Source organism: Chelon labrosus (genome assembly GCF_963514085.1).
Source record: "Chelon labrosus genome assembly, chromosome: 11".
Classification (NCBI taxonomy): domain Eukaryota; kingdom Metazoa; phylum Chordata; class Actinopteri; order Mugiliformes; family Mugilidae; genus Chelon; species Chelon labrosus.
Window position 1 is genome coordinate 13,908,389 of NC_140344.1, and position 71,777 is coordinate 13,980,165.

The 71,777-nt window shown below is 41.8% G+C and overlaps 5 protein-coding genes across 5 annotated transcripts in view; 1 reads left to right on the plus strand and 4 right to left on the minus strand.

The window, feature by feature from the left end:
* Positions 1-1,962: 1,962 nt before the first annotated feature.
* On the minus strand, positions 1,963-4,410 carry cUnh15orf61 (chromosome Un C15orf61 homolog). The gene is made up of 2 exons (XM_084555052.1): positions 3,689-4,410; positions 1,963-3,590 (listed from the first exon to the last, which is right to left on the minus strand). Exons 1-2 carry the CDS (start codon positions 4,029-4,031, stop codon positions 3,463-3,465), a joined length of 471 nt encoding a protein of 156 aa, XP_084411178.1. The 5' UTR covers positions 4,032-4,410; the 3' UTR covers positions 1,963-3,462.
* A 978-nt stretch (positions 4,411-5,388) lies between these two features.
* On the minus strand, positions 5,389-26,075 carry iqch (IQ motif containing H; the record flags this gene model as incomplete). Its single annotated transcript, XM_084555966.1, has 21 exons — positions 5,389-5,975; positions 6,135-6,243; positions 6,976-7,037; positions 7,427-7,549; positions 8,811-8,969; positions 12,005-12,291; positions 12,534-12,654; positions 16,876-17,064; positions 17,214-17,486; positions 18,218-18,399; positions 18,484-18,567; positions 19,467-19,533; positions 21,239-21,784; positions 21,911-22,071; positions 22,372-22,458; positions 22,766-22,850; positions 24,834-24,935; positions 25,261-25,336; positions 25,435-25,529; positions 25,627-25,749; positions 26,028-26,075. The coding sequence occupies 21 exons, from the start codon at positions 26,073-26,075 to the stop codon at positions 5,895-5,897; spliced, it is 3,060 nt and encodes a 1,019-aa protein (XP_084412092.1). The 3' UTR covers positions 5,389-5,894.
* Positions 26,076-26,567: 492 nt separating this feature from the next.
* Positions 26,568-29,414, plus strand: aagab (alpha and gamma adaptin binding protein). Its single transcript, XM_084554535.1, has 10 exons — positions 26,568-26,775; positions 27,050-27,240; positions 27,326-27,422; positions 27,518-27,607; positions 27,707-27,790; positions 27,888-27,967; positions 28,125-28,224; positions 28,306-28,410; positions 28,561-28,610; positions 28,734-29,414. The coding sequence occupies exons 1-10, from the start codon at positions 26,682-26,684 to the stop codon at positions 28,809-28,811; spliced, it is 969 nt and encodes a 322-aa protein (XP_084410661.1). The 5' UTR covers positions 26,568-26,681; the 3' UTR covers positions 28,812-29,414.
* Positions 29,415-29,456: 42 nt separating this feature from the next.
* smad3b (SMAD family member 3b) lies at positions 29,457-38,490 on the minus strand. The gene is made up of 9 exons (XM_084554534.1): positions 38,089-38,490; positions 34,887-35,080; positions 34,650-34,784; positions 34,404-34,478; positions 34,256-34,306; positions 32,764-32,976; positions 32,524-32,661; positions 32,274-32,418; positions 29,457-31,356 (listed from the first exon to the last, which is right to left on the minus strand). The coding sequence occupies exons 1-9, from the start codon at positions 38,289-38,291 to the stop codon at positions 31,233-31,235; spliced, it is 1,278 nt and encodes a 425-aa protein (XP_084410660.1). The 5' UTR covers positions 38,292-38,490; the 3' UTR covers positions 29,457-31,232.
* Positions 38,491-63,438: 24,948 nt separating this feature from the next.
* smad6b (SMAD family member 6b) overlaps positions 63,439-71,777 on the minus strand; it is a 19,387-nt gene continuing 11,048 nt past the window's right edge. The window contains exon 4 of the mRNA XM_084554989.1: positions 63,439-64,331. Coding sequence (XP_084411115.1) covers positions 63,790-64,331 — 542 coding nt within the window. The 3' untranslated portion in view covers positions 63,439-63,789. The remainder of the gene's footprint in view (positions 64,332-71,777) is intronic.

Below are 71,777 nucleotides of genomic sequence, written 5' to 3' on the forward strand. Positions count from 1 at the left end.
CGAGATAAAGCGCGTAAACAAATAAATAAATATTTCTGAGTATTTCAATTTTGTCTCAGGAAAAACAGATCAAGCAGAGCCCGTGGCTAGAGGAGCCTGACTGCATGCTGGTGGGGGGTAAAAGACAGCCTGGGGGGTGCGGAGGGCGTCTGTTTTTTAATGAGCTGAAACTTTAAATACTGCATAATATATAATAAAAATGGATAGTTCATTTCACTCTCCCGATAAGTCGTGTAAAAAACTATTAAAATCCATTTCTCTCTTAATGTCAACAGAGTAAGCATTAAGTATGAATGAACGTGATACCACATCGTCGACAAAAAACAGAAACAAAATAATAATCAACTTGGAGAAGAAAGGATGTTGTGCATAAAGATAAGTGCACAAGCTTTAGGGCATCAACTAAACACAGTATATGCAAAGACAATGATATATTACACTGTAACTAGAGATGTAGATGCACTTTATGAATACACAATTAGCACTTTATCATGTTTTAAAGTACAAGTGATCTTGAAATTGCCTTTTTCATTTATGAGTCGCAGCTCTTCTTAATGTCAGCTAGAAGTGATCTTGAGCCAGAAAAGCCAGAATAGATGACTGACAAGATATTTCAGCCACCCACTGACAGTAGCTTTGGCAACACTGGCACAGCAGGGATACTCTTTCAATACTCACCCTTCCCCCCTACACACACACACACAAATACACACACACAGAAGAAGAAGAAGAGAGGACATAAAGTGCCCCTCGTCATCCCTTGGGTGAAGAAATTCACCACAATAGATTTTTAATGGCTATCCAGTCGCCAAAAGTAAAAGGTGGCGTTTCAGATGTCACTAAAAACAGGTAAACAATGATTTAACATTCTTTAATATTTCTTTCATCACTGGTTGAATTCTGCACATCTACAACTGGAGGTGCTTTAAAAGTAATGAGTTTTATGTTTCAGTCGTCACATCACAATTCAAAAAGCGCCACCTGACAGTAAATATTGTGACAACGCTGGCTGACACTTGTGCATCGAGATGTAATTCCAGCGTGATCCCTAAACTGATCTGAGTGATGGCTCAGGTACCCCCGCTGCTCGCGGAGCAAGCACGGAGACAGTGCTGGTGGCCGATCCGGAGGCTTCATCATGATAACCTCGCCGGGATTAGCTGCAGGGGTTGTTCACGCGATAATTGTTTCTGCCAAGCCATATATCTATATGACAGAGAGAAAACTGGTGTGACTTTCCTGCTAAATAATTGATTTACGGAGCGGCTGCTACAACCATTTCAAGGAGCTGAACACGGTTTATTCTGTTGTTTGTTTGTTTTTTTGTCTTACATGGAACAAACTGAGAACTTATTAGCTAATTAGGAGATAATTACAAGTCTCTGCAAGTTGATTAGCAATTTCACTGTTGAACATTAACAATTTACAGCAACACCACACTCAATTTCAGCACTTGTTTTGCTTTAGTTACCTAAATTCTAAGCAGTACAAGTATTTAAAGATTTCACCTTGACAAAACTTATTACCAGCTCCAGCATGCAATTAAACTTGCCAAACAGGCATTAATTCTTTCTTCATTACCACATTAGATGTGTGTTGGGTAATTTAGACACTTCAATACGGGACTAGACTACAACGGCTATTAAAAAGCATCAATCTTGCAACAAATGCAGACACGTTTTGTTAATTTACAGAAGTCCATTTGCAGTCCGGATACTCTAGACTTGCAGTGTTGGTGACTAAAGTTCGATATGTAATGCTAAGCCTCCGCCCAAGCTCGAGAGGGGTGCCCTCCCCTGCAGTTTAGAGTGACTCAAAGGTGAAGCCCTGAAAACGAATACAATGTACTCACATGCTCCACAGTTTAGATTTCACTGACTCACATCGTCCTGTAATAGCCGCACACAAAGCTGCAGTCAGCTGCAACCCCATGCAATTGTGTCTGGCCTTACGACAGTATCAATGCAGCTCATGGGTCAAAGGGTCAATGAGTAATTAAGACATGGTTGCCTGAGCATTCCCCATGCACACTTTCAGTCCTGATGAAAGGAGGGCGATTTAAGTGTAGCCTGATACCAAGGTTCAGATTTCCATAAGTGTGTCTAAATGTTCCTTGTTCAAGGCAATTAGTATGATTAAAGGGACAGTGCGGTGTCATCACGCAGTTTAAGAGGATTTTGCACATGAATTCTTCATGAGGTTTAAACATTTCGCACACAACAAAAGTTACACTGCTCACGATAACAACGTTTAATGTAGACTTACTGAAGTGTGGTTGGGGTGCTGTGTAAAGCGCTGTACATTCAGGTGCTTTTCCAAAGGGAAGGTGATGGTGGTGCTGTAGTGGGGCATGTAAATGTCTTTGTGTTAAATATTCTTGCATAAGATGAGAAAGTTTTACAAAAACAGGCCACACAGGTAGATGCTGCTCATTTCATTTTGAAACAGCAGCCTTCAAGTGCAAAGAAGGTCAAAAGGTGAATTGATTTCCATGTACGACAAGAAATTATTCGCTCAATTTCATTGTTGCTAAAAATGAAGGGGCCAAGGCCTGAAAATTGAGGTCGCTGATAAATGCTATTAGTAGGAGATGCTGAGGGGTGAAATCAATATGGCAGTTTGTCAACCCGACTCTCAGAGGGAGAAGAACTCTGCAGCAGAGGTAAGCGTGCCCTGTCAGCAAAGCACATTACCAGAAATCAAAGGCCAGAGAGGGCCTGAAGGAAGGGATGCAGATGTCTCTCCACAAAGGCCACACTTTGGTAATTAAAACCTATTTTATCAGACCTGTCTTGTCACTGGTTTTTCTCTAACACTATTGACTATCTGTTGTGTGGAGGCTGACCACTAATTTAACTTTAAATAAATGAGCCGGGCCTGTTTAGCTTACTGTATTTGTCCTACACAATGGCGCAAAATACATGGCTGTCCCAAAATAAATTAAACCACTTGATTTAATTTATATTGAGCATATAAAGAAACTGTATCTGTCCTATTCAAATAATGTTTTTCCAAGACCTGATCTTGAGAAAGCTTAAAACTGAAGTTCAAGCAGAAAAATCCTCTCCTTTCCGTCATTCTGTTTACTTTAATATTTGTTGTGAACATACCCTTTAGCAACATAGTGAGTGTACAAACTCGTTTAAAGTCACTGAAACAATCAGTCCATTCTTAGAGAAATCCTAAACTTTCCATTAAACATTAATAGAACGTCAGCTTTCCGAATAAACGCTAAGTATTGTATGTCAGTGTAATAACATGCATAGCTGACTCCTCCAGTGCAACTTTAAATCTTTAATAATTAAGCACAAATAAACCTCTTGAGAAAAGAGCACCAGTGACATGGGAGGGCATCTTTCAACAGTTCCTGCAGATCTTAAACAACGGAGGTGTTGCAGATACAGCAGCGTGGTAAACAATGATCTCTCGAAAACACGTTTGAAGTAGCTCTTTTTTTTTATTTCAGTACTGTGCACCTTCATCTTCTTTGTAGGCAAAATAGACGGTGACAGGTCCAGTACTTGTCTGTACTGTTTCTGCAGCTCCTACCACCATCCAGCACCCGATGCCATAGGCCAAACAAGGGATACCTGAAATAAAAAGACAATGATCATGTGTTTGCAGGGTTTAAAAATAAAATATGAAATAATTTATGTAGTAGAAATGTGGTGGAGCATTTAATACTGACCCAGATTGATAACTTTCAACATGGTGAAAAACTTGTCTTCAAAGTCCAGGTTCTGTGGGGGTGCTTTGGTGCAGTGATATTTTATAAAGGGGAAGCAGCCTGTCCTCAGTATTTGGTAGTTGGATCCCTGAACTCTCCAGTTAAAGTTGGACAGTCCAAACTGGTCATTGTGGACGGAGCTGTAACGGACACAGTATGAAGTCCACGGCGGGAGTTTGCGCTGCAGCAGGTGGCAGGTTAACACCTCTGATGCAGCAGGCCGTGGACCCGTCCTGCCAAACCAACTCGGGATCAGGACGACCTTTAGAAAGATGCTATGCACCTTCCTCAAAAACTCCTTCATGACTTGTGGAAACAGCAGAATGACTGACCCTCGCTACGGTCCGTTTTTTAGCATCAGTGTTGCACGCATGTTTCTAGGACAGAGTTCTGCTTATCCTTTGGTATAATGTACCAAACTCCTGTTTTTACATTTTAAATCAGTTGCACATCAAGTTTAGCAAAACAGGAGCAGCTCAGCTGAGGTTAGCAAACGAGCTCCGGCTTGCGAGGTTTAAACGCTTAAATACCGTGTTATAGTTACACAAAACTACAGATACGCATGTTTAGTTCACACACAATATATCTTTACCAGGGGAAACACGTGAAGAGAGCAGCTTTCACCTTTCTGTTGGATATTATATCAGGCTGTAATGCTTCTTACTCTGACCTGGTTCTGCGGTTAAAGTCATCCGGTCGGAAACGCAGCGCCGCGAAATCGTTCCTCTTCAACAGACTCTCAACGAGCTGCATTTTATTCAGGGGATATTTTGTCACCTGTCTGTGGGACACAGATGCTGTGTCTCGTGAAGAACTGAAGTAAACTCCTGTAAAAAAATAAAAATAAATAAATAAAAAATAAAAATAAAATTGTATTTGTTTTTACTTGTACAAGTTTAGACAGCAACTAATATAAAATGTAACACACAAACTTGTTTAAGAGCAAGGTTACTTTAAACTCACATTACAATTATAAATAAATTCCTTCACAGAGTTTATTACCACTGACCCCAGTACTAATAAGTGTTTTTGTTGGATCCATGAAAACACCACACACTCCTTTAAGTACAAACTAAATCTCCTTAAAGTCATTATTGCCTCTACTGAAATATTTCCAAGTCTCTGTAGTCTGCTGTGAATCAGCATGGTGCTGAACTGGACAGCAGTCTACAAACAAAAGAATCCTCAGCTAGACTGCAAATAGAAAGTTATCCTAATATATGATTTTTTATTTTTTTATTTTTTTTAGCTTTACATATTTAATCATAATAATTGTTCCAGACTACTGCAATTCGTAATTTCCCCTCTGAAAAGATAAACATATACATAACGTAATTACCTTGAAAATCTTTAACCTTCCAAACCGACTGACCCATTTCACTTCATCAAGACCCTGGATGAAAATACAAAGGCATGCTTTCTGCAAACTGTATGTGGATATATGTTAGAGAATATTTATTTGCCTTCTTGACATTAATGCAATTTGCACTTTGACTGATAAAGCATGGAAACCAAAAACAACCTACATTTATAATGAATAACATTAGTAAACAGACTGGCAAATTAAAATATGGTATGAGTTTCCAACAACTAAATACTCATTTTATAAATGCATAACAGTCAGCTTATTGTAATTGTCAACTTACAGAAAGTGTCATTTGAGGATAAAATGCAGTCAGTACCAATCACTTCCTAATCAGCCAACCATAGTAATATGTGTGGCCCCATGTGAACAGCAGAAATGTATTAGAATCTGCACACGGGCCACACAATGCAAACAAAACGGATCTCTACATGTCTGGTAACGTAAATAATAACTATATATGCCTATATTTAGTCATTATTGTAGTTAAAAATGATCAGTTTAAAGCTAATATTGCCTTTTGCTGTATAATGTAAATGCATGAAGCCTTATTGTAAGGCCTTAAAAGCCTTATTGCTATTAGTACTTAGGGGACAATTTCTGCTTTTCAATATTAAAATACATTCAAATCGCAGAGCCGTTCATTATACAGATTCATGACAAATTCAGATTTTCAGAAATTTATTTGGCAAGCTGGGTTTGATCAGCCTCTATCCATCCCCAGGTTTCACATGTTTACAGTGGGATTTGACATGACCACTTAACTTGGCGAGAGTAGGGCAAGTTCATAGGCGGAACAACCGTCTAAACAAAAGCCTTATCCTCCGCTTGCACCTTGTTCTGAAAAGTCACCTGCAGTACATCTTCTAAGTTCATCATCAGCTCCTGCAAACCAAACAAAACACAAGTCAACTCAGATTGAGCACACATGAGCACAGTTTCTTAATTGTTACACTTTCTTCAGCAAAAACATTCCAGCTGACAAGAGATTCACAGAATATGCAAGTTAGATGAGGAGAGATCGTTAAGTAATTAACATGGTACCTTGAAATTGGTTTCTCCTTGCATTTTAGAGGATGATATTTCCTGATGAATGACTGACAGATTCCGAGCAAAGGTCACAAGAGCTCCCTGGAGATCCTCTGAGACGGTTCTATTAACGACACCACAAACAAACGAGTTTACTAATGATCCCCGTGTCGCCAGCTAAGAAACAATCACCTTGTTCATCTGATGGTGCTGGTTAAATGAAACTTTCAGCAGACAACATCTTCAGTCTTTAGGGGGATGAGCACAGCTTGATTTAACTGTTACAGCACTGCGTAAGCTAAAGGATTTCTGTGATAAATATGTTAAATAACCCTCTGCTTAACAACTTCTAGAGTTTGTAACATTTACAAAGCCAGAGGTGGCATCTTAATCCTCTACAAGAATTGTTTTTACTCTCTGTCTTGTGAAGCCTTCCACCCACCTAATCGTCTACTGTTTTTTTTCATGTGCTTGTCTATTTGAACAAAGAAGAGCAACAATATAAGTGTTCAGAGTTCGTTCTAAGGAGATAAATCCCAAATCTAATAACATTTGTATGTACAGCGCCAAGGAAAAGAAAAAATGTGTCTTTGTGTTAGCTACAATCATGAACAAACACAACCTTCCTTGACTAGTAACACAGAAACCATTGTGTTTTCTTGCCCATATTTAATCATTTAAACACACAGTGTATTGTATGTGTGTTATCAGCTTAAACAAGCTGTGTTTGTCTTTACTTGAGACTTAGAGCCCTATCATGTTTTATGACCAGTTAATGGAGCGAAGCAGGTAATTCCAAAGGGCTTGCATACTTTTTAATTATATGTATACATTTAAAGCAAACAGAAATACTTACATCATTCCAATGCTGCTTCGCTCGCTCCGGTCATAAAGAGCAAAAACCGTACCTTGCTTGCTCTGAAATGTGAGTCAGAAACACACAAAGTAGAGATCCATCATCACGTAGTGTAAATTTAGGAAGGGTACTCCACCAGTTTACCATAGCTCTCTTTTGACGATCGCAAAAGTTTGACAGTAGTAAAAAACAAAACGCAACTGTTCTTCTTTGTCAAACATGGCATCTCAAAAACTTGACTGATGACAATTCAATAAACGATTCTGGGGTATTATTAGTAGCTAATGTGGCCTCAAGCTGGGGAGCAAGTTACACCTGCACTGTTATAACAGACTCTCAATGTGAAAAATCTGTGGAATTCATGTTTCAGTCAATCATATTGTATATAAAGCTGCAAGAAAGAGCAATAAAAGGTGGTGGAAAAGCAAACAGGTACATTTTAAATACATACCTTCCTGTTAAATGAAATGCCATGAACCTTGCACAGCTTTAAGAACACATTATGGTACAACATGGAAAGGTTGGAGTGAAACAAGTGGCTCCCAATAACTGCGTAACGATTACCAACAGAAGGCTACAGAGAAAAAAAAGGCAGAAAACAAGACAGATACAGACTGTAAATAATGACTATTTGCATTTTTTGTTTTTTAAGTTTTTCTGTTGTATCTGGGTTTTATGTACAGTATAAATGGTGGTGGTGGTGGTGGTGTGTAAAATGAATAGAGATGGTTGAACCCCACCATGTCCTCAGGGTCATTGTTGAGAGTTTGTGTGTGTGATTAGTGAACATGATGAGTATGGGGCACATGTGCTAAACTGTTGGGCCTTTCTTAATTAACTGCGGGGAGGAACAATTAATGCTTGCAAGACATGCCAAACACAAGATGAGCTTAATTGTACGACACCAATCAAAGAAATTGCAGTTTGGGGACTGCAGTCTTTTTGCTTTCAAATTGAGACCAAGGTATTAGTTGAATGCACAAACACTTGGCCCTAGAAGGATTCAGAGCTTGCAAGTGTCATAAGTAACACAAGAGAGGTTGATTACTTAAAAGTGGCAGGGCTCAAGAGGATAAAAATGTTCCTGGTTCTCAGGCACCTTTGGGAGACAAAAAGAGCAGGCCTAAGCCCCCGCGAGCTCAGGAGATAGCCCATAACTCGCTGTGACGGCTGTGTGTTTGCAGTTGTCACACACAGGGCCCTCACACAACAATAAAAGTGTCCAACAGGGATTTAATTGTGTTTGTAATATGCAGGTCCCTAATGATGGCCACTGCTGAAGCCATTAACCACTGCAGTGGCTCAACTGCTGCACTGAAGCACCAGGCCACCAACTAAATGAATGTTTGATAAAATAACACAAGTCGCAGATTAACAAGCGTAAACTCAGGCATACTGCTAATAAAAGAACTCTATTGTTTAAGGCCTGGCACCAGGTTGATGAGGTGTTCAAGCGTGCATACACATGCATAATGAAAATGGTATGAATTATTAATGTGTTGATTATTTAGGCTCATCTATCAAAATGATAATGAATTCAGCACCTAAACACCAATTGAGCTCAGTGCGTAATTACAGTATTTAGTTGTATTTAACAATAATGAAGAGCAAAACGTTGATCTATCTTCGTGATTACTGCAGCGGTACGAATATCCTCTAAAGTCTCAGACTGCTTTACAACAGGGTGGTTTCTTTCTTGTCGGAGACAAAAACCAACAACAAAACAACTGCAAACAAACAACTGCAATTCAAATCATGGCATTTTAAATTGACGTCTTGATCGTTTAAGAAAAAAATTATGAAAACTGTCATTGTAAGCAAATATAAAATGGTACTTTGGCTGCAATCTGGAGTTCACAGCATTTCTCTCTGATTGGTGTTGGCACTTGTAAACAGCCTGCGCGGCAATTCAGCGTTCCTCCAGTCATCATCAGAAGCATCTGGGTCATGGCAAGCTGGTCACTGTATGAGATGTCCAGATCAACAGCCCATACCTGCAAACAAGACATCCTGAACTCAGTGTCAAAGCAAAGAAAAACTGACACTAGACTTAATAATTCCAATTTAATCACAAAAAAAATGGAACATCAAAGTATTTCGCCCAGCAGTCCCTAAACAGAGAAGGGTCAGCGCTGCTTAATCTTATCCATGTGGAGAGGCAGGCGATAGAAAAACACGGTTAATGGTGTGTGTTTGACAGATTTAGGTAATTCACTTGTATAGTGACACACGCACAAAGTAGATCCTTCCCTGCACATTTGGATTCAGACTGCCTTGGGGGAGTTTTCTTGGCTCAGGTCTGATGAGAAGTAAAGTTCAGATATGTATGGTAAATGGCATCATTATAAGTATATTAAGGGGTCATGTATGGCCGTAGCCGTCTGCTTAAACAGGGCTAATTTTCCCAATAATATCCTAATAGCTATGCCCTTTCTTCAAAAGTGGCGAATAAATCACCAGTGAAGGAGTTGTTAATAACTAAGTGGCAGTCGGCTGCCTCCTTTAGCTGTTCCTATTTGTCAAAGTAAACGCTCCTGCCACTGAATGCAAATTGCTGCCTGTCTGAACCCCGCAGTCTCCCTAACCTGAGCACTTTATCTCCACCACACATGGACATCTGACCATAGACGGCAATTATCTGAAAGGCTTTATTTTGTTTTATATTAAATTGGAATTTATTGTGAAAACATAAGGCACAGTTTGGGGCTACAATTAACTGTTAGCTTCCATAATGGATTAATCTGACATCTGAAAAAAAAAGGGAAAAAACATTTGTGGACATCTTTGAATATCAGAAATATTCATCCTAAAATTTATTTTGAAAGATAATCTGTCACTGATTGTTTGTCAACTGAATGACCAATTAATGGCTCATAATTTTAGGTCATTAAAATAATAATGTATCAATTTTACAGGGCCACACCCAAGTATAATTCATAATTCTTCTAATACCACTTAAAGAGATATCAACAATGCATTAAAGGACGAATTGTCTTTATATCAATATATGTAATCTGATTTTTCAGATTACATATGTACAGTTTTTACAGTTTTCCACTAAGAAAACCCCATTGCTTACATTTTGAATACAAGCTACACAAGAATGGCTGAAACATTTTACCAAAAGGCGAAACAATTGCAAGCGATGTACGTTCACGTTGAAGACCAATTCAGTAATATCTGCTGCACTCAATCACCTTTACAGTAGCCACCAATAGGTAGATGTAAGTCTCTTATGTATCAGCTTGATACCTGGGCCTGAGTGATGGACACACTCCACCGAGCCATTCACTCAACTCACTAAAACTCATACTCCCATGTCCCATTGTCGCTCTTAACAAAGCCGTGGGAAATGTAAGCCTGGATTGTACCTGTTTTCTATTGCCTTGCATTTTCATTAAAAACCCTGATGCTGCAGCTGGGGCCCCATCGTTCCACAATGTGAGGAAAGACTGCAAGGGCAAACATATGTGACCCACTTCTTCCCATCAAATAAAGTAGGCAGCTTTTAGCAACAGGTTTGAATCTAAATTGATGTTTAAATCCAGACAGGTTTGCCCATGTGGCGGTCCTCTATCTAAGCTTTGTGTGTGTGAGGAAATGGTTAAGAGTCTGTCATTAATGTCCCTGCCTCTATTGAAGCACATGCTGTTTTATAGTCTATTCTTAATTATGCTGTCAGTGAATCCCTTTCAATTTCGGGTCAACATTAAAGACGAAAATTAATTTTCAGGCTGTCCTGATTCCACTTAAAACAGTTAAAGAAACACTTCTGTTCCTGATACATTTGAGAAATATCACATTTTCCTCTTATAATTTTGTTGCTACAGTGACAATTTAGTGTGAGGATATAAAAATAAAAAATATGAAACAATTATTAAGGGTATTTTTTTAGCCTGTAATGAATACAACATGATAAAATCTACAGTCTATATAAAGACTGCAGTCAAAAAATTGTAACTGGATTATAAATATTAAAAGAAACAACAAAAGCTAAAAGAAAATGCTGCTAAAAACAGAATGTTTAAAGTTTTAAGACACATATAGCAGAGCTTTGTTCACACTGTGCACTACATGTAATTCAGAACATACTACCCTCTAGTGGCTAGTGTGTCCTTACTATTGCAAGTGTCTACACCCAATCCATTTTAAAGTGCTTGGAGTTCATTGTGAATTAAAAAATGACTACAGTTTCTACAATAAAGAGGATAAAAGCCAAACAGAATATATTTATTTGGCACTGGCCTGAATAAAATCCTTCATAAGAAGACATGACATCAGATGGTTTTTCAATAAAATAAAAAATAAAAAAATCAGTGTCCTTGTTTTTTATGCTTTTGTAAATTTGTAAAGTAGCGGCATTGTGTTCTCCGCTGTCCTGCAGGTTCAGTATTTTATAGACCATATTATAAACAAAGCATTCCATTTTTACAGCTCTGGATCAATAGGCAGTCAATGTGGCCACGTGTTAGGAGCAGAGGTTAAACCATCATAAACCAGTCCATTTCAAATATCATAAATCAAGAAGCTTTCAACAAAACTTAATCCTGACAAATGAGATCAGGCTTCAGTGGTGCCTCGCTATATAATAACAAGATACATTTCAGCAGACCACTGCAGGTAACCGGGTAGGGGGTTAAACACTGACAGGGTATCACTGTAAAGCTGCCAAATCACTTTAGAATGACCTATTGTCTGAAAGATAGGTGCCTCGTACTTTCTCTCTATTGTAAGGTTAAAGGGCAAGCCTTAAATGGTGGAATCAGTGTATCGACACAATAAGACCTGACAGTTTATTAGATGGTCTTGTGACACATTTGGTCCCTGTGCCCACAGTTTGGCTTGTCTGTTGTCAAGATCCCCGGGGAGCAGTTTAGGAGGCACCTATCTTTTCACATGGACCCTGATCCAACCTAAAAATTGATCTTTTCCACCAGTATGGTGAAATTGAGAGCTTTCACAACATGTATTGAAACAGCCCACATCCTATATATTATGGTGGCCTTTTCTTGCCCTGTCTGTATCTCACCTTCTGCTCCATGGTGTTGCGGTCCAGAAAGGTAGCCAGGTCCACAGAGACATGACCTATGATAAGGCGCTGCAGACAGGCCTGGCCCACATGGATGCAGATAGAGTGCAAGGTCTCTGGGTGCACAGAGGTCTGAGGAACAGTGGAGCCAATAGCTTCCAGTTGACAGGAGCCATGAAGCTGGTCTCCACAAGACAGCACGGTCACCTCACCTCCAGGCTCCAGCAGCAGATCTACCGTCAAACAGGTGACACTGTCTGAAGGTGGGTAGGCCTCCACCACGCCACCTGGACAAAGAGCGAGAGCAGAGAAATGGCTGCACTACACTCAACAATACCCATACATATGATAAAGGACCTAAACTCTCCTAGCAGCTGTTTAACAACCACTGAAAGTGACATGAAAATTATTTAATTTGTCAGTTCACAAAGGCAACATCTGGGAACTAGGAAGGACATAGGAAATGCATATTTCATACAGCTGTATTTGCAGGTGAATAGCATACTGTAGCTGACAATAGGTATCTAACCTTGCCTGAGGAAGGTCTTCAGGAAGCAGGCCCAGTTGGGATAGCAGGAGGTTTTAGCGGGCTGCGCATAATGGGCCAGCCATTCTGGGATCTCATCTAAATATCTCAGCAGTACTGACTCCTACAGAGAAAAGAGTTGAAGAGCATATATTATGGATCGGCTGAAAACAAGATAGAAATAGATCTGAGTACATGATGTGTGCTTTTGCCTTTTTTGTATTAATTCCAAGATTACAAGTACCGGGGACTTCAATTTGTCACTTTATCAAAGCTTTGTAGGTGTCGACTACATTACTGGAAACACCCCACGTTATCCGGATGACTCCAGTGACTTCTTGTTATCCTTAAGACCTTTGGTGGCTGCTTCAATTTCTGTGCGAGTGTCTGATGGATACTGCGGGAGGGTCTGTCTGTGAGTGACAGCCTATTATCAGAAGGCCTCAGGAGTCTAATGGCTTTAACTCACAGCCTCGAAGCACCTGCCCTCAATAACAACTCTCTCCACTGGGCAGCTGATGAATACCTAAGCTGGCCCCATCTATCTGGGGATCAATCAGTGCTTGACTGGGATCGATATCACTCTTGTTCCTGTAACTAGGAAATGCCATAATGGTTTCACCACTTAATTATGCTGTTAATTTCTAACTTTTGTTTTAGCTGTCCCCAAAACAGCTGGCACCTCAAGGACACTCGTCCCTCTTGCAATGGTGTGACATAGTTAATCTAACAACAGTGATGCCAGTAAACCTTTTACTGTCATTGTATAATACATGTATTAGATTGTATACAAAAATACAACACTCTGTGTTATGTGGACTGTATGAAGAGGGGTTCCTTTAAACACAGTATGTCATAATGTATGTATCAACCGTTTAAGATGGCCATACAGAATAAAATGTGTGAAGAGCTGACTAAATTCTGAATGGAAGTAATGTCTTTGTTCTTTCCTCACACTATACAGAGCGTTACTTTGTTTTGAGTATATGCTGTCTGGCTTCACTGGAGACAGGACTAGAGATTATGCTGTTGATATTCCAGTCATGTAACAGCCATCATCATATTCAAGTACTGTAAGAGGCGAGGTCAAATGCTACACAGTGATTCCCCCTATACAAACCATAAAGCACACAATGGTGCGGCAAAAAGTGTAAGGGAACGGTTGTCATTCTCAACGGAAGAGCAACCTCACCCCAGGACTTTGCCTATGCAGTTCTCAGAAACAGCAGGACAGGAAGAAAAGAAAGAGAGGTATTTTGCAATAAATTATTTGGACTTAAACTGCGTACCGTACCCTGTGATAGGATTTAGCCTTTGCTTGGTGTCCACATAAAGCCGTGCAATCTGGTCATAAATAAAATAGATGTGGCTCTGCCTCTTTGATTGCCATTTCATTTCTCCACTACATAGCGAAACAACTGAAAAACTACAGGAAGTGTTAGGAGTAAAAGGATGTAATCTGACTAGTTATACAATTTGATTTGATATTTATTTTCTGTTACACTGTCACGCAATAAGCTTCACTCTCAGCCCATGACAAATGACATGTGAAATATTAAATGGGTGCATTAATTGCTTCTTTTCTTCTCACTTTCATAATTTCACATCCCTGGTTGACTTTTTCATGTAGAGATGGCGACATTTCTTCTGTATAAACTTAACAATGAAGAATTTATGACGTTGAGTGAAATGAAAGAAAACACACAACGTGTGTCTTATATTAAGATTAATTATATAAAGGCAGACCATTAGATATTTAAACTCCTCCAAGCAAGCACAGACTGAACAATATTTAGACAGAAAACATCTGTATGAAATGTCCTTCTACCTCTTCAGTGGTAGTGATTATCAAATGACCCATTTCGTTGACAAACCTAACCTAAATAAGGTGTTGCTTAAGATCTGTTTGTACACAGCATGACAAAAAGAAATACTCCATCTGTTGACGCTATTAGGTGTAATTTTTACCCTCTTGTGCCTAATGATCCATATGCAAGCTGTGTGAGCGCTTAAGTGTGTGTATGGCCCCCTTCAGGCGTTGCATGGTTGCAGATCTACATGTCTTTAACCTCTCTCTGTGTAAATGCTAAAAGAGGCCTGGGGGCTTTCTGCAGGGTGAAACATTGTGCTGAAAGCTGCCCGGCCTCGCAATATCTAGAAAAACAAACGTTGTCCAAGACCTCCGTGAAAGATCCTATAGTGAGGACACAGTCCCTCCTCTTCCACCTCCTTGTATCCTTTTAGGCTTTCTTTAGCATAGCCAGAAGGGATCTAATTGTTCATACTATTCTGAAAGACCACATGGTATTTTTGTGAGTCATACTGAGCCCTTCAACAAGCAATAATTAAAAAAAACAAAAAAACAATGCACACAGTCTGTGTAGTCTAAAGGCAATTATACTCTTTATTCTCTGCTTTAAATATACAGCGATTATTAAGAGTATGGGACATTTCACAAACTATTTGATAATATATACTTTAATTATCACTTATTTCTTATTTATTGGTAAATAATTATCTTGGTGAAGAACTGTTAAATTATGGATTCGCATTAAAATGCTTCATTGTATAATTTGTATTTGATCAATATTTAATTCAATTACCACTATTTTTGTAAAAAATAGCTTAAAGCATCTATTTATGGCTGCAAATATTCAGAAGGGCGAGCATTTATCCTATCCTATTCACTAGCCATTGCATTTTTTCTACATTAATGAGCGTTATATCTCAAAATATTCTGAAGTTTAAACATCCATCTACAGTTTCTGCTGTGAAAAGAACATAACGAGGAGATACACTAACATAAAATATTCATATGTCTGAGTCCAGTCAACAACATTGTTCTGTAATCTTTCAGCATAGAGAGAGCCAAATTGCTGTCTTTAATATAAACTACTACAACAGCAGAAGGACAATGTAATACATTCGAGTGGCAACTACATTTTAAGGGGAAACAATGTCCTAACAAAAAAATCATGCAATGAGGAGCCCAGGATGTGGGCTTTGCTTTGATTAAAAGAGCAAGGTGTAGAATAAAGGCCAGTTAAAGTGTTGTGTCCATATGGCCCAGAAGCCCTGAGGCTGTCGGCCTACACTGGGGGCCTCGGCACTCTTCCCTCTCCATGGGACCCCAGCTGGTGAAAGAAACCCCATTTACTTTCCTCTGCTGCCTCAGCCACCATTATGGACCTTGGCTGTGGCTCAGCCACTCTCTGCCATAATTAACAGCACCAAAGCCACAACAATTACAGCCCCGCACCGCACATACACTATGAATCAAAGAACAAGCTAATAGGAACAATACAGAGTGAGCGCTAAGAAGCTTGAGATGACTGCTGTTCTTTCAAACAGAATAAAAAGTAAAATCGTTGTGCTCCAAGCCCACAATCATTAGCCTGTAATTAGTTTACACAAAGCTCCCAGTTAAATGGCAAAATACGGTAATTAACACATGACAGAAAATCAAAGGCTACTTTGTAAGCATATGAGAAATAAGAGCCAGGGGCTCAGAAGCTGTGTACAGATTGCACCTGTAGTAAATGAATGGTTTACCAATGATTAAGTTTTACATTTGAAATGAATTGGTCAGAGATTAAATCTAACTGTTTATTTTGAGGAGAAATAAACAGTTGATATTATCATCATTATAACTCTGTATTTTCAATATGTTTATTGTTTATGTTTGTTTACAAATGGCAACACTGAAAGCTCAGCGTTGTAATGCTACAACAGCAGACCAAAGGTTAAACCTCAAATACTAAGGATTAGAATGATTACCATCATTTGTAGTTCAAATTAAACCAGGTTACAGAAATAACCTGGATAACAGACTTATATATGCATTAGAAATGTTGAGTTGACTACACTATCACTGCTAGGTGAGTTAGAGCATTGCTTTTGTTGTCCGAAATACACCGTCACTAGCTGATGTGTGAGCCCCAGGAATGGATAATGACTGTGTGTAAAAACAGACATATGCTCTTATATGCTCCGGGGACAATGTTTAAAACGCTGTACTACAGGGACAAGCATTGTGAATGATCTGATAAGTTACCATGTACTTTAAACAGCATTTTTCTGTGAGGGTAATAATGATAATAGCATTAAACTTTATTTGCATTGTCTTTTTCTAAAACCATTGCTTTGGACAAAGTCATAAAAAACAGACATGATAGTAAAAATCATCAATTTAGGGGGAAGTAATAACAAAAAATTAAAACACAAAAGCAAAATTCAAATTAATAAAACACTGTATAAAAGTAAAAATCTAAAATGTTTTTAAGGGCTTGGTCCAATATTTTATGTCAAAGAGGGAATGACGTACCCCTTTAAGTAATATCTTTACCTGAATCCATTTTGTGTTCCATAGCTCACGACCATAACGATGATATTCCCGCAGGGCCCAGTTATAGCAGCTAAGATGGCATATATCACAGTACGCTGTACCGCGGCCGCCATGCTCAGAGTCCATCTTGAAGAGCCAGCGCTGTACATCCATGTTTTCAGTCATGAGCTCTGCCAGTGTTTCATGAAGCTAAATTGAGGGAGAAAAATGTGAATTCCAAAGTAAATTATACAAGAAAAAGTTGGAGAGAAAAACAAAATTGTGTCATTGTGCTACTGGGCATCGATGAAGGACATGCTGTAATGTAGTATGGGCACGCAACAGTGTTTTTTTCTGACCTGGTTTAATGAGTAAATGCCTCCTTGACCAGGTGGTGCATCAACCTCTGCCCCAGCAAAGATCCTCCTCCCTCCAGACTTGCAGCCGTAGAGCTGTGCAATAGCTGGTTCTGGACCCAGGACTGGCACACCCAACTCATCAGCCACTGCCAGGTCATCTGCATGGGCCACTCCACCCACAATGTAGGCCTGCTTCCCCTGGATCAGGTTTTGGATGCGCTTCAGGGTGCGTGGACTGTACTTCAGCAGTGTAGAAAGGCACATGTTGTGGGTCTGGAAGAAAAGAGGGGAGAAAGATTACTGCTGGAGCGCTCTCAGTGTCTCTTCCAAGGGTTGTTTCTTGACCTGATTTATCACTGTGTACACACAACAGCTCTATTATTGAAATAGCCAGCAGGGTTTTGACCTCTCCTGTATGCTAGCAGGTTGAATTGATAAAAGCTGCCTGTGGGATGCCTCCCCTATCCTTCACATCTTTAATGTGTGCTACCAATGAGCTCCTTGGGAATACAACTAATTACTTCACATCTGTATTTATTTGATCCACATGGAATTATCCCTTCTGTCACTGGCAGAATGCGCTGCCAGCCACGGGTAGCAGTGATTCATCTCAGCAACACGTCTGGCACAGTTTAACAACAAAACAGCAGGAAAATCAATAAAAACAAATGAAGAAGACCACGTCAGGTTGCATAGTCAATCTGCCACAAAAGGATGTAAAAAAAGATGGATAAAATGGCTGGATGTAAAAAGACAATATACTGACACCTTGAGTTTACTGTAACTGTTTTAAAAATGCAGCAATTGAACAGTTAATTAAGAGTAACTTAATACACCTCTAGTGTGTTTACTTCAAAATAACAAAGAGGTTTAGTTTCAAAAGCTGTAAGGACTGAAACAGAGCATATCTCTCACAGGACAACTGTACAGTAACAACCTCGTCTAGTACCCTCTAGAGGAGAATTCAAAAACTACAAATGCTTGTAGAGATTTCTCTACCTTACCGGGAAATAGTCTACAGCCTCAGGTGTGAGAATGATAAAGCGTCTCACGCCGGATGAGGCCAGAGTGGCCGTGGTATCAGCCCCATCTGTGGCTCCATCACACTTCAGGAGGCTGGTGTAATAGTGCAAGATGTCGTCGCCCAGATGCTGGGGACATACGTAGATCACGTCCACATTTTCATCTAGAATTACACAAAGAGACCTTTACAAATTACATGTTTAAATTGGAGCATATAGAAAAACGTAATCTGTGTGTAAGATCCTACCTCTAATGTCGCACACTCTGCTTATTTGGACGTTCTGTAGGATGTCAAATCCCCTCATGTTCAGTCGCTGGCTCTGACAGTACCCTGTCAGAACAAGAAACAATAACGTCACATATTCAATAACAAAATAAAAATCTGTAACTCAGTTCAACCGCCTTCAAATGTGCGCATCACTCGGTGTGGGGGTAAGGGAGTTAAATCTAATCACACTGTAGTGCAATCCGATGATTAATTTAGCTTAATAACTAGCAGGTGCAGTGCCCGTCGTGTGCTGGGAGTCCTGTTGCACCATGTCCAGCCACCACTGAACTACATCCTGTGATACCGCCAGGATTTTAGACTATGTATGTCTGGATTTCTGCCTGAGAGAGAATCCTCAACTGAATCAAGGTAATTAAATGATTGGATTCATGCTAATTAACAACAATGGGGTTCAACTTTCTAATTATCCTTGCTCACACAGCACTCTCTGTAGCCACCCCAAGTGCAAATAAAGCATTCCATCTGCTAGTAATTAGGCTTAATAATTTTAGACAATCGCTCAATGATTTACAATGCACATGCCTGATTACAGTCTAAATGTGGTGAAATTAGAACAAGAACCGATCATAGCTTGCACTCTATGTTTAGTGCAAAAACAGCTTCTTGCTCTTTTGTGTGTGGGTTTTTTTGTTTTTTGTTGTTCCGCAATAGAATAAGACCTTTGTGCCTCTTGTAAATATTCAGCATAATGGCTTTTCATTTGCTTAATCTGCAAATTAAATGGCGATTGAGACTAAATTGTTCTGTTCCCTGGCATGGGGACTGTCATCATCCTGTGAGTGCTTTCCTGCAGAGAGTCATTTGAACGAGACAGCGCGCCTGCACCAGGGCCACAGTCTGGGGCAGCAGAGTGGTGAGACTGCTGCTAGATCAGATGTGTGTGTGTGTGTGTGTGTGTGTGTGTGTGTGTGTGTGTGTGTGCAGCAGGCAAAGAAAGCTACCTAATGAAGGGATGTGGATAATGGTCCTCTTGGAGGACTGGATATGTTTCCAGTTGGCTGCCAGATGCTGGGGACGGAGAAAAGGAGTGATCAGAGAGGGGACTGCCTGAGCGTTTACACACACACACACACGCACACACACACAGAGACAAATCATCACATCACTGCATAGCTAAAACACACCAAGCCAATCTCTCTCTTGGCTCACAGAAGCAAACCAAGCATAAAATACCATCGTAATTAAATTAAGCTTTTACTTTAGAAACATCTTCTCACAATTAATTCAATCAGCAAGGTACATGATGCTACTGCCAGGGGAAGATTAGCAAGCTTAATTAACAGGGTATGAATGTTAAAAGAGTGAGAACATACATTTAGTGCATGTATACACGCGCAACGGTGTTACAACTAAATGAACTTGTAGGCTCTAATTAATATTGTGTCAGCGCTCTAAAAGACGTTCAGCCCAGATGACAGCACAGACATGACATCTACACGCCGAATGGGAAAAGAATTACAGAAGATTATGCATCTAGGACAATTGTGCTATCATACTGCTACTGACGAGCAAAATAGAAATTGTTTTTCCTGTGTCTAACATTATATGATTATTGTATAATTTACATTCTGTTACAGCAGAAATAAGCTAAAATGTTTGAGATACAGAGCATATTTGTGAAACCTCGGAAAATAAACAATAATTGAATAAATTTGCCTTTAAATGCTGGCATTAAATTAAATCAGTTTTGGTGTGATTTTTTTTTTTTTTTTTACTTATTTTTATTTATTCAAACTGATAACTCCCACTGTGTATGCAGTCAGTGGTCTCTCCCTGTTAAGAATTTTACATTATGCCACTACATTTATAACCATTTCTATTGCAAAACAAGAAGAAGATGGTTTCCTGTTTTCATTTCCCCCTTCATGTCTGTGGACAAGTCTGCTCTGAATAATAATTGGTTCTTTCAGCTAAACACTAAAACCAACAGAGATGTGTAAAACTGATATCAATGACCATATTAAACTATCTAAAGTATTTATTGAAAGCATGCCATTACTTCTTTAGCAAGGATTACAAGGACTATGACAGACAGTCTGAATCGACGTATTAACCAATTTACAGATTCGTTTTGTTTGTGATCTCCACCCTTCACAATCGCTGTTTTTCCGTCTGACTGCATGGTTGCAGTTACTTTAATCACTTGCTTTTATCCATTTTATCTGTATGTTATCTCTAATATTTTTTGATTTATCTGGCCCAGTGTTTTTTTGTTGTGTATGTGTGTGTCTCAAACTGGAAGTAAAAAAAAATATGCATAAAATTAAAGCTGTACATGTAAATTGTAACACGCATGCATAATGATATGGCATTGCCTCACTTGTTCTTACTTTTTAAAATTGTCTTGGGGTATTAGAGACTCTTGGCACTTCTGAAATGAAGCTGATCAAAAAGATTTTTATTGGACCTCATAAAACACAGAAGTTTGTGGCTGAATGGAAAACAGAACTTTATAGTGAAAACTGTTATTTTTGCATTAACAGCAGCAGTACTGAACCATTTTCCCTGTAGTGTAAAACAGATATTTAATGTTTAAATCACACAAGCATAAAGTAACTTAATTTTAATTAAACTGAGCATCTCAAGGTTATATAAAATATCTGACTATAATTTAGAGAAACTGAGATAAAAAGGTAAGTCAAACTTTGACAAAGGGTCATATTAAGTAAGAGAGAGGGAGAAAGAAAGAGCAGTTGGATACAAACAAAATCACCTGCGCTCTGCTGCGATAATTCTCCAGTTGACTAAAACGCCGGGCTTGCAGGGCCTTCCTGACACGACGCATCTGAGCGTGCATCAACCATGAGATGGCGATGGTGCCTGCCGCCCACTTGCGCCGGCAGTGGCGCAGGTAGGCCGTCCGAGCTATGTAACGCCTGCAGCAGGACTGGATGCGGATGGCAGCCGCCTCAATGCCTCCCTCTCCCTTGTAGCGCTGACCTGGGCGTAAGACAAGACCCAATACCTCCTCCCAGTTTTCAAGCACTGGCAGGAGTGCGATCGCTGAAGGTGCATTTCTCCAACCATTGTCCCAACCCTGGCTAAACTCCACCAGTCGTTCTCCGCTCACTTTAGCTAGAGGCACAGCAAAATCCCTGAGAAGTTTCGTCAGGGCCTCCAGAGCATCGGCCACACTGCTCCAGCACAGGTTGGCACTCTGCTTGAAGTGGCGGAAATCAGTCGCCACAGGGTCAATTTGTCCGTTTATGATTGTAAAGGCATATTTAGTAATGTTTTCAGGAACGGACACAACTAGATTCTACAGAGGGAAACAAGAGAGGGACAACCATAATATAATACAGGTAAAATAAATGAGACATGAGACATTTCTGATCAGTTTCCCTTTCTTAATTTAATCTTCTTAAACTTCCTCAATCATTCATACCTGAGGACTTTTAGGGATAAGACTGTTTGTGCTTTTGGACGTTGTGGTAGGAGGCGGTGTCTTGGTTGTCCAGAGAGGTGTGAATTCTCTGTCTGAACTTGCATAGGTGGATTCAGATTCTGTTCCCCATTTTAGCTGCTTTTGGCACCTGGACTTTGAAACTAGCAGACCAAAATTCAAACAAAACAAAGAGAAAATACTGGACAGCCAAAGGTGGAGGTCTTTTGTCATCAGGAATCTTCACAAGACTCATCTTCTGTGTTCAGCATTGGTTAGTAAAGGTGCTTTTTACAAAAGCACTATTGACTACATAGGTCGGTCATGTTAGATATATATATATTTTTTTTCTCCCTCAGAGATATTTGCTAGATAAATCCAAAATTCATTGACTAAAATGTTGGGAAATAGAGGTATATTCAGGTAAAATACTCTGTCTTCTGCGGAGTCTGTGGTGCACTGACCTGTTTTAGAAGAATGTGAAACTTCTTTTGGGTGAAGAGAAGCAGCCTTTTGCTTCATTGACATACAAAGCAAACTTGGATGTGGCACTGGGGAAAAATCAAAACAAAAGAAATACTAAAACATTGTGTTCACGCTTAAGAGGATTTACGGATTTAAAAAAGGTCCACCATATAAAATACTGGGAAAAGAAAGTATTAATATTAAAAAAGTCAAAATAATTGAATATTACAATAATAATTACAGTTATAAGAATATAGATATAAGACTATACGGAAGTCATAATATGGAAGTTGAGGTCTGATAAAGTGAAACAAACATCAAGCAAATGCAAACTGTCAATTAGCATTTTTCTACATTACAACAAAAACTGAGGAGGTGAAAATGTCTGTTAACCTGTCCCCATTTCTTCTTGAGGTATTGCCGGGATGTGCCGACCCTTTGGTTCAGCCCTTTGGTGGTGGATTATACTGCGTTTTGCCTGAAAAGAGAAAATTTTTTAGATCAGATATAAATGAAACTAAAGCAATGCTACATGATATTTCCCTTTGTTGTCCACATAACAAGGTGTCCTGCCCTTTATTTCATCGAACTGATCACAAGTCAATGAACATGCTTCAAATGAATGTGTTTACACAGCAGCTACCTTGTAACAATGTAAAAAAAAAAAAAGACTTTCTATCATAATGAGTATAAATGCTTGGGATAGCATACATGTATATAAACAACAGATTTTCTGCATTCCTTAAGGATTCAGAAAGCCACAAAAGTGCTAGTGGAATAGTTTTAGACAGTATTCCCCCTTATATAATAATTAATCACAAAAACCCCAGGTTAAAGATAAACATAATAATAAAAATCTATATGTCAAAGCAATCTTGTTCTGTTAAACTTAAACGTTTTTAATTAACATTATTGTAACAAGAGGAAATTAATATCAGATTTAATGGCTTACTTCAAGACAAAAGAAGACGCCTTAGATTCAAATGTTTCACTACTCATGGAACACAAACTTTGTACTCCTCCAGACATGTCACCTAATGTCCTCTCTTTCATTCTCCTCAGACCACTGAGCTCTCTGACAGACCACAGGTAGTAGCCAGGTGCTTGGAGTTTCTCCCCTCAAAGGCACACATCTGTTTCAGATGAGGTTGGGAAAAGGTGGCACCTTTTATAAAAATGCTAAAATGCAAAAGCTTATTCCCTGGCACGGGTAAGGGGTAGAGAAGAGCTGGCCTGAGTTGCAGGAGGCGGCAGCAGGCAGAGAGCCAGTGGTTAGCAGTTGGGGAAGCTACGGCTGTCTTATTGGCATGCTGGACCAGGTACCCACTTCTGTCTTGAGACAGCTGTAAACCAGTAGCCCATAGCACAGCAATCAGGCGCCTGTTTCTTTAGAAGAATGCTGATGTGCTGCAATCTGCTGCTTTCCGCTTTCTGCAGCCAGCACTCCCATCTCTCCTATATCAGAGTGACAGTCTTGGCCTCTATCTCTCATGTCAGTTATAGATTCCCAACAACATATTGGAAAAAGAAAGTGTGTAAAATATATCTAAAACTAATACCGACCTTTGCAAAGATTAATTTGTTTGCTTTGACAAGTGCTGGATATCATCGCTAAGCCAAGTGACCTTTATGTCAGAGTCTGCCTGAGCATGAGACCTGAAACATCTATTAATGCAGACTTGTATCATCACTCTTCACTCCACCAAGAAGGGTCTATTCTGGGGTTTAAGGCAAAGCAACAATGATATCCAATTCATCTTAGTTATTGCATGGATCTGTAATGCTTCCTAATCAAATCTTTCCTCCGGCATGTGCTGTATGTTAATATTTCATATATATAATTCATATCAAAGACTCCTGACACGGGAATCAATTTATCACTGTATGATGCATATAACTGGAGGACATAGTGTTTTTCTGATTACAAATTGTATGCACTGATTGGTTTCTTTACCAGCAGTAAGACTATAGAAGATCTAGCCCATAACTAATCAAGTAAAAATGCAGTTTGGTTTCTGCAAACAAATTAAAAGTTCAAATTATTCTAGCTGTTCAGTTTTACAATTGTCATCCACTTCATCTTGACTATTCAATCTGCCAAACTGCAGTACGTAATTTGGGGAAAATAAATCAGCTTTCATCTTGACTTCATAAAGAGACTGAAAGAGTCCATGTTACACCTGAGTGACGTTCACAGTGTTTAAACGAAACCCGGCTGGTATAAACCGTGTATTACAATGAGAACAATAGATATATTAAAATCACAGAGTGATATCAAAGTCGCATACATGTAAATTCATGTTTTAGCATTATTTTTTATTGTTACTACAGTTAAACAGTACTTACATACTGTATTAAATATTAACTAGATCTCTCTGTAAAACATGCTTTCTATGGAAGATATGCATGGCGATCTACAGCTAAAATTAAAACTATTATGCATTTAGGGAAGCTGACTTACTCCATTTGTGCTCCTCTTGTGGACTTCAGGGAGTGATAGCCCAGATTTCTGCGGTAAAATGGCTCTGTTGTTTGGCTGAGAAGGGTGGTACAGTAAATGCATGTCTACGGCAAACGTGTGCTGAAAGAAGATTTTAATTATACGCATATATGAGCAGTAATAGTTTTGCTGAAATTATAAATAAATTCCATGGCAACAGCATCCATTTGCTAAGTAGAAAATTGTTAATGCGTTTTCCTTTTGTCTCATGTCCTGAAAATGGTCCACTTCTATTTATCTTGCCTGTCTTAACGTCTAATACAGTAGAAAAGCTGGATTTCAAATTTCTACTGTACATAGTGTAGCTTGTACTTCGTATCACTAACTACAAATATCTTGTCATTCATTATATTCTCTATTCATTTCTTAACAGGAATAATAAATGTACCTTTCCCCCAGGTGAAACTCCTGGTAGCTGCTCCCTGCGTGGATGCACATCTGGGATACTCTCCAGCGATGGTTTCCTGTGTGAAGTCTTTCTTTCAAACTCACAATCCCCATTACCAGAATTGTATAACAGTTTTAACATTCACTGTGGATAATTAAACTTCTCCTTACTTACCATTTAGGAATCTGCGCCTTTTTTTGTATATCTTCAATGCTCGGAAGAACCAGCTGCTGCTTATTCACTGTTTTCAGATAATCCTCTGCATGTTTCTATGTACAATTAAAGAACAGGTTAACTGTGATTTTATCTGACCTCTACTTTAATAGTATAATTATCTATGTTTGATTCTGCATGAAGCTTTCTCACCCTGATGCTCTTCTCTGTGTTACGAATGGCATTGTCCAGGGCTTGAATGTCCAGCGTTATGTCCCTCTCTCCGGCAGTGATTTTGTCGAGACTGGACTTGAGCTGTTTCAAATCATCTTGAACCTGCAATATACATGTTTACAGTGTACACACTTTAGATAACTGATCTTAAACACAACCAACACAGTTTTCACTAATGACCCAGTGTACTGTTGCATGAAGTAGTTTAGAAATATTTCTGTCAAATTTGAAGGTTTCATCTAACAAAAAAAAGTCAATGTATATTTATTTTCTTAAGTATCTGGTCACAACTTAGATAATTTTTAGCTTTAGCTTTAGCTTTAAAAACAGCGACGTTACCTAGCTAAAGCCAGTTAAGTTTTCTCTAGAGACAACATTACCTGAACTAAAACAGCTCCCAAATTGTCTTTTTTAAGTATGCCAGACATCCTTTTTTTTTTTTGTCCTGGGTTTAATAATATGCCTTACAAATCCGACACGATATCATAGTGACAACTTTGAATGGTTAACTACCCAGTTAGCCTCTAGTTAGCTAGTCCGAAACACCTAATGAAAACTCTTGAAACTCGTAGCCATGGCGACGAGACTCTTTGGGATAAACTTAGCCAGGAGTATGACTGTCAGACATTTATTTACCGCTACAACTTACACATAAAAAATATAAAAACATATCTATGTCCTTACTTTCTTTTACGCTACTTTATCCACTTGTGAATACATATTTTACATTTTTAAATACATTTTTAAATACATTTTTATATTATTTTTTCGCCATAAACATAAATTGCATTTTTAATATCTAAACGTACACTATTTGAAAAAAATAAAAATAAAAAAAATACACTACAACAGCTCAGATAAGTTAATAGCTTTGGTCATTAGTTTTTATGCCGGGTATGTCTGAGCACCTGTTTTTTTTTTCAACGTAACCAGACGTCGCACCGGAAGAGACCGAGCGGCTGTCAGAGTTGAAAGGTTAAAGTCACGCTAAGCTAAGCTAGCAACGAGAAAAGCGTCCCCTAAATATTGTAAAAATGTCAGCGACAGAGGAAAACACAGAGATGACTATTCCGTGTGTGGTTGTCACTAGCTGTGACAGTGGGTTTACTGAAGAAGACCTGATAAAACGTAAGTTCAGCTAAGTCTAATGTGTATATTTAGCTAGCAGGCTAACGTCAAACAAGGCTAGCATACTGCTGCATTAGGAAGCACCTGTAACTTAATAATATAGGTTAGTAACTAATTGTTAAGCGGTGTTGTTAAGCCGGTTCCATCCTTTACATTCACGGGTCTGATATAAAAACCCAGTGTGCAGTATGCACATGATATTTCTGTAGTTTAGCGTGTTCACAGTGAAAGTAAGTCAGCCTAATGTGATGTCTTTGTGTCTTTGCCTTTGCAGAGATCCTCAGTACGAAGACGTTGCCCGAGCCGACTAAGCGAGAGGAAACAGTAGTCTGGTATCCCTGGACCATCAACAATAAATATTATACAGCAGATGTCAGGCTATGTGTTGTCCCAAGCACCTTTCAGATGTCATCAGAGATTGCCCAGTCTATGCAGGCTTTCATCGCTTACTTTGACAGTACTATGGTATGTGACTTATAGATGTGGTCATATTTAGAAAATCTCTACTCTTACACTTGTGACGTTCGCTATGTGTGCATGATGTTTACAGAAGGATGGTCTGGAAAAGCTGCAGCCTTGGATATCAGTGGTGGAAGACCTTGCTCCAGAGGTGCTCATTCTGGTGTGCGACAGAGTCTGTGAAAATGGTTAGTCCTCCGGCTCTATTAGGTGTCTGTTATTCTGCAGAAAACACACGTTACACTACTGTGTAACGGTATACACGATTTGATTTGCATTCCAGGGGTCACCAGACATGAAGCGCAACAGTGGTGTTTGGCTCATGCATTTGAACTTGTGGAGCTTAATCCACAGGAGCTTCCCGACGAAGATGGTGAGTTGTAACACTCACTGTCAGGCAGCAGAAATTACACTACACTTACATTAGGGAAGATGTCGCACTCATGTTCATTGTCTTTGTTGCCTTTATCAGATGACTTTCCAGAATCCACGGGAGTAAAGAGAATTGTTCAGGCTCTCAATGCTAACGTGTGGTCCAGCGTGGAGATGAAGGATGGTGAGATGACGCATACCTGTATAGTTGCATATTCTCCTAAGGATTTAATGTGTCTCTATGTATGTGTGGTATTTGACCATTTATATCTGTCTTACAGGGCACAATCAGGGATTTGGTCTGATGAGCAGTTTGGTGGCCTCCAGACACAACAACCCACGCAGCTGCCAGGATCCACCAGTTAGTTGATTTTTTACCTTTTCCCTTTTGTACTGATTTTAGATTTTGTCTTTTAAATGTGTTCTTCCCTGCTTCCTTATGCGTAACTTTTTCATTTAAATGGGATTTTAAACCAGCCAGTTGTAGATGCATGCTAACCCTAGCTCGTTTTCTGTAGCAGTCTTCCAGCTTGCCAGTAGAGGGCACACTTGTTAATGAGGAAGCCAACAACACAGAAAGTACTACAAACACAGAAACACAGGAGGACGCGGTAGTTGGTAAGTAAGCATCCTCTATTATACAAATCCTGCGTATGCCACTTATGTATAGTTACATGTAAACTGTGTTGGTTCCTGCAGATGCAATGACTGATTTGGACATACAGGAGCTTGCCAATCTCACAGCTGGAGATGCAGATGTGGACAACTTTGAGCGCCTTTTTACCAAATTAAAGGAGATGAAAGGTAACTGAAACAAAAGGCATAACTATGTCTCTTTTTTGATTTAAAGGGATTTGGTATATGTTGTTTTCTCATTATGGGTGCGGACGTCAAATATTTGCTAACCTGGTGTCTTTTATGAATGAATGGTCTTCTCTGATTTTCATTGTGCAGACAAAGCTTCTTCATTACCTCATGAGCAGAGAAAAGTCCATGCGGAAAAGGTATGCGACTGAATTATTTTGTTGAAACCTAATTGTTGGAGCAATACCATGTTCAATGCTCAGTTGACTGAAGTGTTTATTTTAAATGTAGTACAAAGTGTTTATGCCAAGTCTGTTTTCCAGGTGGCAAAAGCGTTTTGGATGGCCATCGGTGGCGATGAAGATGAGATAGATGGGCTATCATCGGGTGAGGAGAGCTAAAAGTAGCTTGCCTGTGACTCAATCTCCTGTCTCCTGATCCTCCTGTCTTTCCTGGGGCTCCCACAAGATTCAGCGCCCTTTGACGTCCTGCTAGAGCTTGGAAAGTGGAGGCGCTTACAGATGGTTCTGTAGGCTTTTTCTTATTTAGAAACTTTTTATTCTTAGAATGAAATGATGTAAGGTGAGAAACAGATGGAAACCCTGATTAGAAGAGCAGAAGCCAATGAGCGGCCCTGATCCTCAGCCTACTCCCCTGGGTCCCTCGTTATGCTTTAGCCCTGAGTGAACCTCAACACGTGATAAGTGTTGCAGGTGGAAAAACATTAAATTGTGTGGGCTTTCATTTATGTGTTTGTCTTTATGTACAGTTGACACATATATTTTAAATAATGTGCCTTATCCTTGTAAGAGATTTAATGCACATTCGGATGAATCAACATAAAAACTTGTGATTTTATTTTATTTTTTCTGCCATTTTGTGAGTATGGCTAATTTACACTACGTGGGTTTGTACTGCTCAAGTTATTCAGGTCAGAAAAATAGAAATACGTGTATGCTATATTAAATAAATGAAAATGCAATAAATGAGTAGTATTAGAAGCATCTCTAATATTTTATCTACCATTTGTGAAAAAGCATTAAAACAACTTTTAATGTGTAATTTTGAAAAACAAGTACTAACTACATAAAGTAGAGCGAGAGGTTAACTCATCACCTCCAACATTTTCCCGGTGGCATTTGTTATAGGACACTGACATCACATTGCACTTATGTACAGGGGAGCTAGTTTTTCCTAGTAACTGTATATCAAACATTATTTTTTAACAAAGAAGTCATTTTACTCTGTTGCAATTTATTAAAATGTCACAGGTAAAACAATGGTCATTTGATAACAAATAATAGGCTACATGAAAAAACATGTATGTAAGACTTGGAACAGAGAACCACCAAGTAAGAATATCAAGGAACACGAGTACTGATACAGATCTACCATCTACCTAATGCACTGTCGCACACTGTATTTTAATTTAGCTACGTGTAACTGTTTTAAATAGATTACACGGTGACTCAGTCTTATGCGTTGTACTGTAAGTAGGTGCAGGATTAACATGGTGGTTTCAAGACAATGACCAAGGACAGTGAGCATATTACACATGCCTTATATTGTAGCAATGTACATGTAATATACAGTATTTATTGGACAAGCAAATTTCCACTACAACTAAAGCTTTACGCTGATCAACACAGTAAACTGGAGGTGCATCATTTACCCACAGGGAGCAGAGTGTACTATTGATTAACAGGTGATACTACGTAAGAAGACCTGCATTTTTGTTTTCATTCCACATGCCATCAATGAATGAACCACAGTCTTGGTCGTTGTGAACTTCACACTGAAGTCACATGGTGCCTAAACTCAATCAGTCCACTATGATGTCTCATACTGTGTGGTCGTATGTTATGAAATAACAGCGGTGCAGTGATCCTGTGTGTCACACTTAAGAACTAGTTGGTTTGAAAACTCGTGCTTGCCAAGTTCTGGGTCATTAAAGCAAAGTCTTACTGTGAATCCAACCCAGGTCAGCCAGGTCCAATGTTTCAAGCAATGCATGACTACGAGAAATCACAAGCTATAAATATTTATGTACAATTGTATTGAGGCAATAATAAAAATATATTCCCATGCAGGACAATATGCAAAAATAACTTATAAAATGTCTCTTTCACTGAGCAAAATAGTTTTCATACAAGGGTTCTTTTACAGACAACAATGGTGCTGTCTCTTTTTTTTTTTTTAAATAGATAAAATACCAATTAAATGATCAATTAGACAATTGATGCTTACATCAATGCATCTAAATCAATATGAGTACAGTACCTTGTAGTTAAATTATTAAATATATTCTATTAAATGACTACAGAGAAACATTTTTAATGTTAATTCATGGTTCAATTGATAAATAGGCCTCCCAGCTCAGTGATTACAAAGAGTGGTACTGGGACACGGAAACACCAATGATGGAAGTGTACTCATAATCTTAGTTAATTCATAGAATCAAAAATGTTTTGATGGCCAAGCTGAAACTGTGCCTTGACTTCAACTTGGGAAACAAATCTTTCAGTCCACAACACTAGGCTTAATGTTTGAATGAGAAATGAACACAATGCACATTTTTTTCCCCTGTGAAACCTACTGCAAACACCATGTGGCTGTCTGTTGAAAACATGTCAAAAATTGTAAAATAACTATTAAATGGAAACACTAAAGAAAGTGCTGTACACGTAATGAGAAATGTATGACACAGCGAGGGGAGATTGTGTTTTTATGATTTGATGAATGGTGTATCTTTTCTTATTATCACTGACAAGTGCTTGGGCTTTCCTATGTGTTTAAGTGTGGATGGGATGCGAGTGCTGCTCCTAGGACACACTGGAGCAGTGGATGCTGGGAGAGCCCATCTGTGTGAGGACCTTGTCCAACCACTGCAGGGGACCGTTAAGATGTAGCTCTATCCAGCAGGGGGTGCTGGTCACTGTCTGACGCCTGCAGGACACAGAGAAGGACAGGGACATCATAGTCTGTCAAGGCTTTTTTTTAATACATCACAGTACACATGTAAAGACCCTGTGAGACATGTCAGTGTCGACTCAGCATTTTTAGTTGAATAAGCACCTGCACCGAAGCCAACTCCGCAGGCTATTTCTGAAGTCATTCAAGTTTCTACCAGAGATGTTTTCCTCCAAGGTGTTTGGTGCCAGAAATACAACACGTACCATTCATAGTTCAGTGGGAATCTCCCTTGCAGAGGGAGTCTGAAATATGTCCACCGCCCACTCCATGTCCCCCTCACCACTGCATGCCTTCTGCATTCTTCATCCTCCTCTGTTGCGCACTCACAGCTGCACCCTCCCACATCACCTTCTTTTTTTTCCCCCTCACCAGTCTGCAACCCTTTATTCTTTTCTTTTTCACCTCCACACTGAATTCAAAGATCCCATCCAGGAACAACGAATGAAATGTGTTTACAAAAAAGGTGAATTCATTTGATTAGACATCTACTGTATGTCTCCACTGAAAAATACAGAATATGCACATATTTTCTAAATTCAAAATTGAACTACATGCAATATTTGCGTGAAATATTTCACAAATGGGATGAGGAAACTCAAAAAAGAGAAACAACAGCAGGCTGTGATCAGTAGTTGTCTTAGTTAAATGTAGGTCTTCAGATCTCTTAAGTCTAGTATCTGCCAGTCCAGTTTTATGCATTGACATGTAATCCCAGGAGTGGTACACAGGCATGGAGACTAACATGACCTTGTTGACCTTTCTAAGGCCTTATATACCCTTTTTATTTGCAAGCATTTATATGTTAGCTGTGTGGAATTAGAAACATATTCAGCCATTAAAACTGCCAAGCTGCTGAAGGTATTCATATAAAGATTTTAAAGAGTATTTACCTGTACTCAGCTCCCCAACCTTTCACAAAACTCATGCGAATGGTACACATCCTGGTGAGCTGGTAGACAGCCTCAAAGCCCTGGTTGACTGACTGGGCGAGCAGGGCCGCAAACTCCTGGTTGTTGAAGATCTTAAGATTGCAGCCTGACAAACGAAATATGTATTACTAGGCTTGCTACAAGAAAATATGTCATTTGGTCATTAGAACACAGTTATACTCGTGTTTGCGCGCATCAATCTCACACTGACCTGGAGGTATTTTGCACACAGTGGCGGGATGCCAGCCGTAGCGCTGGTTGCAGTTGGGACTTTGGACAAAGATGGCACTGTCACTGAGACACTCTGCAAACACCTCTCCCCCAATGTAGTACAACCTCACGCCCCGTCCTGGATAGAGAAAGAGAGAAAAAAGACTGTTGCTCAGCACAACAACCTGCGGATCATGTCAAACACAGATCAGAGGTTAAGCCGTCACTGTGAAATGAGTACCTATGTGTCTGCGTGTGAGCTCTACTGCAGAGTTGCGGTTGACGTTGGACAACAAGCCCAGACAGAATCGTTCCGAGTTGGAGGGATCTGTGAATCCGTCGACTGTAAGAGAGGGCTGGGACGCATGGAAGGTCTCTCCCACACGCTGGTTCAGCTCATAGTAGGAGATAGAGCACCAGAAGGCAGATTCACAGTACGTGACAGGTTGTAAGTCTGTGTTGGTGGGGAGATGAAGAGACAGTGACATATACAAGCTCAATTTAGGTTCAGGGACTAAGAATTAAGAGGTTCATGAGAACAAGTAATCAGTTTTGTGGTGATTTTACTGTGAAGATTCAAGTTCCCTTTGATTTCTCTTCAAAAGCTCTTTCCCACGACCCTCGCGGCCCCAGCCAGAAATGGACAAGACATGACGTACCTATTTATTTTTTCAACAATGACCTCCTGGTGGCTTTCCACATAGATAGAATAACCTGGCAACCGGATATTTATTGCATTATCTTGCGCTGTCTGTGGCTGGCCTCTCCACAGACGAGGACAGACCACAGACAAAGACTCCATTCATAGCAAGCTTACTCTGTTACTGCCCTGAGGCTAAGCCTCCCAGACGTAGTCCACTCACTGCCTGTAGATTGCTCATCCGTCTCACCGCTCCAAATATATTCTCATCTTACACTCTTTGGACTTTTTATAAACACGACTGTCACTCATAAAATAAACATTTTGATCCCCACACTGGTGAGCTGCAACGTTCTTGATTGTCAATCATGCTCCTACCAGAGAGAATGATTCCTTGATGCGGTAGGAGACATTTTATAGAGACAGAGATAATCGTTACAACAAGACTGATCATGTGGTGTATGTAGAGGACAGGTATTCAGGTGTTCAGTAATCAGGGTCACCAGGTACAGTCAGGTAGGAATGAGTCCATTGTTGCAGGATGATTCAAGTTTAAAAGTCTTCAGGACTGGTCTAGTTTGATCTTATTTTCATGTCTGTATCATACATTGTGTAAAGTTTGCTTTAGCCAGCTAAGCGACCCGGATGTCTTTCACATATGCTCTGATTTATACAATGGCCATGGAGTCTCTCGCTTCTGACAGAGCTGATTTATTTCCAGTATATCTGGAAATACAAATGTTCCTTTTTAAAGCAACAATCCACTATTTAACTGTATCGCTGTTATTGTCTTCCTTATCTGAAAAGAATCCATTAAGTTATCTTACATTTATCTAATTATAAACGCTATTTTACAGTTGGTAAGTGTACAGTAAGTACTTTAACACTGTCTAGCATTTAACATCTCGTCGTCCAGCAAAAGAAGCAGCAGAAACTGCAAAGCTAAAGAATAACTGAATCATTGTAAATGAATGCCTGGTACTTGTGATTTGATTACATGTGGTTGGCCTAATGCCACAGCCACCAACCAGATAGGAGCACATAATGAAAGATATGCTCAGTCAGTAAAGCTGACTCCTTTGATTTTGCTTACCAAGATTACTGTTTGCGGGTGACAAAGGATTGGGCGACAGGCTGGGTGAACCTGAAATAGAACAGTAATAGAGGGCTGGTTCAGGACCACGATAAGGTGTAATTAAAACAAGATGAATTTGGGTTGTGTGTGTCGTCGTGTGACTAACCTGTGTCCATGCTGTGATTGAGCTGATGATCATTTGTCTCGCCATCCTCACTCAAGTACCCCGGTGGGGGAGTTTCTGTAACAAACAAATACGGACAAAGATTAAGCACACAACTGCTCTTATACTGCTGCATATTTAATATCAGCAGTACATTCAGGAGCAGTGTTTTTCAGAGCCACAAACTAAATCATCCCTGAGAAAAAGGATTCACAGGCTCTTCAGAGTGAGTGACACAGTTTTCCTCACCAGGAATATAGTTACTCTGAGGCTCAATGCCAGCGGGGAAATTGGTGTTTTCAGGGATGGATGGGCTGTAGTCATCCAGCGGTGGGAACTCAGCAGGGATATCTGTATGTCGTGGCACTAAGACAGGAGGCAAAACTGGAGACACGCAAAGGACCGGTTCAGTTCTGTGTGCACTTTGGTAAAAGTATCATTTTAAATACAATCATTTTGGATCACATAGCAATTAACTACACTCACTTGGCGTCTCCACCCTCTGGTAGTGGTAGGGGTTGACACACACTTCATCCTTCTTGGTGTGAAAGGCAAATTCACAGTGGTCGACAGCCCTCAGTTCATGGTGGGACTGCAGGTCCGGCCAGCGCCACAAGCGACAGTAGATCACGTGAGGAAGACCTTTTCTGTGGGAGACCTGCAGGCGTCCATCTAAAGACCTGAAAGACATGTCATGGTACAACCACATGAAATGGAATCACTCTGTGGTGCTTCGCTCTGTGGTTGAAATTATGCTTGGAATAATGAGACGGAGCCTGCAATTAATTTTTAACTCTGTTGCCAGATTGCAATCAATGAGGATTTGTCAGATGTTAATGTTCAACATTAACTGAAGGCAAAACTCCAAAGCATTTGCCCAATGTCTCTAATACCTCAATACCTCACTGAAGTATTCATTTATGCTACTCAAAAGACAAATATACAGGTTATTTAAACTGCAGTTAGGGTAATTTTATGTAAAGAAATGATGAAACCTGATGTCTACAGTATTTATGTACCTGTAGTGTACAGAGTGGGACCATGTAAATCCATGAAAGTCAAATGGCAAAAAATAAATAAATAAGAGGAAGGTCTGTACCAGGTCCCTGACCTGGGGTAATGGCTTTTTTCCAGATGAACTCAACAACAGTTCAGCTCAAAGTTAAACTGTCAGACAAGAAACACATGGTTTCCATTCTTCAACAAGGCTTAGCCTCTGATTATGTACAAAACTGAGCAAAAGTTTCAACACTAAAGAAAAGCAAAGATGCCTACAAAGTGAATCAATTAACATGTAATTAACACATGTAAATTGCAGAGAACTGAAAAACTAAACCAAGCCAACATTTGCACCACGTCTCTTGTTCTTCAAGGTATGTGACAGGTCCAAGGCTTACTGGAGAATTTAAGACGACTGTCTTATCCTGCCATCCCAGACGACTGACTCCATGAGGAGAAGATAAGGGCTCTGTGAAGGGATATGTTCTGTAGCAGGACTTGTTTGTCACTAAAGATATTTCTTTACTACTCTAGCTGTGTGTTGGAGCTCATTGTTACGCTACAGAATCAATTTGAAACCAATCTGACGCCTCTCTGATAGTATTGCAGGATAGATAGGAATCATTTTAAGTGCCTTAAACATTTACACACCACTATATGAGTTCAAGGAAAACAAGTTAATCTATCTTGGTGCCAGTTACAAGGTGAACGACAAAACACACTGTGTCATCAAAACTCAAAACAAAATATTACAATTTCCGTTGAAGAGTTGGGGACTTCCACGAGGTTCAGTTGAGTACTGGAGTACACCTTAACTCAAAGTAAGCGTGGATGGTGGTAACTTTACCAGATAATGGCATGGTATTGGTAATCTGTGACCAAAAAATGTCTCAGCTTAGTCCCAGTTATAAAACACCAGGAAAATGAAATGCCCTCACTTTCAGTTTTTCCTGCTGGTTAAGTACACTCTAGGTGCAAACATCTCAAGCATGCACTTAACCACTGTAAATGCTAACAACCCCTTTCTCTCTGAGCCACATTAGAAGAGGTGATGAAAGTGCAGCAGGCCTATTGTAATACTGAATCACTCAATGAATCCTCAACCGATAGCAAGACAGCTGTTATTCTGTAAGCCTACAGACGCCAAATGCACCGTGATTAAACCGCAATCCAAACAGTGACCCGCGTTCTCCATACACCCCCGGAGTACATTCCCAAAAACTGAGAATACGTTTTTAATGTTGGTTACCACCCACGCTCCTACACAAACCATAAAGAGGGGCTCTCACTTTTGTTAACAATCAGGCCATCAGGCTGGGTGGTAAATCTATTAAAAACACTAAAAACTGACGAGCAATTGTACAAACACCAAAAATGGTTCATGCTGTAGAAATGGTATTTACACCGCACTCCACGTTCACTTGACAAATCATTAGGTACACTAGTAAAAACGACATAAAAACGTTATAATGATCAGTTTACGTTGAAACAGTATCAGAAACGTGGTGATCGAACTGTATGATCATTGTGGAGGCTGTGTTTAACAAATACTAAAGTGTTGCTGTTATTAAGCCAAGCCCACTGACTATAATGGGGTGGTCTAAATAATAGAAACATGTTGAATCAACTGAATACAATAACCTTTGTGAAGATTTAGTGCACGACTGTGCTCCTGACCGAGTTATCCTTCTAGCTTTGTGTAGCACTTTTAATTTAGTTTAACTTTTGTTCACTGACTGAAAATGATGTCCAACAAACTAATTTAACAGCACACACACACACACACACACTTGTGCTCAGTCATTTAGACTAGACCACTGAGAACAGGACTGTGTGCCCGCACAGCGCTGTATCACGCCCAGTGAGCCCACCTCATATGACTGATAGACTATACTTGTCACAGATGGGTATCCCATATGGGGAATCCCAAACTGAAGCCTTATAACAACTTTCCCAGAGTGCACACACACTGCAGTCTAAACATCCTCTGTGAGTCAGTGTTCGGCTCCGCCAAACCACTCCTTCTCCTGTTCATCACACGTGTGAGCTGTGGACATGTTTATGCAGCACCAGATGTACCACGGTCACCATGTCAGCATGAGAAACTTGCTTTGGCATCTCTGAAAACTGCTCTGACGTTTTAGAAGCACCAGCTAACCACTACTGTCCTTCTTCTCACTCATGGGTTACCTCGGGTCGACATGACGATGTCGGTGCGAACTAACGTGGTAAAATGACACAACAGAGCAGCATGCTTGAAACCAGGTTACTACTGTCACGTTAGCTCATCATATGTGCTTTCTGTGTATTCAGACTATGAAGTGGCAGTGAATGTTTACACAGCAAAATATTTTTTATTCAAAATATGTCTATCTTAGAGAGCTAATGCTAGCTCTATATATCATGCAAGGTTGTTTTGACTCTGGTAGCTAAAGCTAACAATCAGTGCAATCAAAACCCACTGTGCGAAATAAAACGTTTTATCTACTCTTTAATAAATAAGCCCATTCACATATCTGAGTCAACGTCAACAAGCTGTCAAAAAAAACAACCTTCATTAACAAAGCACTTGGTTGCTAATATTAGCTCAAGCTAACTGGCTAGCTACTTGGCTAACGTTAGCTGTCACCAGCACTAGCTTGCTAGCTCGGCTAACTTAGTGGAGGGCAGTGAGTTAACGCGTCCTTACCTGGGTATGGTTAAGCATTTGGTGTTGACATTCTGTGTGGTGATGGATTTTTCCAACTCCTCCAGCTGTCCCGTCTTTTTCAACTTCTTCACCAGACTTTTGACAGCCTTTTCGCACCATTTCTCCTCCTGCCCGTTCTGCTCTCCTTTCTTCCAGCCCAGGAGCCTCTTCACAATTGGAGGGGTGAACGGTAATATAGACATTTTTAAACTGCTACTCAAACAGCCAGCCAGGTACAGTTGCTCTGTGATGATTCAGTCCTCCAAGAACTGCGGACAGCGCGGCTTCTTGTTCCTGTTGTGACAGCTCAGTTAGCTGGTTAGCTTGCTAGCTAAACTCCCAGACAGGACGAATAGCAGGTCTCTGCCGGGGCTGAGCAGCAGCGGCTGGCGTCGCAGCTTCCCTCCGTTGGACTTGACTGTGTGTTGGAGAAGCACCTCCACCAGCCTGACTGGGTGCCTGCCCCTGCCCCTGCCCCTCCTCCTGCTCCCCAGTCAGCTGGTGTGTCCTCCACCTGTATGCAGCTGAACTTTTTTGCACATCACACTAGCACCTCTAATAACAGAAACACAATGATTATATATATATATATAAAAAAGCTATTTCATTACAATGCACTGATGAAAGCATTTCTTTTCTCATGACCTCATTTTGGTAATTTGATTTTACAAACCATGAATGTGCATTTTAATTCATGCTTAAGGATTAGTGCATTCACGCTTAAGTTTGCATTCAAACTTAAGAAATTGGAAAAGTAATCAGAGATGTGTCAACACTGAAAACTGATCCAATTTTTGCATTACTGCCTCCACGAATAGAAGGCACCCGGGAGTAATCCCTTTGATCCCCTCATAAAAGTGATTTAATTTCACCTCGGATGCATCTTTCCAGAAATGGACGAGGGAGGTGACTGTGCATTCAGTGGCACTTGGGTTTTATGGTGTTATTGATAAGTACACCCCTGGCTGCTGCCTCCAGTAAACAGCAGTGTGCCTGCGCTATAAATACCCACACCCAGGACCAGCCCCCTTCCCTTCTCACTATTTATAACCTCCATCAATGACTGCTGTCTATTTTTAAGCAAGTATTTGGCATGGCTTCTTGCTTCCTTCTTCTTAAATAAATATTACTGCTATCTTGGCAGTGTCACCTGTAATGTTATATTAAAGGACACCTTCATGAGTCTCTGCAGAGCAGTCAGCTGGCATCTAGCTGAAAGTATTCTCTGTTCATAGCTGTAAACCTAATGAATGACAAAAGGCTTGTATTACAACTAAAAGTTATCTTAGTTATGGAACAGTATTGTCCACAACGACACGATTCATCAGCTGGCTCATATCAACGTCCTGAATCCAAGGTGATGCATTCAAAGGGTTTGTTTTGTCCAACTGCAAATAGTTACATGATGCAAAGATATAGAGTTTACGATAACATAACTCAATTTTGAAGCGTAGATACACAAATCATCCACTTACATTTAAGTTTAATTTAGCTTTAAGTTCTTCATTGACACAAAAAAAGGGCGGCACAAGGGCGAGGTGGTTAGCACTGATGCCTCACAGCGAGAAGGTCCATCTGTGTGGAGTTTGCATGTTCTCCCTGTGTCTGCGTGGGTTCTCTCCGGGTACTCCGGCTTCCTCCCACCGTCCAAAGACATGCTGGTTAGGTTCATTGGTGATTCTAAATTGGCCGTAGGTGTGCGTGTGAGTGTGAATGTTTGTCTGTCTCTCTGTGTTAGCCCTGCGATAGACTGGAGACCTGTCCAGGGTGTACCCCACCTCTCGCCCGATGACAGCTGGGATAGGCTCCAGCAGACCCCCGCGACCCTTAACAGGAATAAGCGGGTACAGAAGATGAGTGACTGAATTGACACAAAAAAATAATTAGATGACAATGCTCACAGGGTTTTCACATATTAATATAATATAAAATATAGTTTCTTTTGTTTTTTCTTCGTCAGTCAAAGATAGAGCATCTACCACAAGCTGTTGCATACATGTATCTAGGCTCTCCTACACAATGTGGATCAACAGATTGTATGGACGGTGTGTAATTTAAGCATATTAACTAAAACCTAGGCTGGAAAGGCCGTACTCTGTGTTTAAAATGCCACTGCCTTTATTGAGCCAAACAGGCCGAAGAGCGCTGAGCACTGCTTTCTTGTGTAGTCGGATGGTTTGCTCCGGGGGCCGGCACCTTTTACTGCCAGCGGACACGAGCTGGACAGCTGGTGTGTAGACCTTTTGTGTGTGTGCGCGTGTGTGTGTGGGAGAGACAGAGAGAAACGGGGTGCTCGTGGAGTATGTGTCAGACAGGGGGACAGATGGGCCACAGCAGGCAGGAGAAGGTCTTAGGGACAGAGTAAAGAATGATTTTGGACAAAAGGCACGACGGCTGGCTGAATAAGTAATGGCTGCAGACAATCTGATGGATAACAATGGCATTGTGATGGACCACTCATGGGCTATGTGGGAAACAAGCAGGATGTGTTGGAGGAGCCCAATCAGCTGGGCTGCTGTCACAACAATACTTACACAAGGATGGAATAGCAATTAAAGTAAATAGTCTTTTGTGTGTCCATATGGGCAAATTGTAGTGACATTTAAAGTGTTAGGAGACGGCTGAATTCTCATAAAACTTTAAAAGGAGTACAACTCTCAAAGAATCGTTGAGCTGCTGTCACATTTCTGCTATAAACACACGGTCTGCGTTGATGAATGACAGCTTCCTGCATATTGTATGATTAAAAAATAAGAGTAGGTCACGTTCACCCTTCACAAACCTGTAATTGCCTCTGCAGCTAATTGCAGTGTGTTAGGGTTGGACGTAGCTGTTCAGCGCAGCCCCATGTGGGTGGGGTCCTGTTCCCCCTACAATCTCTGCCTCCTTTTTTAATCTCTCTTCACACTGCAAGCTGTTATCTGTTGCTCGCAGCCATCAATCTCTCCCCAGACAGTGGCACCTCCAAATCTGGGGCAGCAGTGACCTCCCTCCGTTCTCCAACCCTCCGGCCTGAACCGAAGCGCCCTCAAATCCTCCTCCTCCGGCTTCATGGAAGCGATAGGTTGTCATTTCCTCCCCTTCGTGGCCTCGTCACTGTGTTTCCCATCATTCGGTAGAATTATTTGTTGCTTTTGACACCAAAGCTTGTATGAGTAGTCATGCTTCTAATATGATGTGCTGCTGAATAATGTCCTGTTTTATCAGTGGTCAGTAAATTAGTCACTTGTGTTTTGGCCACTACTAAGCACAAATTTTAGGCTGGCATGTTGGTGAAAGCTTTACAGAGTAATGTTAACGTATACAAACTATGCACAATGGTATATTAGAAATAAATAAATAAAGAAAACCATCAGCATTTAATTATCTCTTACTGTTATAGCTTTTATTATCTATTATAGGGCCAATAAAATGTAAATACTCAAGTACAAGTACCTTAGATTTGTGTTTAAATACAAAACTTGAGTATATCAAGAATCAAGAATCCTTTTTTGTCCTCACATAATGACAATAAAGGATTCTTGATTCTTGATTCTTGATATACTCAAGTTTTGTATTTAAACACAAATCTAAGGTACTTGTATTTGAGTATTTACACTTAATACTTTGGCTTCACTGTTACTCACTACCCTTATCGGACAACGTTGTCAGTAGCTCCTTTATAGCAGATCAGGACTTTAAAAACACAACACAGTGTCTTACAGTAAATGTAAAGTCACACAGCACAACATATAATTAGGAAAATCAGATCTACCTCAGTCGGCCACATTTGTTAAATGCTACTAATTTACAGGACTGACTTGTGTTTTTTAATCTGCAATAAAAGATCTAGAAACCAAGAACTACAGCAGTATGTTACAACCTCTAAACCTTTCATAAAAGCCACTTCATTGTCGTGGTACCAAGTTTGCCTCATTATTAAAATATTAGATCATAAGCAGAATGTGAGCATCAGTCCTGTGAGTAATTCACATTGCTCACTCATCACAGAATATTGCCTGGACATATTTTCTGAAGGTGCGAGCAGATCTGAAGGGTGGAGGTTTGATCGAGCTCCTGAATTCACAAGGTGGTGAAGAGTGTGTGTAACACAGAAAGTGTGCTGTAAAGAAAGTAGATAACATAGCCCCACCTAGTGGCTTCATTCTGGTGCTTCAACACCTAATGTTCAGTGCCACGGAGCACAGACGAGTGTTGTGGAGGTTAGTGCAAATATATTGTGCTGTGTAGATAGTAAAGAATAAATAATGTTAAATAATATTCCTTTTTCTTGCATTAGGATCAGAGACATCATTCATGTTGATAAGCTTTGAAGAAACCTTCTTTTACTATAAGAATGTGTTTTATATCACTGGATTTAGGTCATTCCATTTCCCCATCATTGCCTTTTTGTATTTTTCCTTTTTTTTTCTTTTTTCTTCTCTAATCTAATCTATCATTTTCTTTTCTTTGAATTCTTTGCCCACACCCAAGTATGTTGATGACACGCTGCGATTATAATTTATTTGTGAATCCGTGCCGCTGACCCTTTGACTTATGTGCTGTTCCATAAACACAATTTACATGTTTATTGTGAACAATGGCCCATAACAGCATTACGTTGATTCAGGGGCTTTGCAAAATATCTCCTCGTCTTACATATGGAAAGAATGCAGCACTTGGCCATGATTCATTAACTTCACCTCCAGGCAAAATGGCTTTCAGTTTGGCCTGCACCTCAAAGCTCTTGGCCCTGTATTTATAAAGGCCATCTCACCGGATGACTTCATGACTTCATGGATGGATATCATAAGTAACATACACTGGATTATTCATTACATTATTATTATTTATTATGTTTGTCTTTATCCAATTCGAAAATGAAAGCAGACTTTATTTAGCAGACCTCTACACACAGATAAAGCTTTCATCTCTACAATTATCTGCACAAAGCTCGTGGAACTTGTCATTTTCCAAAAATCTGGTAAGTACACTCTGTCACTCACGGCACCACCAAAACTAATGATTGTGAAATTAGTTTCAGAGCAATCAGGAGCTCCCCTGCTAAGACTCACTGTATCCATATGCATGAAATTGCTTGCGTTAATACATGCTATGAATCGTGGGTAATGCAGTGAATAATTCTGACTGCATGCAATAACGCTATCTTCTATTAGACCGGGGACTGTTGTGAAGCTGGAGCCCTGTGGCAATATGCTTGTAAATGGCCATGTATGGATAATTAAGCATTACACTTGAACATTAAAACTTGCTTATTTCAGAGAGCTGCAGGCAGCGGAGGGCTCTTATTGGACTCATCACTATTTTTGGTGTTCCCCCATAATGTGTACTCATTAGTATTAGAACGCGAGCAGTTCTGAACTTTTTTGATCTCTCCCACTGTATCCTGAAAATGGGTTTTCATTAATGTGAGCGTGCTAAGAAATTTTCCAGTCGCACGCAAAGATATTGCTGTTGGCTGAAACTTTACTAAACGTACTCATTAATACCCAATAATGCATTAAAATATGTTACGATACAAAACACTTATATACAAATATATTTAAATATTAAGACGCAGATAACAGTGGCATATTATTTTGCACATTTTGTAGCAATTCACAACAAGATATTGAATGTCGTATCAACACAACGTGTGCATACGGCCTACATCCACCATATTTATCTTATTTTAACTGACAACGAGCTGGTGCAGGCCAAACCTCGAGGCAGGTTAATTCAGAGCTGCACAACCATCAAGTTCAAGACCTGCATCAAGACCTGCTGTTACTGATGCATCAGTAACAGCAGGCCAAGCTTCAGAGGGTGTAAATCAGCAGATTCCTAGGATTGAATGTTCACAGAAGAGACCGCTACTGTCTCTTAGCTGTTTTGTATGGGTAAACCTCATTTGAATCATTAGCCTCCTTTGCTGGAGCCATCAGCATTATACACTTGGTTAACAGTGTTAAGACCTGACAGTGACATTACCTGCAGGCCTGGACCAGAGAGGACACGGCTGACGTTAGCGTCACCACAGATATGACGGTGTGTTTGTGTTGAAAGCTGCAGCCGAGCCAGCGCGTAACCTTTGTCTTTACCGTTTGTGCTGGATGTGTGTCTAGACTGTCACTGGGTGCACACTGGGAGCCACAGACGTGGAGGATAAAGAGAGAATAAATGCGAAACTGCCTTAATTGCGTGCCACATAAAATAGCGTCTCTAAAACACACACACAACCAAATCACCTCTGATGTTTTAATTTAGTGGTTGAAGTGAGGAATTTCATGATGAGGCTGCCTGAAACCCTGAAACACTTAACTTAAAATAACACTTCCTGTTTGACGTGCACATCTTTACCAAGTTTGAAATTAGATATTGTAAAGCCGCTGTGTATATTTGACATGGTTTGAAGTTAAACAAGAAGATGATACATAGATTGTTTTGTGGGACTCTTCAAAGACCCTTAAAAAAAAGCCAGTATTATTCTTCACATTGAGTTTTAACATTTCTTCACTCTCCAGTCATAACAAAGATACTTTTAGCTCTTTCATTAAAATAAATTTTTGAAAACAGGGACCGATCGTAACCAAGAAAGCATCTAAATGATCTGACAAAACACACTAAATAAGTCGTATCATCGTCATCTTCAATGACTGGAATTTGCTCCACATCACATCAGCTACTAAAGACAATAACAGGCCACACCAGACAATAGTCACAAATCTCCCAAAGACAAGTGTTTCCAGAAAGATCACGTGGCTTTACTCCCGTCAGTGTTTTAGAAAGAGACGGATGTGATTTTGTTTGTATTGTTGCTCTGTATTGTTTCCATCGCGGCCCAGCTCCATCCTGTCGGCGTCCTTGAGAAAGACCCTGAAGTGAGTGCTATTTGTGTCGCCAGGAAATGGAGTGTGTTGCATTGTGTGTCTGTTTCTTTTTTTCCCCGGCTCTCCGTGACAATTTATTTCACAGGCCGTGACGACAACTTGATTAATGTCAGTTAATTTTAGATTTCCATTCCAAGCCCGTTCCCGTTTGAAGGCATCAAAACCATTTCAGCATCACCTTGATTTCCACACCGGCTGTATTTTCCTTAACTTCGCTACATCTTATGTGTAGATGGAGCAGCTGAATGGTCTTGAAACACGTCTGTGGGGTTTTCTCTTCTTGCAGGTGCCACCTATCACTCATTAAAACTGCAATCTTATTATCTCTGTAATGGGAAAGCAGTTTAATGTGACTTAGAAGATGATTTAATGTGGCTCAAGGAAAAGAAAGCAATCAGGCTCATTGCAGTCTTCAGCAATAGTCTGCATTTATCAATCCTGGATTATTATTATGCCTCTGGTTGACACATACGTTCAGCAGTTTAGCGCAGAGAGACGCAAAATAGATCTCAAATAATTAGTTTTAGAGCTGGTAGCCTCAAAGAAATGACATGTTAGATACGGTCATACTGCTGGTAAACAGATACAGAAATATAATAGGGTCCAAAAACAAAGGAAGCTTCTCAAAACACAAACACTGTGTAAAACATCTCTATTAAATTATAAAAAAAACTACTGTTGCATGACAAATTAACGCACGGATAGCACGATAAGTGTAGACAAAACTGGAGGGAGTGTGAAAAGTGGAGGAGGAGGCTGCAGCAGCAGCAGGGGAGAGACGTGTGCACCAGGATTACTTTACTTCATTAAATACACAACATAGCTGCGATGCCTGTGCTCTTTCAAATCCATATGTAAACCATTTCCTCCCACCTCCTCCCACCCTCCTCCTCCTCCTCTCCCCCTCTTAAAACCTCCGGCTCATTAGTGCTGCCTTTATGACATGGCTTTACCTAAATGCCGTGGATTTTTCCATTCTCTTTCTAGGCCCATTCTCAGGCTCGGTAGCTGGAGGAGAGGCCGGGGAGATATTTTCTTGTTTCAGCAACATTCCTCTGCATAGATTGCTTGTTAATAAGCAGAAAGGACTTTGTTCTTTCTTTTTTTTCTCTCTCTCTGTATAATGCGCTTACATTAACCAGGGAATGTGCACCACACAGAATGAAAGAATAAAATCCAAATGCACTGTTACATGTTAAATGTGCAGCGACTTGAAAGATTAATAGAAGAGACGGCTCATTTCAAGTCATTATTTTTTTCTCAAATACTAAAGTGAACTACAATTTAACAATTTCTGACACTTTGTTTTTCTTGTAATTCTCCTAAATGCAAACATTGCGCATTTTACACCAGTTATCTGTATTTATCCAACAGTTAAAGTAACAAGTCAATTTGCAGATTGAGATTTTTATATTTCAGATACAGATTTAACTATAGATAGAAATTTAACACTGGACTAAACTACTACAGTACATTAAATAGTTAGAACTAGTTAAAATGCTGACATCCCACTAATGTAATCTGTAATAATATATCAGTTAAATTAGCTGTTTGGCTTTTAATTTGATACTTACTAAGTAGATTTTGCTCTATGTGTATTTTTACATGTGTATTTTTTTCCTTCCACGGCTTTAACTTGATGTATTAGTACTTTCACTTCAGTAAGGAGTACTCCTTCCACGACTGTCCATTTAGGGCTGTGCACCGCCTCACAAACATGTAAACAGAGCTTTGTTCATTTAAATGCTTTAGTTTTGAAAATGGTTCAGTCTGAAAGAGCAAATGAAAATCTCCATGTATGTTTCTGCCCATTATGACATTACTGTCAGAGTCCACAAGGTGGCAATGTAACATTTATTTGAGCGCTTCTCAAAAACCAGGGAATTCAAAGTGAATCTTTCTTCTGTGTGTGCCTTCACCGCTGTCACTTATCAACACTGATATGATGAGAAATAATCAGCCTTCACAATTTACAATGACATCTCAATCATGCTGCTTTTTTAAACATTTATTTATTTCTATGCTGAGGAGCCACCAGATTTTTGATCCAGACTCCCCACATGTCATGAGCCTGGTGTAACTTGCAGCCAGACTCATATAGGATTAAGTCAAACAGAGACAGAAGACAAGAGAATCACGGGCGAAAGGCTGGAGAGGCAGTGGCTGAACGTTGTGCCGAGAGGAGGCTGAGCGATCCAGCTTTCCAACTGGCTCCTGTATTTAACAGGGAGTGCTTTAGGGTGAGAAGTTTTTTCCTGTTTATCCATTCGGTGGAAAATAATATCCTGTAAAAGGCCAATAAGTTTCTGTCTTTGAACTCGCTGAGAGTTTTTCTTCCCCACTGGCTCATGCTCTTTGGGAGAAATGAGAGTGCAGCAGCTTGACGAAGGACTTCCCATCAGCCGCCTCCAAACCTCCACACATGTTTCTGATAGACCTCCACAAGCCCCAGTAATCCGAGGGCAGCTCATTCAGAGAAAGAGGGAGTGATAAAAAACAGGGGTGGGTGAGAAGGAAGAGAAGGAGATATAGGAGGGAAGGATGGGCTCGAAAGCAGAGTGGGAGCAGGCCAAAGGGGAGGGAGGATAAAAGGAAACATTTGAGTATGTAGCGGTTATTTGGCTTCTCTGGGGACGGCACTGTAGGCTTCTCAATTTAAAAATGGCAGGGTTGTTTGTTCCTCTTTGCCAAATCCTTTGTGTCAAGATCATATGTTGTATCGAGAAAAGACATTATTAGACTCACGTATTGTTTTACACAGTATCCCAGGCTATTTCTGCTTTGACGGATTGAGGGAAAATGAAGGGTTTGGGATGGAATAAACGGTCCAGAATGGGATGAAAAATGTTTCTTTGACAAGTCCAGGCAACGATTATTTGCTCTGTATTTTAACTCTCTAAAAAGGACTAACAGTAACCGTTGAAGCTGTCAGAATCAGAGGACTTGCAATATTTGCATGTCTGCAGCCTCTTGGAAAGAGGAACCGCACACACACACACACACACACACACACACACACACACACACTGCAGGTCTTGCCGCTGTCTTAAACACAATGCAATCCTTCACACTTAATTTCCCCCCGTCCCTCATAAATCAACCTGAAACCTGTGCGGACAGACAAGCGAGCGTAAACACCTGTTGTGGTGCGTGTTTCTATTTTAACATGAGGTGAGTGAGTGTCAGCGTGTAGCATAGGGGTGGTAATGGAGGGGAAAGGGGGTGGGTGGATGGGTGGGGGGGGGGGGGGGTTCGTTCTGAGGTGCTTCGAGCAGAAAGGAGCGGGGATGGACTGTGAAATCAAAAACAGCAGGCAACAAAGAAGCCTCAGCTGGAATAACTCACTCACAAAAAAAAGTTACTCTCCTGTGCGCAGGCACGACTGCCTCATCCCCAAACACTAGAGACCAGAGCCGTCCGTGCAACAGGCCTCCTCTCGTCTCCGTCCTGCCACAAAGGAGGGTACGACTGTCATAAAACACAGCTGCAACAAACTTGCTTTTGTTACTCAGGATGACAAAAAGTGGGGCTGTGGTACTTGAGTTCCAAAATGCACATATCCATATATTTCTGAGTTTCCATAAAGGAGCCAATCCATACCAACTCATGATGTGCAGCAAAACACCCATGACTTTAGTTTTTTGTAAATTGTAAATAAAGTTTGTTCATTTCAGTGGAGATCTTAATTATATTATATCTGCAATAGAAACAGTAGATGTACATTTAGGATTGTTAGAGAAAAGAAAGGAGGGCACCGGGGAAACCTGCGTTTAATGCAGCCCAAATAAAGACAATTCTGTAAATGCGTCTTTTTCTTTTTTTTGCATCAATATTCAGGTCTTTTACTTAAGTATCAGCAATATAAACTGTCAAAAACTACTTATTTTATACAAGTGACCCATCTATATGTTTTTCTATCACACAACTGGATCCTCAGCACTGATGCATTGCTGTGTAAGAAGCGTCCTGTCACATTTTACAAACCGATCAATTATTTTGCATGAAAATGAAAAAGAATTTGCAAAGTAACAGGTATCCACAGCTGACTGTAGTAACTACTGAATGTTCTCAGTGTGTAATATTACAGTACTTAGTAGTATTTATATATACACACGAGTAATAATGTATAGTAATGCTCTAATTAAAGTGTTATGGCATGTAAAGTATGCCGATGTTGGCAGAGTGAGTAGGTCAACCGGCGGCCTCTCCTCCGAAGGAGAGTGAGGTCATTGACTGCAGGACGGAGTGACACTGCAAACACAGACGCAGACAACACAAACAAGAGGCCGACGCTGTTGGCCAAGGTAGGGGGGGAAAAAGTAAGTTATCCTGAGTGTGTTCAGATGGTCTCTGTGTTTCGGGGATGGAGGAGTGCGTGTGCACATGGCTGTGTTTAGGGCCTAGAGGCTTGTTTAGCTGACCTCAGTGAAAGCAAACCTCATGACAGAAGGTCTGGCATTGTCTGTGTGCCCGGGCTGCACTGGAGCCAGACGGTCTGCCGGCCGCCAGCTTTGCTTGCTTATAACGGCTGAGAACATCCGATCCCCTTGGGGAGGACAGGAGGGGAGGGGTGGGGAGGAGGAGGAGGAGGGGGGGTCTACTGCACCACTCGCCACTTTCCTCTCTGTCTTTATCTCTGCTCTTTAGACAAGGAACAAGCATTAGCCAGGTCATCAGCTAGTATGTTTATTATGTATGTGCACGAGTGTGTGTATGTGTGTCTGTGTGTGTGTGAGAGAGAGAGAGAGAGAGAGAGAGAGGAGGAAACAACAAGGAATAGAGCAAAAGAACGGAAAGTTTGGATACAAGCACGTAAAGCACGAATGGAAAATATTGTCTGTGAGAACAGACGGCGAAGAACGACTGAGGGAGAAGAGTCTGATTTGGCCAATCACAGCAAAACATTCCAACGCAGGTAATCGCAGAGAGAGTCGGTGTCAAAGTATTTCATTGATGAGCATTCCTCCTTTTATCCCGTCCAATTCATTTCCATTAATTCATCTATCACGCAAAGAGAAGGCCCAAGCTTTGTGCTCTGACAGAAACAAATGGGCTCTAATCACCTCCAGACGCCCATGTTCAACCATGACAGAACACTTCCACTCCTCCTGAGCTGTGTATTTGCAAGTGCCCGTCCAGCAAACCCTTCACGGGACTCCCCACGTGGGCCTCTGAGGAGCTCTGGCCGTTCTCGACAAAACCCGTGAAAGAAATATGGAACATTTCAGTGTTGATATATTGCATAACTGGTTGGGTGGAGTATTTTCCCCCCTGAAGTGTCTCAAAATAGTAAGATTTCATTCTCCATGCGTAGCGTAAGGTGGAAAGCAAACAAGCTGGAGGGAGGGTAGACAAACGTTACCTCTGCTGCTTCAACTTTGTGTTCACAAGTCAGTGTGGGAACAGGCAGCCATCTCCATGACTGCATGGAAAAAGGGAAAACCGAGGCAAGAGGAGGACAAACTCTCCCAGAGCACAGATTCATGTGGCGGTGAGACGGAAAGGGGAAAAATAACGAGGAAGGAGATGCACAAAACAGAAAGGCTCTGGCTCGGTGCAGCAGTCACGATATTACAACTGTAAAAAAAAAAAAGCCCAACGACGAAGAACGGCTACAAAAAAAAACAAAAAAACAAAGACAATTCCAGATTTGTTTATACAAGAACATAAAAAGGAACAAACGAAAAGCTGCAGTGAGGAATGTTTTGATTAACAACCGCAGATTGGTTCAAGGTGTGTTGAGTTTCTTTAAAGCCGCACTAATCAGTATTTTATACCGACAAAATAGCTTTGTGACAAATGAGCACGATTGGTCGCAATGAAGAGACCACCAGGTTCCCTCCTACTCTCGATTAAAAAGGCTCCGATAATCCAGCTCATCACGAAACGCAGCTGACAAACAGCGTTGTCAAGTAGCTGATGAGCACAGTGGAGCGTTTAGCTCTCATGGAGTTGGTAGTGACCAAAAACAGAGCTTAAAGAGGGTAAATGTTTAACCCACTGACGGTAAATAAAGTGAATAAACACCATCTCTCATTAGATTCCTGAAGAGGGGAACTGAAGCTCAACATGGTTGACACCCATTGACGCCATCTTGGCAATGCCTCACTGAGCTCCTGGCTACTTGAAAAATGGGAAAAGAGGTGGAGCATTAGTGGAGCTGAAGCAAATAAGCCACTTCCATATGTATGAATAGCTTTAAGCCTTGATGTTATTCCAAATAGTGAGTGCACAGTAATGATAAATGGGTATTTCTGCTGTAAAGCTGAAAATATTAACATGGAGTGATGATCCTCTGTCATCCAGGAGAAAAACACAAGCAGAAACAAAGGACGCTGGACTTGCTGAGTTTTCTTGAAGACGTTTTACCACTCGACTCGGAGTAGCTTCTTCAGTTAAAAACCAACGACAGATGTTCCAAATAAAACCTAAACTCACCACCAGTCGTTTCTAACTGGAGACACTTGGGTGAGCAGTGAAACATCTTCAAGAAAAGTTGAGCACTTCATTACTCAGCCTCAGAAGTGTCCCTTTCCATTCATCAAATGGCCAGAAACCCAGATCTAAATAAGCATTCATTTTGCTGCGTACCTGTTGGAGTATAAACATCTAATCTGGTCACTAGCAGCGAAACTGGCCGAGCTTTCTCGTGAACGGGTCAGCACGGGTCAAGCAAACTGGTTTATCGTCACTGCAGGGTAAAATTCTGGCTAACAAGTTTGCAAAACCTCGATAAACATGATAATATTACAGTGTTGTGTTCACTGCCCGCAGGCATCACCGATACATATACAGCACCTGCCCCCTCACACAGTGCTGCCAAACGGGAAATTCGTGAGGTAAATAGATATAGCGTGAAGACATTTCCGTGCACCAAAGCTATCTAATCTGATCATCTTATTGAAGGGAACGACGGTGTTTACAGTGAAGGCAGAGATGTATGGAGGAACCGAAACTATCTCTTATTAATAAATAAATAACTGTATAGATTTTGATAAATGGTAAAAGGTTGACCTACAAAGGTTAAAATACAGTTTGAAATGAATAAAATAGATAAGATAGACAACTTATTGTGAAATATATAACGTAAATAAATATAGAAGCGAAATAAAATCAATTTATGCCACTTATCTTATAAATTAATTAATGCCTACACTTATTTTTAATATTTTTCCTGCTGTGTTTAATGCCATATACGTCCATATACGGAGTCCTTTATTTACTTTTGATTATGGTAGTAAATAAGTAATACCGGACCTCCCATGTTGACTTTGTTTCTGTTTGACAAGCTCTTAATCGGCAACTTAATGTTTTCATATGTTAAATCCTTAATAGCCTACAGTTCATTTATCTACACTGGGAACAGTGAGCCGTCATCTGCTGCCCAGACCCCTCCGTGTGTGTCCGGTAGCCGGCTCCTCACTGCACACTTACAACATGAACAAGGCCCAAACAACGCCGCACATCTGGGGCCTGAGCTGGCCCCCAGCCACGGGCTCTTGTGTACATTACAGCTCACTGTACATTTTCATACCAGCAGCCTGACACACAACTCACAGGGACATTCTTTGTGGACAGAGGTCAAAGAAAGTTTAGGCCTAGCAATGTTTGGAACATCTTGCGCACATGCTGGTTCGTTTGAAGGTGCGTTTTTAGCCAGAACTGCTCTGATATCCAGCACATCTCGGTTGTTCAACATGAACCCATCCGTCACAGAAACTGTAACATGGCACGTTTGCCACGTCAATGATCAAACAGGGAAACTTGAAAAAAAAAAAAATTGCACAAATGCAGCTTGGACTGTTAAACCTCCAGATCAAATGATCAGCTGTGACTTCATCTCACCCTTTTACAACTGTGGGAACCAACTGCATATCAAGTCTCCGATCAGCATGAAGATCTTTGTCAAGCGGTACGTCAAAGCTGAGATCGTAAACAGGAGCATAAAAAGTGCTGTGGTATGTCACGAGAGCTGAGGGTGTTTCTTTTTTCTTTTTTCTTTTTTCTTGTTTTTTTAGAGCACATGATTCGTTGGAAAATGATTTAGAGTTTATTCTGAACATTTATGATGGTGGTGGATGTGTTTTTACCACATATAACCTTATACCGGGAATAACACTGGAAAGATTGTATATCTTGATTTACTGGACTATTTTATGTGGAAATAAGAAATGCAACAATATAAAAAAATACACCGTTCAGGCATAACATTATGACCACCTTCCTAATATTGTGTAGGTCTCCCTTGTGCCTCCAAAACAGTTGTGACTCATCAGAGAATGGACATGGGTCTTCTGAGGGTGTCCTGTGGAGTGTTGTTAGTGGGGACCTTTGGGTCCTATGGGTTGAGGGGAGGGGCCTCTGTGGATCATCCCACAGATACTTGATTAGTTCGGGATCTAGGGAATTCGGAGGCCAGGTCAACACCTTGTGCTGTTTTTCATGTTTCATGTTTGAGTTGTTCCTAAACTGTTTTTGTGTGTGTATATCTGTGTCAGGCTGTATCCTGCTGGGGATCCATCAAGGAGTGTCATTGCTATGGGGTGGGGGTGCCTGGTCTGGTCTAGGTGGGTGGTATATGTCTAAGTAACACCCACACGAATGCCAGGTCCAAAAGCCAGTCAGTGGTAATGTACAAATGTAGAAATACTCACTATGCTGAATGGCCTTCTGGCCTCTGATGGTACGTCATTCTTACTCGTCACTGCTGGTTTTATGCTGCACAGGCGTTCATTGTTCCCTGAGGATGAACCTGCATGGCAGAGCAGAAGCAGACCATGTATTTAAAACCATATTTCATCATATGCACACAAGGTATAAAAACACTTCCAAGAGTGCAGCCATTTATACATCATACAAGTCTCAGCGTAGCCACATGAAAACATCTGAGTGCGAGGCTTTTAATCTATCTATAGTAATGCATCATGTGCTATGGGATGAATGCATGCTTTGTTTGCTGAATCGGAATAACTGGTTAAATGAATGTAACGCAGTAGAATAGTAATTTCTGTCTGAAATGTTGCGAACCAGGAGCATAAATTGGAAAATAATCTACTCGAGTAAAGGTGCTTAGTAACTTTCTATCACTGCTTGTTTAACTGAAGTCAAGACGTAGTGTAAATACCAGGCAAACTGTAAGTGTATTATATTTTCCCTGGCTGCCGTTGTGATTCTGTTTTCTGGCAAAGTCTTAACCGTCCTCTCCTTCTCCCACAGACAGAGACAGAGCGTCCCTGTTGTATGTGATGATATTAAATATATGGGGAATTTGAAAAATGAATAGTGTTTTCATATCTACAGTACGTCTGCTCCTTAATAAGCTGAAATTAAGTTATTCAGTTTCATGCCCGCTGCCAGACACCTAAATAATCTCTTTTGTACGCTGCAGAGGAGCCAAATCTGTCCCAGCCCCTTTTTTCCCTCTCTTCATCTCCTTTTCTAACCGAACAAGGGTTGACAAGTTCTTGTCGTTCCTGGCCGGTCGGAGGGAGCCCCAACAAAAGGGGCCTTGTTTGAGACTTACCCCTGTCAGACTGCGCACTTTGATATTAAAAACTCTGTTGAGGGAGGGGAGGGGTTGCAGGAGGGATGGAGGAGGAGGAGGGGAGCGGCGAGGGGAAGATGAAAAGGATGAAAACAAACTCCTACTGTCTCATAAGCCCGTGTCTGTAGGTGTAACCTCATAATGGACTCACAAATATTTGTCCAGTCAAAACAAAATAAAACGGCTCTTTGACTCCTCGTGCAGTTAGTCTGATCAGAGCTCTACCAGCAGCGTGTCCCTAGCTTGTCCTGCTGTAACAACCACCTGCCTATTCTCTTGTGTTCTCGCACAGTGATCACATTGACACAGGGGGCCTCTCTTTAGATGTGAACAGGCCTCTCAGGCTGGACCGGAGCCATCGCCAGAGGGAAGAAATCCCCTGATACTGCACCTCACCGACTGAGGCCGTGCCAGAGACCTGAAATACTAGCAGATGCCTGCTTGTGCCCAAAAACGTGCGCGTGCCAGCAAAAATAAACCAACCCCGAGGACCAAATTTACCTTGCCCTCGGTTTAAACCTGCAGCCGGGAGAGAGAGCTTGGCATGAGAGCGCAGGAGTGTAGCTTGGATTCCTGGAGAAGAACTGAACTTTCACACCAGAGCGCCATGGGACATAAAACACATTATAAAAAAATACGAATGTCATTACATCCATCTCAAACACATAAATCAGCCTGATTCAGGCCTCCTCCATTCGTGAATGAGAAGCAGCAACACAGATAAGTCTGTACTCTTTGCGAGCACCAGTGACAAGCTGCGGCATGTCGGCCATTCAGGAAGAATGCAGGAGCAAGTGTAATGAGGATTTTCTTTTTCTTTCTGCTTGCAAGGCGCCTGCTATTATCATGATTTTGAGGAGCCCTGAGGGCAGTTATTACAGCATTTATATTAATCCCCTGGATTGCTTCATTTTGTTCATACAGGCCAAAGCTAAAGAAAAAAAAAATAGACGCAAGCAATTAGAGGAATGCCAGCGGAGACTGGAGATGGGCTCAGTGATGGCACAGAGAGTGCATTGATCTGAGTGCTGCTTTATATTAAGCATTGTTATCCTCCTAACGACAGTTCCTGGCTGTCTGATGCACGAGGCCCCGCTGTACTGAAGCTGACCTGGCTTCTGTAGCTGGGGGCTCATTCCGATTAGCGATAGCTTGCCATGTTAATGGCTGTAAGAACATCGTCAGGGCCTCTGGGCTCTGACAAGCTGCCGCCATTCGTACCTGCTGCCACCGGGGATGGGATGGGCGTTGCCATAAATCAGCAGAGGAATCTGTGAGAACTGCACCACCGTGCACATCAACAGGCTGACAGGAGCAGCACAGATAACAAAGTGGCTGCGTCGGGCTTGCCTGCCCCTCCGTGCTTCACCTTAACAGGTAGAGAGGTGACGGTGTAGAGCGAAGAAAACGAACGTGTTACACACTGAGGTGTTTCATCTATATGATGAACGGCAGAAGAAGGAGCATTAATATCCACGTAGGGGAAGTAGCACTGACAGAAGAGAAAGTTGTTTGCAAGGAGGCCAAACTAGAACTGCTAAACGCTTCTCCACCTTTATTTTCTACCTTTTCCCTATAGACAGTGTGTGAATGCAGTGCCTGGAAAGCAAATGAGTAAATTCACTCAACTGTAGTACAACGCAAGTATGTGTTATTTGTATTTTACCTGTTTTGTGTTGTTTCTACTTTGCAACATTTTAGACATAAATATCACACTTTTTACTACATTTCTGACAGCTTTAATTATATCAGATTTTCCATTATAAATAAAATAAAACCAAATTAGTTTTTGCGTCGTTGCAGCTCGCAATAGTCCCCTCCTGACCTCATAAGATTAACCTAGCGACAATTTGTGGGGGCCCTTTGGTTGGAAATAATTTGCTTTACACTAACTAACTAGCTATACGTGCAGCCAGCTCAACCAGTTACAACAGTTTGTGAAATGTGCGTCAAAATTAACAACACAGTCGAGTACTACCACTGACAGGAGCCATGTTTTTGTAGCAGTTTTACTTTGGATGCTTCAGTGCTGTGACTTATAAGAAGTGCTGTAAGTAAGAATGCAGGTTTTCTTCCAGCACTGAGCGAATGTCTCAGCTTTTCTAAATCTTCCCTGTCTCTCTCCTGTCGGCTCCTCTCCCGCTCTCCACCCTCTCCCCTCTCTCTTACAGCGAGGTGCTGACAGAAGTTAGCATTCACAATCTTTCTGTTAAGGCTTTAACAGGAGCCAGATGAAAGACAGCAGCAGATTAAGATGTTAAACAGCCCCATATGGGATGGCACGGGACGAGTGAAGCAGTTGGGGCTGGAGTGCAGTGGAAATGGAGACAAACAAAAGCCCAGGAATGTCAGATGGAGATCATGTTGCACAGCCCTCGAGGAATAAGACATGTTATTAACACTGGCTAGTCTCGTTGGCTGGGAAGCCCTCAGGGGACGCTTATGTTCTCAAGGGACCCCACAAAAAAAAAAAAAAAACAGCGCCTGGGGACCCGACACACGTCCTCTGGAGCACGGTCGGCCTTTTGGTGGAAGTTCAACGCAACCTAATTTGAAAATTTGATGTCAAAGTTGAACTTCATAAAAAAAAAAAAAACTGTTTATTGCAACTATGAAATAATTGATGGATCACTGCTGAGAGGTATTGTGTTGCTGATCCATAGTATTGAGCAGATGAGCCAACAATTCCTGGCCAGAAGCCGGCTTGTCTGCTGCAGCTGTACTGGCAAAGAGGTGGGTATTGAATGTAAAGTTAGCCTGGACGGGGTTGCCAAGCCTGACATAAATTTAAAGGAGCACGGTCATAATGAATACTGCTTTTAACATCCAAGGCGATGTCATAGCCCATAAAAGTTTTACACAGGGAGGTAAGTTTTAGCGCGCTATAGGAGTTTTTTTTTTAAGTGTCCGTTCAGCTAAAAGCATTAGGATGCAGAAACCGTCCGTGCAGCTCAAGTTAACTCTGAAATTTCCCTCGTAAGCTATATTTGCAACTTAGAAGGCACAATTTGAATCTAATTAGTGATTTAATTCCCCCTCATGTTACTCACACAGGCTCAGTTCAAAGACAGTGAAATAAACACTATTGTTAAAATAATGAAAACCATTGTGTGCGGCTGGACTGGCGCTCACATCCGTCCGCTCATGAAAATCACAACGAAACGACTGAACAATTACAAAGACAAGTCAGTTTTGTTTAGCGAGGCTTTTACGCTGAAATAAAACGCTGCAGCACAGCAGCCCAGAGCCCAGTAGGCTCCACGAGCAGTTAAAAGCTGCGGTGGTTTCTCCTCTCTGGATTCCTCAGTGTTAAAAGTGCACCAGCTCTGCTGAAATGAGACAAGAAGGAGCCGACTTTCTCTCTCTCACTCTCTCTCTCTCTCAGTCTCAGTCTCTTTCTTTTGGACTCCCACCCACCCTCTGTGCTGATTGTGAATGGCGTGCGTGGCGTAATGAGTGCTTGGTTTTATCTAGTGTGCCAACTCCTCTCTACATGTGTGTTCTTTTTCCCCTTTTATCACACATGACAGAAGATAGTTCACGACTTTGTTTGCTTTCTTGCCTCTCTGTCTGTTGGATGATGTGTCACGGACTGTAACGTGTTCATTTTGGCACATTAGGCTGAATAATACATGCACCATCAAGCACATGTGTACACAAATGCACACACACACACACACACACAGGGATGCATTCCTGGCCCCTTGCTGGGACTCATACACTCAGCAGGTATGTCAGCGTGGAGACAGGCGGTGGTGTGTGCCCCAGGAATGCGAAACCTGACCTCCGAGCTGGAATTTGAGCCTCCTCACTCATCTTCACTCCTCTCAGAGATACGCTCTAAGAGCCGGCCCAACGCTGCCCAGCAGAGTCTCCCTCGCCCTGGCGGCTACACAAAGTCAAACTACTGAAAGGGTTAGTTTAAGCTGTGGCGAAAAAATGAAATAAAAATGTCCCAACACCTTGGAAACAAATGAGCTTCAAGATGAAGTCTTGTCTCCGGTTCAAGGTTTCTATTTTGCAAAGCAACCAGGAAGTTATTACTCAAGATGAATAAGTGACTTTGTTAAGTGTCGGCTTTTGTACAAGACTTTGTGAATGAATGTGTCTCAGATGTGCTATCATTGCTGTTTCCACTCTTCATGCTAAGCTAATCTGACTGGCTTCAAAACTTTATGCTACTGCTGCCTTCAAGTTAATCAGTGTTCATCATTTTCACAAGAAAAGTCCTCATGAACATCTCCTCTTGTGGCGTTCACGTCTTTGTGAGCTGAAACTTTCGACAACGTCCGAATTCAGTGGTGACGTGTTAGCTCAAAATGGTGGATGAGGATGCTAAGTTAATGTACTATAATCTAACCATATAAAGTTTATCAGATGTCTGGGGAAAATGTTTATATTCTCAACAGGCATCGTACTTCCATTATGCTTTTACATTTCCTACATTTAGCTACCTGGTCGTTAGCTTGCTAAACTGTTAGCTTCTCTTAGCTCCTCACTGTTAACTGTTAGCTTCTATACAGCAACAGTTGCCTAGCGGCGACTTGCGGCTGATGTTAGCAGTTGAACGCCAAGCATTTACTGTATATGACTTCCTGTGCTGTAACCACAAGCTCACGAGTTCCATTTGAAGGCAGCGTACCATAAATATTTCCTTAAGCAGTTCTGCATGATAAGCTGGAATGAAGCCGCTCTGAGAAAGTCGCAGTAGGTAAACAGAATGTGAGTGGGAGTCGCTAATGTGCAGTCTACATGAGATGGGGCTCCTCTGCAGGAAACATAACAAAACAGAATCAGCGACGTGGACATCTCGGCTCCTGAGGAGAGGATGAAGAAAGCCCACATGGCCGAGCCTAACCGCCTCGGCAGCTCCAGCCACCCAATCAGCCCCAGTCCACACAACCACCAGCACTGCAGGCCAAACCTCAGACTGGAAGCTTGGAAGGTAAAGCAGTGTGACTGCATTTCCTGAGTCCACCCCATTTAAACTCACAATATGGAACATATTAGGAGGCCTGCGGAGAAAAAAAGGGGGGGCTGCGTTCCTAGATCTTCTCTTTTACAGCCCTTTGGAAAAGAGAGAAAACCTCAGTCAGACTTCTAAAAGGACAAACCGGGCCTGTGGAAAAAAGTTGTTGAGCCCACGGTGAGATCAATGAGCATGACATGCTTTAATATATAGGATTACTTCTCCAAACATGTGAGACTCCGTGTTAAGTGAACGCATTTTGCATTACTTAGCACAAAGTGTAAAGTGATTCCTGATTGGTTCTCTCAAAGAGTCACATTTCCAAAAAAAAAAAAAAAAACCCACAGGCAGGCACCACCACAACCATGCAGGCATAATAAAAATATGTATCTCAGCACCGCTGTAGCAAACTGCACTCATGTACTGTTGCCTCATAGTTTAGGCAGAGGGGTCTGGAGGGATTTGATTATAGCCCACAGAGCAACTCTATTAAAGCCCTGTATAGCCTGAATGTGAGAGATTTCTGAGACTGTGTCGCGCAGAAGACAGCAAACACTTTCCCAACAATGAAACTCTTCATGAGGACAGAGGAAGACTCTCAAAGAAAACTGAAATATTAACAAATCGAATTCTAGCGGTTTCTGCAGAGAAGGAGACTTTGTCCTCTGGCAGGGGGTGAAATGGAAGATTGAATCTGGATTTTAAGGGGAAAAAAAACATCGCAGATTAGGCAAGAGTAACCCAGCAGTGCGGACGCCTGCACTCAGTCAGGTCGAGAGTGTAGCCGTTACAGTCGAGTGTGACTTCACTGTGTTTGACTCAGCCTTTAAGGTTTTAGGAGGAAAAATGCAAACAAATGACGACTGGATTTACAGAAAACCTCTTGAAGTTACGTGCAACAGCTGACATGTGATTTTAAAGCATTCCCAGGACATATTTAATATACCTGAGAGCCACAATAAGGGCCGCTGTGCTCTTATGATTCCAGTTAATAAATGCTGTCAGAACTGAGCCTAGGGGTGAGTGTTAGTATGTGTGTGTGTGTGTGTGTGTGTGTGTGTGTGTGTGTGTGTGTGTGTGTGTGTGTGTGTGTGTGTGTGTCGGTGTGCGTGTGCTCACACTGTGGCATTCTTTTAACCTCTGTGGAAACTCACTAAAATAAATCCTTTTCGTACGTCAGAGAGGCCCCTGTGCACCCTGTAATTACCGAAGGGAGGGTGGGATCTGCAGAAGAGCATCAGGACCGGGCAGATTTTGGCTTCTGAAAAACCACCTAAATGCTTACTCAATGGTCTATTCCAGGCTCGGTTAGAGGAGGCCTGCAGCACAGTAGCAGAATCATGGTTTGTCATTGAGGGGACGCAAACAAAAATGTCAACATTTAGCAACACAGGGAGTATTTAGAAACTCACACCGCGTCTCATCCGCCGCCCTTGAATTCCGCCTATTAAGGTGGAAAATTACCCAAAAGAAAAAGTCTCCCTTTCCCATCCTACCCTGCGTGCTAGCCCATAATCCCCTCTGAGAGCGTGGATCCCCTGCGCGCTCGCATGTGTCAGCACGCCCAGTAAGTGGCGAGCATGGCAGCTGCGAGGAGCTGTAATTAACACCCTGAGCCGAGGTGAGAAGACTTCCGTGGGCCGCCGTTCATGAGAGACAGAGAGCAGGAAGTGTTTCAGGCGCTCTGTGTAATCTCTCCGCGTTTTCAAAAGGTGCTATTACCTCACTGTGCTTTTTACTGGGGCCAGATGTGCAGGACGGGGTCATCAGCAGTAGTAGCACGCTGAGCTATTTCCACATCTGCCTGGCTCAAATGACCTACTAACTTTGTAATACGGACTATTTCTGTCTGTTTCAACTCTCTAGTCTCTCATGAGAACGGTGCGAGATTACCGCCCTTCAGCCTTTGTCTTCAGCTTTAGCCAGGTGACGTGTGTGCAGGTGTGCTAACTCTTACAAAGTGATTGTAATTATCAGACGTTTGTTTCCAACTGCGAACATGGAGAATCAGAGCTAAGGGGAGGCTTTCAGACAAGAATCTACAGTCTGAGGAATGCACCGAGGCTTTGGCAGGACAGAAGCCATAATAACAGGGTTTCGAAACTGCGAGCTTTAAAAAGCAGCTCGTCCGCGCGCGAAACTCGCAGAGCTATCTCGACGTGCACAGGAACGCAAACGCACACATGCAGCGCTTGCTTATATATCATACTCAAAGTGTTTGTTGTTAAAGGTTGCTACCACGTTGCCTTCGCGCTAACATCCGTTTATAATCCACGCAGAGCTGCAGCTAAGTGTATCGTAAACAGTAGAACAAAATGGCGGCTAGTTTTTTTTTTTGGTGGGGGGGTTGGGGCCCTCGGAGCGACATAGATTTCTCCAGAAAACGACTGAGGGCTGCGGCCTGTTAATCAATACCATTCCTGAGCTCACAAAGCTGCTTACATGGCTTTTCCCTTCTCTCCTCCATCTTGCCCGGAGTTACAGTCCTCCTGCCACAACTATTCCGGCTCTGGAGCTGAGCAGAGCAGGCGCCTTCCCAGAGATGCAGCCACAGTGGATGTGTATTGTCGCTTGGCCTCTCCCCAGCCCTGTCTAATTAGGCCCCCTCTCATACGCTCTGTGGTGGCTTGTGTAATCTGCTCACTATGTGTCTTAGCTCCTCGCCACCCCATATAATTGTCTGCCAGTTCCTCTCCAGTGGTGATGTGGGCCCTTTTCCCATAACAGAGACACAAAGGAGCAGGATAATGGCCCCCAGTTGTAGGGAAGAGAGCGGAGGCAGAGACAGAGGCGGAGTGGAGCCACTCCTCTCTGCTGTTTGAACTCTACACAGTCTTGGCTCCAGACAGACAGCAGGCCTGGAGGAGGCTGTCTGAGCCTTTATGGAGGGGGTGAAGGACAGAGACGCTGCACTCAGCAGCACACACAACTGGAAATTAAAAGTATTTTCAACGAAATATATGACAACCTGCCATGAAAAGAACCTCCTCTCCTTTCCGTTTGAAGCGCGGTTATTCACGAGCTTCAAAAAGCTCATCCAACAGTTTGATGTCTGAAAGAGCCCACTTTAAAAAAACACACGCACATCCTTCAGACTTCACAGTTCTGCTCTCATTAAACCAGAATCAGAGTGTCACTGAATGCCTCCATTGCTAAATGTTGGCAGAGACCTCCACAACCCTCCCCCCCCTCCCCTCCTCTACCATCGCCGCCAACCTGACAACCCAATACCAGCAATTATGAAGGAAGCCAGCTAAACCACATCCAGCTTGGCTGTAGTTTTTAAGATTCCAGTAGGCTTGTAAAACTTCTTGGTTTCTCTGCACACATTCCAGCATCACTGTGGTGGTTTCAAGGCGCTGCGTCCCTGGTCAGTTATAACATCCACTGTGAGACGAGCTGGCTGCGGGGACCGTGGGTCAATGATCATGTGCTGAAGTAGAACACCTTTGGAAGGGCTGCACAACTGCTGAGACTGTGTCATCATTTCCTCCTACACTGTCCTCTACCACTCCATCTCCTCTCAGTCCTCATTACCGGGGCTCCTTGGGACCTCAAGGAGATCTGGATCAGTTGACCTAGCTTGTCTTAAAATCTCGGCAATATAGGTGTCATCAGTCGTGCGGGGAGCCTTTTAATGACTCCTCGTTGCCCCAGAAGCATCACACTACTCTTCACAACGACCTGGATTAACACAGAAGCGACAGCGCTGACAATTTTCTGCTTGTTCTGCTCCCAGGTTTCACCGTGAAACGAGGATCTCAAGCGTCAGCCTACAAGGCAAACGCCACACAACTACATATCTCGGTACAGCGTATACTGTAATTTGTGCCACTCCTATTTCAGACAAATTAGGTCATGCCGGGTTGAGTAAGCCGGTAAAACATGCACACTGATACACTTGTTAACAGCGAAAATAAATTATAGAGCTACAGATACAGACCAAACAAAGAGATTCATTATGCGAATACTTTATTATCAATGTGTGAATGGTGTTAGCTTTTTGTCTGGATATTAATAGTATATGAAAACTATACACCAAATCCAGGCTCATCCTAATTTTGCTGTATAATTTCTCAAGTTGGTATTGAAAGATTCTTTATTTTTATATATATTTATATATATATAATATATATAAGCCAAAGTGCATTTTCCGTTTTTTTCCTCTTGTCCATATACACATTGCACCATACATAAATAATTACATTGTAAAAATGACTCCGTATTTACAAGTATAATATATATTTCATATAATATATAAAACTTTATATTAAATCTAGGTAGATGATATTTGGGATAGTTTGTGGGGTCCGTCTGTGTTATCTATGGTTGTTGAGGAGGATCTCCAGCCAGCAGGGGCAAGAGGTGATAAACTGTCTCGAGTAGCAGGGGCCCCAGCCCTTAGCAAAGCTGATGCGCACACTGTTGGGGTCATAGGGTCCGTCCAGGTAGTCGACCTCCGTGGTGTGCCTCAGGAGGCACGAACGCTCATAGTCAAACACCTTGATGGAGTAGCCTGGCATCACCTTCCGCACCACCAGAGTTCTGCTGTTAGGCACGTCCAGGGTGGGGGAGTTGACAAATATGGGGTGCTCGCTGCGGTTGTACGCCCAAACGCCGTCTGGCTCTTTGCTGAGGAGGATACCGTAGCCGATTTTGCCTCGTGTGCGCTGAACGGTGCTGCTGCGGTGTTCCAAGTTGAGCTGGCCCAGGCAGAAGCCCGTGCCCTGAGGTAGATCATAGAAGATGCTGACGGAGTGCTTGTACACTGTGTAGAGGCGGCCCACACGCGTGCGGTGCTCCCAGTACGCCACGTTACACCAGTGGCTATGCTTCGGGGCGTCAGGTGACATACTGGCATCTAGAAGAGACACAGACACGGACATTAAACAAAACATAAGCAAAAGTAGACACGGACAGTAAAAAGGAAGGTTTGGGTTTTAGGGGATTAACTATCTGTTTTTATTGTTCAGAGCAGATGGCCACACTATAAATAGCGAAGGATGCACTGTATTGAAATCTAAGCCTTTATAAATACCACTGCATGTCCAACACACGGGCTACTATACATATCCTGGGGGGGTGGAGGGTGTAGTGAGGTCAGTCCAGCTCAACACCTGCACTTCCCCGTTCTGCCTCAAGAGGTCACTGTGATGATTAAACACTGACCACCCAGCAGAGTCACTGCTGCTCACACATGCACTCTCAAAACAGATCATATTTACTAAAGTGAAACAGGGACTACACTCAGTGCCCCCACTGAAAACGGGTAAATAAACCCTTTGCAGCTGTGACTGGTAGGGCCTGGACTCAAAACCTAGCTGCAACTTTTTGGAAAAGTAAATGTTTTGCTGATACACTTTCTAATAACTTCTTTTTACAGTGTGACAAAGCTGGCATCTCATTCCTAAACATTTCTGTCCAGTAAATCAGCTTCTTAATTCAGTTTTCATGGCTGCAGTCTGTGAACTCTTTCCAGTGACAGCCCTCAGCACTCCAAAGAGAGTTACTGCTCCCTAGGTAGAGTTCGATCTTCACCATAACGAAGAGACACGCACACACTGACGACTTTCAGAAGCTGCCTCGGTCCACGCTGCTCAAAGCTGTCCCACATTTATATTGCTCATAAAATCCGTGGTAGGACGAGGAGGAGACAGATGATGAGGACGGAAGAGAGTAAAACGCACGCGGAGTTCCATGATCTCACATCCGTCTCTTCGTCCTCTACTCCAGGAGAATGAGGGAGCCCCCTTCTCCTCTTCCCTCGTCTTCCTCACATTCCACACGAGTGGGGGTGACGGGGGAGGGCCAGGCAGGGGGTCCCCCTCCCCCTCCACCCAGCTCTTCCCCCTGCTGTGGGCCCAGGGACGGCATTCAGCTCCCTGACAACTTAGCACAAGCCCGTGACCCGCTGACCCCCCAGCCTTCATGCTATCAGCTCCCATTAACTCACACACAGAGTGATGCCATTATTTTGCTTCAGAGAGTCTATTGGCACAGAGGATTTAAAGCCTGGGCCTGTGGCCCCATTCCTTTCAGTCTCTCTGCTCTCAGGGCTTAATGACCGCCCGCCCCATTAACAAACGCCTTTAAGGTGGAGCATCGCCGATCCACACAGCAACAAAATGGCTTGCTCACCTCCCACCCGACTAAACCTTTCTGCTGAGTGACCCACACTAGTAAAGTTTATACAAAGATTAGCAAAAACGTTGACCAGACTTGCACGGACAAAACGCCTGCTGGTTCAAGGCTCTCTGTGTTACGGAGGGGGAGGAAAAGAGTGAGTGAACGGGGATGTGCGGAGGTGGGGGGAAGCTGCAGACAGGCTCTCTGTGTGTTTGCGCACACACTGATGGCTGAAATGACCCCCTCTCTTCAGGGGCCCCAACATGCATGTGCCATTAGTGAATTCCACACTCCAGCTCCTCCACTCTGAGCTCAGCTTTTACTGCAGCACGGCGCAGCCACACAAAGAACTCAGCCCCAACTCGTTTATGGCCCTCTATTGTCTCAAATCAAATGGAGCCCACACATCAAGGTAAACTCACTTTGAAACTGTGCACAGAAACACAAAAGGCCAAATGGCTACTGTCTCCTGCTTTTTGGACGGCAAGAATAAAGCAAAAACTATTTGGTCAGTAGTATGTAGCTTTCACACATAGCCTAGAACAAAGATAGCCAGCAAGGCTGTGATGACCAGGAAGACAAGGAATGAGCGGGACAAAGGGTAGAAATGTATTTAATGTTAAGCCTGAGCCTGACAGAGGACAATGAGTACACCAAGAGCCAGGCCTTTTCCTGTCGCTTTGTTGTGTTTAGCGTCTACGTGTGCCTTCAAGCACGTGTCTGTTTGGACTGGGAAGAATATCAGCCGGCATGTTTGCTTTTTTGGGGGAGTCTCTGACACTATGTCTACATTAAGTTAAATTTTAAAATTCTGTATTTGTGCACAAACTAAATGCGTCTGAAACAGGCGTTGGCGGTATTTACTAGGTTTTACCTCCGTTATCTTCAGTAGCTCTCACGTCCGCTGCCAGATGTCCAGTCCTTGTCGCAACATTATTAAGTTTTCCCCAAAAACAAAAACCAAGCCAACGCTTTCAGATGTGCAGGCTCCAAAGCCATGTTTGTATGCTCTGTAAATGCTTATCTACATTTTCCACACTGATATAAAAGAGTATGACGCCAGGTTTAATTAGTAGTATATGTACATAATAAAATGATGCAGATACACGCCAGACCGAGGCACAGACCAAATCTTAAAGTTCAGACGGGAGGCGGTGAAGGGAGGGCGTGTGTCTCCTTCCCTTCTGACCACAGCATGGACACCCAACTCTCTTAGACTCCATGTTGGGCTCTCAGAGGGTCTGCTCTGGGTGGAGCCATGACGGCTGGGAGCAATTACTGGTGCTCTGCATCCATTTAACCCTGCCACCTTTTAACAGCTCCGTTTACCCATTAGAATAGTAGCGCATGTTATTATTGTTATTTTATTCTCAAAAGCCTCTCCTCTTAGTGTCAGTCTTGGAGTCAATGAACGCCGCCGCAGCGTGGATGCTACACTTCCTGTTCCCGCAGCCAGAGGCCATGATCTGAACGTGTGAAGGAGTTAATCGGCTCCTTACATAACCAGTCTCACAGAGCTAGAATAAAACAGTGGAGATACATAAATCTGTTGGAGGTATTTGGTCTATAAACGTTTTCATGGCCAACAGGAAATATGTGGAATAAAGCAGCTAGCAGCATTGTAAAAATATGATAAGGACAGGTTCAGCTTTTCTTTCCTTTAAGCAACACAAAATGAGTAAACAGATTACGACACTCAAAATATTACAAGTCCACTCACACAGTGAATTAAACGCTTCCTCGGGACGCCTGAGTCTGCACGTACCTCATACAATCACACAGCAAACAGAGATATTTAACAAATGCTACTCCAACATCAAGAATCTGGTGTGCGCAGTTTGATTTCCATAACAAGACGTGCGCTCCATGGAAACCATGAAAAAAAAAAAAAGAAGCAGATTTCTCTGTTTCCCTGCGGCCGCTCTGATTGGAGGAATTCATGGTATCAGGAGCAGGACATCAGATCTTTCAACAAGCACAGACTTCAGATCACATCAGTTTGTTGGAAGCAGGACAGTAAATAGTGACATATGCTCAAGTGTTCTTTTAAAAAGCAGAGAAATGTCAGCAACAAGCGGCCCTGGTAAAATATAAATTACTGGTGGAGAAACTGAAATATAGAAACACTAAATTATAAGTAAAACCCTGCAATGAAAGCGTCCTTAAGTCTATAATAGGAAGTTTATTAGCAAAAAAAAATTGGAAATGCCGCACTTTTGTACAGTTACATTCCTCTACTTAAGGTAACATGTGATTGTCTGTCGTGGGCTGAAAGCAAAAAACTGATCATCAAAGGCCCAACATGCCAGTCACACCGCCCTAAATACGCCTACATTAAACCCAATTTACGAAAACCTCTTGAGCAGGTTTACATATGAAAAAAAAAAAAAAAAACACGGTTCACCCTGCGATGAGTTCCCTGCACTCGTGGGCGAGTCAGGATAATTACTGTTAAGTACACAAAAATGAGGGCTTGAAAGTTTCAATGGCAATCCTTGATGATCATCCAGTAATGCTTTTAAAGACAGCATGAAAAGCAAAAAGGGGGGGGGGGGGGGGGGGAGGGGAGAAAGGGCAGAGGGAGAAGCAGAAAAGAGCTGCCCCGGGGTAAACACAGCTCTGCAGCCTTGGAGTGAGATGAATGGGAGGCCGAGTGTCAGGGACAGGCAGACAAACAACAGCTTCCCCTCCGTGCTAACATCTCCCCACCAAGCTCCGGGGCCACCCCCATTATCCTCCATCTCTCCTAATCCAGAGCGGCACAGAGATGCACCCATTCCTCCGAAAGCTTTCCTGAGCAGAAAAAACACTGTAGCTTGTCCCTTTACACGGTACAGTCGAGGGGAGGAGAGCAGCAGTCTCTCATCCTGTGCCAAGGATTAGATTCCCCTCCAGCTATTAGATTCTACCAATGAACTGATAGGCTCTAGGCTACGGGGCCGGTGGCGGGGAGGGCGGGGGTTTGAGGACTACGTGTGTCTAAACTGTGATTCTGTGTGAAAATTTAGAACAAACTCTTTGCTTTTGTTCACTCCTGCCCTCTCACCCCCTACAATTAGTTTGATTTAACTTTCTTTTACACCTAAACAGCAAAGTGGAACTAAAGCAACCCCCCCCCACCCATCCTGTTAGAGTATGGTATGGCTTTAATTCTGCAGACAATGGCTCCCACAGGCTGACTATAACCCCTGAGCAGGCCACATTTAGGCTGGCGTCTGGACTATCACTGCCATCAAAGTCGGCTTTATCAGAGAGACACGCTAACTGGAGCTGCTCTTACATGTCTATGGATTTTTCTAGCAGAGGTCTGGCCTTTCTCTGTGGAGAGAGAACAAGAGATACAGAGACAGAGATATATATGCAGGGAGAAAGCACTGCGGGAGCCCAAGAAACTGAATCCAGTTACCGAGCCTTGCTGGTCACAATGGGAATGCTTTACATTGTCATCCACTTCCTCCTCACTTTCCCTCTGTTTCTGTTTAGGGATGACCCCGTGAGGGAGGAAAAGTGCCGTACCCTTGATAGCAGATAACTAACAGAATCCATAAATTAAATCAATAAACAACAGAGGGTGTAAAAAGCACAGGAAGCTAAGGAGGCTAATACGGAGGAGCCGTCTGGGCGAGTGAGTGGGGCCGCTGGTTTGAGGGAGAAGGCTCCCTTTTTTTTTTTTTTTTTTCTTCTTGTGAAGAAAATGTGCTGCTCATTTCCTCCAAAGCTCTGCAGTATGTCAGAGACATAAAGCACAAGTGATGGTGGTGATCCAAGTGAGGCCTACGAGAGTCTTTCAGGGCATGTAAAAGCTGGGTGAAAACTGTGGGGGATGTTTGTGAATATGTCATATCTACAGGCAGCCTTAAAGTCCGGCGGAGTCCGAGAGAGCACCGAAAGCCAAACAGTCAGCGAACGTCCTGCTGGGTGGCTGTGCTCCTTCACCTCCTCGTACAACCTATCTTTTTGTGTGTTGTGTGTGTGCAAGTGTGAATGTGTTTGTTTGCTGGTGTGTGCGTGAGGGAGGTTTCGAGCCAAGTAGGCTGGAGCGTTCGAGTAGAGGGGACCCTGCACATTCCTGAACCCCTCCCCTCGCTGTGCCTCCTCACTTCCTACTCTGGTTAGGACTGTGGGGGGTGGGGGTGCAGCGAGAAGGACGCTTTAAGATCTTTATTTGGGGAATTCTCACCAAAGCACACGTCAAGGGAACTGGAAATCTTTACATGACTGTCCTTTTATTTAATTTAACAAACTTTTCTTGACCCTACACCGAGGGAGGAAGCTGATTTCAGCTGTCCTATATACTCGAAGCCTTGGTTTCAAATTAATAATAACAAGGAACTCTATTATTGCGAGTTATATTAGTCTGACTAATTTAAGGCGAAAGGTATGTATTTGGTTTCCACTTGACTGGGAGGTGGAGCAGCTATGATGGACAGAGTTGCCGTTCAAACAATGGTTTCCTATTGATTGGCCCAGTGGATCAGAGTCCGTGAGAAGAATGTGTTCTGTCAGGATAATGTGGCACCAGAGTTTCTGTTTCAATCACAACACTTGCTCGCTGTAACCCACACTGCTCCACCGCGGGCATCCAGACACCAGCTCCCCAAACAAAGACAACTGTTACCCCCCCCCACCCCCCAACCCGCCCACCCCATCTCCAACAAGTCAGCCCGTTCACAACAAGCAAGACATTCATTAAAAATGCAGGAGTGAACATTTCCAATAATTCACAAAGTCCTTCCCTGTCAACATCTGCAAAAAATCTCAAAGCTAAAGGGAATGGCAGGATTTCATTAAGTAAATTATGTGTTGGCAGTCAGAGAGAGGGGAAGAGGGGGAGGCTACAGCCAGACCTCTAATCTAAACCGTACCCTGAAATGCGACAGCCTGACTGCACGTACCGAGCCACGCCGCCAAGACTCTAGAAATGCACACAAATAAAAGATAAGTAAAACACACATGACAAAAGCAAATATAATTCTCCCCGTGGAACACAATCAATGAGAGTTTTCACATGAGCATGTTTACAACTTGTAGTGACTACTACTTGAAAAAACATGATCCCAGCATACACTTTGCTTTGTCAAGTCGTGCTTGAATGAAGGTTTTCTAGTCAGTTTTGAAAAGGTATCTGCTTTTGGGAACGAGATAAAAGCCGCCAAGTTATGTCCATTATATGTAGTTGGCCCCATGTTAGGACAAGGGAGTGGAATGAAGATATAGCTCAAGTAGATCACGTTCAAGATAAGGAAGGAAAAAAAATCCTGTTACAGTGTACAGTAGAGACACAATGTGAGGTCACTGTTCAACAATCAACAATGAACTTCTATCCTTTCCCTCCAGCTCTAAAAGGCTTGTGTAGAGATGTCGAATGACATGGGCCCCTACAGTTAATCCACACACAGCATTCTCGAGGCTTGAAGAATGCACTGGCTATTCTGAGTTTTAAAAATACTGACAGCCATAGGTTCAGGCACAACTGTCAATGCTCCTCCGGGGAGGAAGGGAAAAAATCTTAAGTCTATTTTCGCTAGCAATCAGACCACAGGCCTAAATCATAGCTGGCCGAGGCCAGTGTCTGGATTTATAATTGTGGGCAAAACGGTCAGAAAATAAAAACAGCATCCACAACTGGCACCTCCTTCACTCATCTATGCCAGGGGATACAAGGCTAAAACATTTTCAGAGGCCAGCTCAAATGGAGTATTGTTCCCCCTCTCAGCTTTGAGAAGAGGCGCACTAAAATGCTAAACTAACAGTTGGACATTCCATACATTTTTAATGGCATTGCGCGCTCTTTATTTGTTGCTGTAACCCTGTGCCCCGAGCTGAATGAATGGCCCTATTGGTGGAGGCTGGTGCTGCGCTGCGGTGTGAGGGGAGTGAAGATGGCAACAGCAGCCCTCCCTGAGCACACGTTAAGATTAGCTCACTCACTTTGTTTGCTAAGGCAGAATATGGGGCAAAAATTATAGCAAACCTCTTGTTGTTTCTACCGACTGTACTTTCACTCTGTGTGGTAAGCCTTAAAATGAAACACCGCACACCTTTTCCTAACTGTACACTCAGTATATCAAATGACAAGCACAGCACTGTGAGCTTAGACTCACAGTGCTGTATGAGGCCGTAGATTTATCTTTATCTGTGAGCCCTTCAGAAGTTAGTCAAACACCCAGCAGCCCTGGCA

Coding starts and splice junctions, on each gene's coding strand:
- cUnh15orf61 (XM_084555052.1), bottom strand. CDS start 4,031: ATGAAGGAGTTTTTGAGGAAGGTGCATAGCATCTTTCTAAAGGTCGTC. Junction 3,591..3,688: donor GTTGAAAGTTATCAATCTGG/GTCAGTATTAAA, acceptor TTTTTATTTCAG/GTATCCCTTGTTTGGCCTAT.
- aagab (XM_084554535.1), top strand. CDS start 26,682: ATGTCAGCGACAGAGGAAAACACAGAGATGACTATTCCGTGTGTGGTT. Junction 28,225..28,305: donor ACAGGAGGACGCGGTAGTTG/GTAAGTAAGCAT, acceptor TGGTTCCTGCAG/ATGCAATGACTGATTTGGAC. Junction 28,611..28,733: donor GAAAAGTCCATGCGGAAAAG/GTATGCGACTGA, acceptor TCTGTTTTCCAG/GTGGCAAAAGCGTTTTGGAT.
- smad3b (XM_084554534.1), bottom strand. CDS start 38,291: ATGTCTATATTACCGTTCACCCCTCCAATTGTGAAGAGGCTCCTGGGC. Junction 34,785..34,886: donor CCAGAGGGTGGAGACGCCAA/GTGAGTGTAGTT, acceptor GCGTGTCTCCAG/TTTTGCCTCCTGTCTTAGTG. Junction 34,479..34,649: donor TCAGAGTAACTATATTCCTG/GTGAGGAAAACT, acceptor TGTTTGTTACAG/AAACTCCCCCACCGGGGTAC.